This window comes from Malaclemys terrapin, chromosome 13 (assembly GCF_027887155.1).
Source record: "Malaclemys terrapin pileata isolate rMalTer1 chromosome 13, rMalTer1.hap1, whole genome shotgun sequence".
Taxonomy (NCBI): domain Eukaryota; kingdom Metazoa; phylum Chordata; order Testudines; family Emydidae; genus Malaclemys; species Malaclemys terrapin.
Genome location: NC_071517.1, coordinates 38,279,568 through 38,335,636, shown reverse-complemented (window position 1 = coordinate 38,335,636; position 56,069 = coordinate 38,279,568). Strand labels below are relative to the sequence as shown.

At 49.2% G+C, this 56,069-nt stretch overlaps 2 protein-coding genes across 2 annotated transcripts; both read left to right on the top strand.

Moving 5' to 3' along the window:
• Window positions 1–6,029: 6,029 nt before the first annotated feature.
• On the top strand, window positions 6,030–21,398 carry LOC128847364 (zinc finger protein RFP-like). Its single transcript, XM_054046754.1, has 8 exons — window positions 6,030–6,084; window positions 6,360–6,673; window positions 10,019–10,114; window positions 12,368–12,598; window positions 14,163–14,185; window positions 15,025–15,140; window positions 18,687–18,737; window positions 19,965–21,398. Exons 1-8 carry the CDS (start codon window positions 6,030–6,032, stop codon window positions 20,486–20,488), a joined length of 1,410 nt encoding a protein of 469 aa, XP_053902729.1. The 3' UTR covers window positions 20,489–21,398.
• Window positions 21,399–28,609: 7,211 nt separating this feature from the next.
• LOC128847262 (zinc finger protein RFP-like) lies at window positions 28,610–46,706 on the top strand. The gene is made up of 7 exons (XM_054046653.1): window positions 28,610–29,041; window positions 36,286–36,381; window positions 39,125–39,355; window positions 41,525–41,547; window positions 42,082–42,197; window positions 44,764–44,814; window positions 45,159–46,706. The coding sequence occupies exons 1-7, from the start codon at window positions 28,634–28,636 to the stop codon at window positions 45,692–45,694; spliced, it is 1,461 nt and encodes a 486-aa protein (XP_053902628.1). The 5' UTR covers window positions 28,610–28,633; the 3' UTR covers window positions 45,695–46,706.
• Window positions 46,707–56,069: the final 9,363 nt, after the last annotated feature.

Genomic DNA, 56,069 nt, shown 5'->3' with positions numbered 1-56,069 from the left:
CCATAATGCACTGCTCTGAAAGCCGCTGCAAGTGCCACAAATGTGGCCACGCCAATGCAGTTGCAGCTGACAGTGTGAATACACGGCAGTGTTTTCCCTGATGCTGTCTCTGAGGGCAGGTTTAACTCCAGGCGCCCTACAGCTGCAAGTGTAGATGTAGCCTTAGACTGAAAACTGACTGAACAGAATTCAACTGTGTGTGTAGTGGGGTGGTGCGCAGGGCAGACAGTAGCCATGTGGCTCTTTTGGTGAATGGTGGTTGCAAATGTGGTTCTCAAGTCACCTACATGTGAGTACCACTGACATAAGGGATCCGCAAAAGACTTACACTGAAAACTCACTGAACAGGATTCAGCTATACACACAGCCAATCGAGTTTCTAAAAGATGTCCACACCTCCATTCGAAATACCCAGAGGGCTCCGCAAATGTAAAAAGCTTGAAACTCACTGGTTTACGGTGCAAGCCTAAGTAGTAATTCCGCTAAAACAACTCATTGTCATTTACTTGCGATTATTCCCCACTTAACTGATTTCTGCTTTCCCCCAACTGATCGAGATAAAACACAATTGGGCCTCTAGATTGCCCCTGCCTCTCCGTGTTGGTCTAATTCAGAACGCTCCTCCACCTGGGTCATTACAAATGCAGGTTAATAATGATGAGCACCTACCAGGTATTCCTGGCTTCTCTTCTCTCCAGTCACTTTAAATCCCAGCAGCTTTTCTCTCTCTTCCCGCAGTGTCTTCAAATGGGTCTGAATCTTTTCCTGAAGAAACAGAAAATGATTTGAGTGGTGTTATTTTTATTTTTAGGAGTGAGAGGGTGGGTAAGAGCTTTTCCAACACAAACCAACACTCTACTGATGAAAATCCAGTAGATTTATGATATCAGCAATACCAAGACATGAAGTCATATTAATGGACACTGGGAGTGTTTCATTTTCAGACTCCTTGAAATTGTTTGACCATGTGTCTCCATTGACTTACACCAACATGAAAGTGGGGGCACCTCCTTGGATTTTTCATTCCATTGTGTGAAATATCCTGTTTTTGAGGAGGTTTAACAAACAAAGTGATACAAATCCCAGAAGCCATCGGGGCTTGAAATATGGCCTGGGATTCTCCAAGGAGTCCAGCTCCCACTGAATTTCAGCCCTGAACCCCTGGAGACTGGACTGGATAGATAGAACTGGCTTGGGCACTAGGGCAACCCCATTAGACGTGTTGGTTTTTGACAAGAATGTTTGACGTTTGCCCTAATTCTGTCCTGAACCCTTCCAGTGCCAATGCTGCCTGGGTACCTGTTCCCCAGCTCCCAGCAAAGCTCCCAGAAACAGTGAGTTCTAGAGATTTCAAAATGCTGCACTGTGAGATGCTGCCCTTCAGAGAGGAGCAGGCCCCATCCGCTGGCGCCATATAAGGTAACCCCTAAGGTGCCGCTTTTCAAAAAAGTGCTGGGGGAAGCAGCTGCTTCCCCTGCACCCCACTAGTTACGCTACTGGTGGGAGCCCTGGGAGCGGGCTGGGGGAGCTAATGGGGGGGCTGCTGATGTCTTACTAGGGGGTAGCAGTGTTAGTCTGTATCTGCAAAAACAACAAGGAGTCTGGTGGCACCTTAAAGACTAACAGATTTATTTGGGCATAAGCTTTCGTGAGTAAAAACCTCACTTCTTCGGATGCATATGTTTGTTGTTGCTGATGTCTTACTGTGGCTCTTTGGCAATGTTCATTGGTAAATTCTGGCTCCTTCTCAGGATCAGGCTGGCCAGCCCTGGAAATAGGATCAAGACACTTTGAATGAATGAATCTTTCATTTTCAAAACCAGTGGAAGAAAAATGAATCTGAATATTTGTATGAAAAAAAAAAAATGTCGTTCCCCCTTCCCAGCTCCTTTTTATGGCAGGAATTGAGAATACTAATATCAATGTTTAGATTTAAGCTTTTATTCAATATTAATCTAGTTAAATTTTCACAGCTGTGGGAAATTAGAGGGGTGCGTGACCCTAAGAAAACTATTAGGTGGGGAAATATTATTGAATATTGTTTTGAGGGCAGAGTTAAGATAGTTTTGCTTGCCTTGCCAGTGAATATGTACACTATAAAATGTCCATGTTTGTTATAAAATTAAGCATAGATTTGGATTTCTAATACTGTATTAGTGTACAAAAGTGTTCAAAAATCATGAAATTGTCTTAAAATTAAAATAATAATAAAAATAAATTTGAGGTGTTTATTTGCTTCCTCATTTTGAGCCTTTAGGTCCATACTCAGATCACACATTCAATCTGTTCTCCACAACAATGAAATCTAATCTCTCCCCCTCCAAGAAAGCTTCTTTGTACATAATTGGATGCGTCTGGGAACAGGGTCTGTGTAAAAAAAACAAAAAACAAAAACAAAACAAAAAAACAAAAAAACCCCATGTGAGTTAAAGATAAAATCATGAAAATTTGTGACACTGCTAATGTTTGAGTGGGGTTAGACTTTAAGTCTAGCATTGTGGAAAGACAATATGCATTTGAACTATTTATGTCCGAGCAGCCTTACTGTCAGCTCTTTTCTGATCATTATTTGGTGTTAAAAATGTGCACACAAATACACATTACATATTTCATCCATGCTATTTGTGTATAATGTTTGGAACTATGTTATGCATAGGAGAGCAACAGAACAAGTATTTAGTCTTGGAAGGATACGATTTTTATCGATTAAATGTTGGTCAATGTAGTTTCACTGTACACACAAACTGATAATTGAAATTTACAGATAGGCAAAGAAGGAAAAATTCTGTTTGAAAACTTAGAATTTGATTTAAGGATATTTACTGTGAATATTTTGACATGAAATGTTAACAATTTTGTGTGTTAAGAGATATAAAGCTTTAACTGTTTGAATCTCACCATCTACTGTCATTAAAAAATTGTCTGACACCCCCTCCAATTTCCCACAACTGTGAACATTTAAACTGATAAAAGAAAAAAGAAAAAAAAAAAAAAGGTTTAAATCCCATAAGTAAGTGCAACCGTGAAACTTTAAATAGATGAATGTAGAATGAATGCTTAAAAATAAACATATCTTTGAAATGATAAAAAAAATAGAAATGGAATCATCCCAGGCCTACAACTAATTATTTTGACCCCTTCATGACACCTGAATTCCACCCACTAATCCATCTCCAGCAGGACCACTTCTAATATTCCCAGCATTTGCACCAGCTTCAAAGAATAAATATTCACAACTGGCCGGGGTCAGAGGGAACCTTCTGCAAACATGGATCTTTTCCACAAAATTATACTGAGGTTAGGGACATATCAGGCAATTCAATCCTGACTCAAAGACAGAGTTAAGCTATAAACTAGGGGTTTAGATTTCTGAAAATACCCTAACCACATAGTTAAGGACGGGAGGAATAATATGGTAACATTTATATTGTCTTTATATCAACTGATAATTTTCCTTCACCTAGAGTACTGTGTGCAGTACTGGTCACACTATCTGAAAAAGGATTTTGCAGTATCAGAAAGGGTTCAGAGAAGGGCCATGAGAATGATCAAGGGCCTGGAAAAAAACTTATATTAAGAATCAAAAGAATGGGGCTGTTTACTTTAGAAAGGAGATGAATACAAAAGGATAGGATAAAGCGATATAAAAATAATGAGACAGAGAAGATAGTTCGGGAACATCTTTTCTTCCTGTCTCATAACACAAGAACAAGAGGAGTCAATGAAATGGAAAGAGATCAAATTCAAAACCGATAAATATTTCTCCACACAACATGTAATTAGACTATGGAACTCCTTGCCACATGGTGTTTTTGAGGCCAGTAATGTAGCAAGATTCAAAAAAGGTATTGGACATTTATATGGATAACTAGAAGGGCCAGAATTGTAATAGTTATGCAAATATAGAATTTTGGAAGGAATAAATGGATCAAGGCTTAAAATGATATCTTAACTATTAGGGATTAGTAATAATATTTTTATATAGTGTTTCCCATCACTAGATCTCAAAGTGTTTTATAAAGTATCATTGACCCCATTTTAGAGATGTGGAAACTGAGGTCCAGAGAGGGGTACGGCCTTAAACCTGAATCTGAGGCCTGGTCTACGCTGGGGGGGGGAGGGTGTCAATGAAAAATACGCAATTTCAGCTACGAGAATAGCGTAGCTGAAGTCGATGTATCTTATTTTGACTTACCTCCCGTCCTCACGGCGTGGGATCGATGGCTGCGGCTCCCCCATCGACTCCGCTACCGCCGCTCGCCCTGGTGGAGTTCCGGAGTCGACGGGAGCGCGTTCGGGGATTGATCGCTACCCGCCGATCCGGCGGGTAGTCTGGACGTACCCTGAGCCTGGGTTTACTATGTGGTGTAAGACAGAGCCACTGAGATCTGTTGACTGTGGTTCTTCCATCTTCCTCAGAGACACCTGGTGCCGACTGCTGTTGGAGACAGGATCCTGGTCTAGATCAGTGGTTCCCAAACTTTAAACAGCCCGCGAACCCCTTTCACTAAATTGTGAAATCTCATGAACCTCCTCCTAAAAATGAATATTTTCAGGGATTTAAGTTTAAATTTCCTCAGTGTGATGGATGCCCCAACTGCCCGGCTCCGCTTTTCCTGGGGCTCGGGCTGGGGTTCTGGCTACCGACTCCCCTGCTGATGGGGGCAGGGCTCGGGCTGCCAGCCTCAACTACCCGGCCCTGCTCTCCCTGGGGCTCGAGCTGCCAGCCCCACGTGGAGAGCTATGGTTTGGGCTTCTGGCTCCCCCACTGACCGCCGGGACTCGGGCTGCCAGACCCAACTGCCCGGCCCCGCTCTCCCTGGGGCTTGGGGTGTCTGCCCTGCAACCAGGTCCCACCTGCTGTCTCCAATGCCCAGGGTCCTCTGTCCGCCATTAGTGAAATTTTTCTGGTGAATCCCCAGTAACGTTCTGCAAACCCCAGTTTGGGAACCACTGGTGTCGATGGGCCCTGGGTTTGATCCAGCCTGGATCAGCGTCACTATGGTCCAGTGATAAAATTGGGGCAGCACAGCACGTAGCCCCATTCTCTGATATTATAAACACTAAACCAAAGCAAAATCGGAGGCTGGTTTAAGCAACTTTTTACCCATCAGCTTCACTTCTCTCCTCAGACAGACAAGGTTTAATTTCTGCTCACGTTCCCCACCCCTCCGAACGCTGCCAAGCCCAAATCACCCAAAACAAGCCACTCTGCTTTGGGTCGGCACCGGTCCATGTCCATAGTGTCAGCGGCCGGGTAGAGCCATAATACCACCAGACCCCCAAAAGACCCCCCTCAACAGTGCATCACCCCACCAGAAATGCTCCATGCGTCACTGCAACGGTGGCTCTGTGCACTCCACTCCCTCCCCACACAACCCCAAACCCAGCCTGGCCACTCCCCAATCCTCCCCAGCCCCAACTCGGCCCAAGCTATGCTGCAGCCCCCCAGCTTTGCAACCCCCTGCCCCCCACTGCGTGCATCCCTCCTCCCCTGTGTAAGTGCAACACCACCACCAGAAATGCACCAACAGAAAGATCACTGACCACAGCCTACCAGGCTTGCCAGACTACTGTAATCAGCCGACCCAACCCCCCCTATACCAAACCAATCCCCCCTCCCCCTACCTAGAGTAGTCCGAGCAGGAGGCAGCCGGTGGGGAGAGAGTAGGCACCGCAGGGCGCACACACATGCAACCATCTCACAGCGAGGACCACTTAGAGAAGAGGAACCCAACCCACAGCTGACTGAGCGAGATTCCTGGTTCCCTCCTTCATCTGTAACGCCCTGTCCATCAGGCTGACCTGGGGCATTGGCCTCTCCCCCATTGGCCCTGGGGACTGTCAGTCTCCGAGTCCTGGTCTCTTCCCCTCTCCTTGCTTTGGGTTTTGGGAGAGGGATTGGGCAACCGAGAGCCAATCACGTTCTCCGGCAGGAAATTAAAAAAAAAAAAAAGTAGCGAGAAAAGCCCCCAAACAAGCCAGGTTAAGCCTCGTCTTAGATCCCGGTACCCTGTCTGCAGGGAGCCATGGCTGCTGTGAATCCTCTGAAAAGCCTCCGAGATGAAACAACTTGCTCCGTCTGTCTGAGTTTTTATAAAGATCCTTCAAGTTTCAGAGTAGCAGCCGTGTTAGTCTGTATCCGCAAAAAGAAGAACAGGAGTACTTGTGGCACCTTAGAGACTAACAAATTTATTAGAGCATAAGCTTTCGTGGACTACAGCCCACTTCTTCGGATGCATATACATCCGAAGAAGTGGGCTGTAGTCCACGAAAGCTTATGCTCTAATAAATTTGTTAGTCTCTAAGGTGCCACAAGTACTCCTGTTCTTCTTTTTATAAAGATCCTGTGTTTTTAGACTGTGGGCACAGTTTCTGCCAAGCCTGCATCACCCAGTGCTGGGAGGGATCAGATACAGACATCTCCTGCCCTCAGTGCAGAGAGACCTTTCCCCAGAGGACCCTCAGGCTGAACAGACAACTGGGGAACTTTGTAGAAATCGCCAAGCAGCTAAGTGTCCCAGCAGGAGAAGGTTGGTGCAAGGTGCACCAGGAGCCTTTCAAACTCTTCTGTAACCAGGACCAAATACTCATCTGTGTGATCTGCAGAGAGTCCCAGGCTCACCGTGCTCACTTGGTGGTCCCCACAGAAGAGGCTGCCCAGACCTACAAGGTAGGACTTTGCTGTGCAGGGTAATTACTTCGGTTTGGACATGTTTACAGCTTTTATTACAATACCGTAGTTCCTAAAGGCACCGAGATCATGGCCCCTGTTGTGCTAGGCTCTGTACAAACACACAGAGAGACATCCCTGCTCCAAAGAGCTGAGAGTCTAAACCAGTGGTCCCCAGTTTTTTCCCCTCAGGCTTTCCCTTACCCTGGCTATGCTCCCCACCCCACCCCCAGCTGTGGTTGGGAGCTGGGAGTGGGGCCACAGTCAGAGGCTGGGGCCACAGCTGTGGGGGTGTCTCAGGGTTGGAGGTGGGGCTGGAGCTGGGCCGGGAGTCAGGGGTTCAAACTGGGGTTGGGAACAGAGCCAGGGTCAAGGCTGGGGCCGGGAGTGGAGCTGGGGTAGGGGCTGGGGGCCATAGCAGATCTGGGTGGCACTTCCTCCCTGCCCCTTGTGGGGGCTGGCCTTGGCCCTGCCATGGTCCCGCAAATATTCTTCCATGCTCCACAGTTTGGGGACCACTGATCAACAGTCAAGGTGGACAAACTGTCGGAGAGGGAACGGCGGTACAGGCAGACAAAGGCTGGGGATTCCCAAAGGTACTTAAGGTGTCTATACCTCACATAAGTGGATACATCTCAAGTTTAAGCACCTAAATGCCAGTTTTAGGCTCCACTGCAATCCACAGAATTCCTGCCGAGCCCTGTAGGATCCCAAACTCACTCAGTGCCTGTGTAGTCAGGATACTACTTCTCTCAGTGCCTTTGTTTCTGCCTCTGGGCATGTGCACAGCCACCCCCATAGGCCACACCCAGAGCAATCCATGAGCTGGGGGAAACCAGGCATTCTGCTTCTCTTATCTGTGGGGCCTGATCTGGTGGGCAATTCGAAGGAGTGGGTGGGAAACTGACAGAGGCACAGAAGGGGCAGTGACTTAACCAAGCTCACAAAGCAGCTCAGTAGGAGAGCCAGGAATTAAACCCTGGCCTCCCCATGCCCATCCTAGTACCCTAGCCACTAGACCACGCTGCCTCTCATCGCTCCTGTCATGCAGTTCTCTACCATCACATTACAAACATCTCAGCACAGCTGCAGACTGGAGTTTCAACAGAGCTGGTGCTGGACGTAGCGCCCCAGATTGAGCATTTCACATCTGATGGCCGCTGCTTCCAGGCGAGCAGCAGGAAAATAACACATGGTCAGCAGTGTTCTCAAGGGGTTTGTTCTCGGCTACTTTCGGACGCATAAGGTGCTCTGAAAGATTTCTGTTAAAGAAACAAAGGTTAATCTGCTTAACTTTTTCCTCAAGGAAAAACCAGGATGATGAATTCCTGTTTTCCTGGGTTTGCTGAAGGATGGTCACTTTGCTGCTCCTGAAGCAGAAATCATGGGCAACGGGTATGACAGGCCAGGGGAGGCACAGCCCTGCATGGCCCCACCTCCACCTCTAGACTCCCTCCTGCTTCCTGCCGGCGCTCTGCAGCTCTTCCCCCGTGGCTGGTCTGGGGGGCCTCGGGCAGAAGGGGCTGGACTGGGGGCTAGCCTCCCTGAACCAGTGGCTCGCGTCCTGCCCACACAAACTTTGGAGTTTGGCAACATTCTAGGGCCCATGAAGTCCAAGTGGATGGAACCTTAAAAAGCCGGTTGGCAGAGCAATTGACTCTGGACAGAATCTGCTGTGCTCTGTGCTACTCTAGCTTTAAGGATAAAGTGGACTGTATTAGTGTCACAATAAGATTAAAGGAAGAAAATGGTTGATTCCCAGGACCATGTTGAGTCCCAGTACCGGAGCACCTCAAGAAGTGAGAACAAGCCCTTTTCCCCCATGCCAAATAATCGAGGACAATATTTATGCGCTTTGTGAGCGAGTTGGATTTTTAACCAGGAGTCTTTCTCCCAAGTGATCATTAGGTGCTGGAGTTTAATGTACTTTTTTTTTAAAGTGTGTTAAACATTCTTACCAAAACTCCCTTCCCTTTAAGTTGCTCAGCTTTAACTCTCTGATGTCCAGCTCTCTTCATATAGTTTTCTCTGTCATTGCCTGGGAGCAGGGCGCCTTACCCTACACTGCTGCAAAATGGATACAACTTCAACCCTTTGCCCTGCAGCACTTGGAGGATTTGCTGGAGGCAAAGGGCTGTTCTAGACCGAGTCCCTAAGTCTCTATATCAGGTCTGGTGCCCCCAAGGCCTCTCTGTTCCCTGGCAGCATGACACATACAGTACAGCATAGAAGGAAAGCAAGCAGGGCTGAGACCGGGGCCTGAGATGCCCAGCTGCCATGAAATGAATGGGAGCCGTGCTTTTAAATCCTCTCTGTGGCTCTGCAACATCTCACCCCCGGTGAATTACAGAAGAAGATCCTCGAAGCACATTTTCAAAAGCTCCAATTGACTTTAGAGCCAAAGTCCCATTTGCAAAGGAGATTTAGGCCCGAATCCCCAAATGCACTTGGGTGTTGTGCTGCTCAGCATTGCAATGCCTAATTTTTAGGCACCTAGAAAATCACTAAGGACATAAGAACAATGGCCAATGCCAGGTGCCCCAGAGGGAATTAACAGAATGTGGCAATTTATCAAAGGATTCATCCCCTGTTGCCCAGTCCCAGCATCTGGCAATCAGACAAGCCCTTACGGTTGCCAGCCTGTAATTGCCAGGATTTCCTCTGGAGCCTTTTTAAAAAACTGGCTTTCCACCAGCTATCCTCCAGTCATCGGGTACAGTTTGGAACAAAAAATCCTGAATTAGACATTTGGGGGCAGAGAGGCATCCACAAAAGCCAGCCTGCTAGGTGGTGAGACATCTAAACTAGCCCTTGGGAGATGCTGATGAGAAGGGTATGTCCTAAGCCCCACCCCCCTCAGAGTTTGGTGTAGGAATGGGCCTGTCTCTGGGATCCACACCTGGGAACCCCTCTCCTGGAGTCGGGTGGCTTAGGTACCTAAGCTGTTACATGCACGATGGAGTTCTGCGCATATGTCACTCCGCACAACATGGTCGGGGAAGAGGTTGCAGACCTTTTTCATTACCATTAGCCTGGGGGTAAGGCACTCATCTTGTATGTGGGAGACTCCAGTTCAAGTTCTCCCTCTGCCTGATGAGGAGAGGAGATTTGAACAGGAATCTCCCACCTCTCGAGAGGCAATTGTGACATTGCCATGAGCACTGTCTTGGGGCAACTTGAGAGGGAGATAGAAAGTCAATGGTAGTTGAGAACCCAACTCCAGGAGTCTTCTTTGAAAATCCCAGCTTCAGATAATGAAATCAGCACTGCAATGTATATAAATTGCACTGAGGACAGACTCCTCAGTCACCTGACCCTCCTAGACATTGGTTTTTCTTGCCTCAGGAACAAATTCACGCCCAATTGAACACACTGAAGAAAGAGAGAGAAGAACTTCTGGAGTGGAAACAGGATGCAGAGACACAAAGCCAGGAATATCTGGTAGGTTCCCCTGGGACAGGGATAGCTCAGTAGTTTGAGCATTGGCCTGCTAAACCCAGCGTTGTGAGATCAATCCTTGAGGGGGCCATTTAGGGATCTGGTGGGGATTGGCCCTGCTTTGAGCACCAGATGACCTCCTGAGGTCCCTTCCAGCCCTGTTGTTCTATGATTGTGATGGTCCAGCAGTTACATCAGTCAGGGTTTATATTTCTCTCTGTGGGGACAGTGTCAGCTATGGCTAAATCTACACGGCACGCTGCTGGGGCCGACCTGTAGGGTATGTGTAGCTACACACCACAGTAAGAAACAGGCTGTGTCCATGCTGTGGTGTGTAGCTATGTGCGTGAATAAAAAACTCCAGCAGGGGGAGGCAGCAGAGCTGCTGGAGCCTATCCCCACTTCTGGAGTCTTTTCCTGTGGTGGGGAAAGGCTCCAGCAGTGAGGAAAGTCTCTGGCACTGGGGAAGCAGCGGGACACTGCAGTGTAGATGGGGGAGGCACTGCTTGGGGGTGTAGAGCCATGTATGTAGGGTTTATACTCATGGGGTTCAGGCATATTGCGACTCTACTTGCTTAAGCCATGCCTCACCATCTACACTGCTATTTATGCCCATGTTAGCAGGGGCATATAGTGTACGTCCTCTACATTTGTGTAGTACAGATGTACCTCAAACACTTTTTAATGTCTTTATACTGGTGTAAACGCCTGACATGCAACCTTTTAAACCTTAATTTAATTTGACCCTAGTGTGGTGTCTAGAATTCACCTTGTCCAGTTAAACTGAGATAAACGGTGCTAACTAGGAGCAAGGTTGAAGTTAATTCAGGGTTAGCTATAATGTATTGGATAACTCCCAGATAACCTGAAGTGTTGACATACCCTTACAGGGTGTGATCATGTTTGTCTGTGTATATCATCCCTCTAGTCTGATTCCTCCACTGGCTTCCATTTCAGCTCTAAGTACTGATCTTATTCCCCCCACATCCAGCTACAAACAGTGATTTCAGAGGAGATTTTCAAAGGCACATATGGTGATTAGGTGCCTAATTCACATTGACTGTCAGTAGAACTTAAGCACCTAGTGGCTGTTTTGTATCTCAGAAATCCTCACCCTGAATCTCCACCTATTACCACCAGACACGACTGGTTTCCTCTGGGACAATGTAATTAACAAAATGTCAGATGAAACATGCAAAAGCTGGAGAAGAAGCATTTTGCATGGTGTGTTTTGTAACTGGTGTTTTATGTGGATACCCAGCAGAACGCTTTCCTTCTTCAGTCTTCTCCACAACTCTCTGCCAATGTATTTCTGATTCTGAGTCAGACCCTCCCTTCCAACCTTTCTGCTATTGGAAGAATCTAGGTGATCAACAGACTATACTAACGTACTCAGACCTGAAAACTCCTCATTTTAGAGATATTGGGTGACATTTTCAAAAGTGCCTAAGTGATTCGGAGCCTAAGGTTTACAATTTTGCAAGTGGCTAAGGGCCAGATAGTCAAAGGTTTTTAGGGGCTAAAAATGCAGGGAGAAGTGTCCTATTTTCAAAAGTCACTTTCAAAGAAACGTAGGCTCCTTAGCATCAAAATTGACCTTTTGAAAATGTGAATTGGACGCTTAAGTCACCAAGGCACTTTGGAACATGTCAGTCTCTCAGCTGGCTTGAATGAATATCAGGCATGTTCTCCTGAAATCTCGACCATGTGTTCGTAGTATGCTGATATGAAAACAGGGCTCTAAGAACTGTCCCTATCAGGGAAATGGGGAGAGTCTGGGATGTCTAACTTTCTCATTTGTGAAAACCGGACACTGAGCACCGGAATCTGCCCTGTGCCCTGCTCCACCATTTTCTCTCGAGGCCCCACCCCCCACTCCTCTTTCCCTCTCCCACTGTCACTTGCTGCTCTCTCCACCTCCCTCCCTCTGCCAATTGAGCGGGGCTATAAGGGTGGGGGAGGTGACTGGGGCAGAGTGGGGGAGGGAGAGCTACGCTCCAGGGGTGGCTGGGTGATAGGAGCAGGATGGGGGAGATGCCTGTACTTTTCTCCCCCTGGAACCATCCCTCAGTGCTCTTCCAGGCTCCAGCAGCAGCTGCTGCTCTTCTCGCCCTCTGGTGGTGGAAGCCAGTTACTGTGAGTAACCGGACTTCTACTGCCAGGTTCCCTTTGCAACTGGACTTTCCGATTGAAATCTGGACATCTGGCAACCCTAGTCCCTGACCTGTCCTTTTCCTGTTTGTCTCTTCATTACAGGGAAAGATAGAAGCTGAGAGGCAGAAGATTGTGTCTGAATTTGAGCAACTGCGGCAATTCCTGGAGGAACAAGAGCGACTCCTGCTGGCCCAACTGGAAGAGCTGGACAAGGAAATTGTGAAGATACAGGATGAAAATGTCACCAAACTGTCTGAGGAGATTTCTATCTCACTGATCAAGTCACTGAGATGGCAAGAGAAGTGTCAGCAGCCAACAAGCCAATTCCTGCAGGTGAGACAGTTCCACCCAGATCCCTGCCCAGGGAAGGGAGAGATTCTGATTGATGAACTTTGGCGTTTACTAAGTTCTTGGAGAGGTCCCATTCCACAATGGAGACTGTCAGCGTGTCCTTTAGCAAAGCGAGGAAAAGCAAAATTTGACATTTCTAATATTTCCAATGTGGAAAGAGTTTTGCTGTTTTAAAGGCGGATATCTCAGGCCTTTTCGATACATCCTATGTAAGCCCCTTCATTTTCAGTTTAAACTGATTTTTACCAAAAAATTCCTGGGTTTTACATAAAGTATTATTCGTTTTTGTTTTTTTTCTGATTTTCAACTTACTTTTGTATCATTCAAATATATAAAAAATAACTTGTTTTATTAGGAAAATACAATACGTTGCATGAGATAGATGGATTATGATAATACATTTAATTTGTGTGTATATGCAAAGCTGCCTGTTTGAAGTAAGGCTACATAGTAGTCTAGAAGATGCACACAATATACAAACAGGCACGCACGGAAGTGCTGAAGTGCGTGTGCATCTGAATATACTGATGAATCTCACGCCCACCATGTACTGTTGGAGGACAATGGGTTAAACATTTGACACACTGAGGTGGGAAGAAAATGGAAAATCTGTATCAGAATACATTTCAGAACACAAGGCAGTATTCGAAAGGTTTAAAGAAACAAAAAACAGGAGAAAAGGATGAAGTTGAGTGTATGCGCCGCAAATGGTGCGGCCCAATTATTAAATGTAAATATTTATAGACCAATAGTTCTAAGTCTACAACAGTCAACTGTTTATTCAAATTAAAAGTTTTATTTGGAGACAGATTGTTTTCTTAAACTCAGAGGTGCCATTGTGTTTTGAGTTCTGTTTTAGTTCTGCAGCAAACATTGCTGAACGGAATTCAAAGCGTTAATCTACTGAAGACTTCCCTCCCCCCCCACCCCCGCCCACGTCTTTCCATCCACCAAAATAAACTCCAGCTATTTACCCAGAAAAATTAATAGTTTTTTGCACTGATTTTCACCTGTTTTTGTTATTGTGGGAATAAACCCTGCTAAATTCCTGGGAAAAATTAAATAAAATAAAAACAGAAAACGAAGGGCCCTAATGATCTGGACACAATAAAAGGCACAAGTCCAGTTTCTAGGAAGTGGGAGATTAGGAAAGCGAAGTTCTTTGCGGAGCCTATTAAGAAATGGGAATGAATCCAGCTTCCAGAATTGCTGACCAGAATTGCATACATGGAGCTTTTAGCTTGAGAAAGGCAAACGCTCTGGACATAGCAGTTGCATGTGGATGTCAAGGATTTGTGTATCTGATGAGTCTGTTTGGGCTAGTGCCATTGGCACAAGCAAAACAGAATTTAGAAGGAGAAACCCCACAACCATGGTGAGTGCTTAGGGGCCCCTTTCCATCGAAGTCTGTGAATGGACTTTTGAAGTTGCTAACTACAGAGAACTGCATCTAGAACTCAACTAGGGATGGCAAAGTGAGTCCTCTCCAGAACAGGAGCGATCGCCAGCTTGTGGCACATGGGACTGATCTCTCTCTCTCTTCTAGGATATCAAAAGCATCTGGAGCAGGTACGTGACTCCTTCCCACTCCCCCTCACGCGTCATGATGCTGGAAGGGGATTGTCCCCCTGGGGTCAGATTTTTGCAGGGCATTTAGACACCTGAGACGTAGCTAGGCACTTGGTGGGGTTTTCCAAAGCAGCTAAGTGCGTTAGGCACCTCCCATTGCGGTAAGTGGCAGTTGGGAGCTTAGCTTGGTTGGTGCTTTGCAAAATCCCAGGAGGCACCTTTAAAAATTGGGCCTTAAGTGACTTGCCCAAGGTCACGCAGGGAGGTTGTGGCAAAGCAGGGAGTGGAACACAGGTTTCCAGAGTCCTGCAGCAACCCCTTAACCACTGGAGCATCCTTTCCGACGGGATTAGGCCCCTCTGTCTGAGGGGGCAGCTTGTGGACCCCTTACTCTCGTTAACTCCCATTTGAGGATCTAGGCATTTAAATACTCCAGTGAGGAGGGCAGTTTGACTCACCAGTGGGAGTTAGAGGCCATGAGAGAGCAGCCTCTGGGTAAGTCTATACTTACCTTCGGGTCCGGCGGTAAGCAATCCATCTTCTGGGTTCGATTTATCGCGTCTTGTCTAGACGTGATAAATCGATCCTGGATCGATCCCGGAAGTGCTCGCCGTCGACACCGGTACTCCTGCTCCGCGAGAGCAGTACGCAGAGTCGACGGGAGAGCCTGTCTGCCGCGTCTGGACCCACGGTAAGTTCGAACTAAGGTACTTCGACTTCAGCTACGTTAGTTGCGTATCTTAGTTCGAAGTGGGGGGTTAGTGTGGACCAGGCCTCTGGTAGCTCTTTCTCCCAAAAGACAGAAAAGATTTAGAGAATGTTTTTGATTTTCCCTCTAGGTGTGAGAAGGTGAAGTTTGCGAAACCAGTGAACGTGCCACAGGATCTGAGAGAGAGACTCTGTGTCTCTTCCCAAAGAAATGTTTGTCTACAAGAGGCTCTGAAGAAATTCAAAGGTAACACTGCTCTACAGCCAAAATGCTTCTGAAATAAATGTAGTCAAACTTTACTAATTCTGGGTCACTGAGAACGAAAATGATGCTTAAAATTGTTGATTGGCTCTAGTTTTCAAGATATGCTATTGGGTCAGTATATACGACCCTTGACTTGGGAATGGCGAAGGATAAGTGAGTTATAAAGGGAAGGGATCTCAATTTAAACCAGAAATGACTAAAATACATCTTTGACTGGATCTATGAATAAATCTATGACTGGGTTTGGACAGTACTTGCTTTTTAGGCAAAACAATGAATGATGCAATCTGAAGCTGGTATTGCGTCATACATGATATGAATTGCATCATGTTATTCCTAGAAGTCATGGATGATGCAATCATAACGAAGCTTACATCACTCTGCTGAACAAATTGCCCTATATCAGCTCTAGAAATCAAACAGTGTCGTGCTCTCTTATTTGTCAGTGTTTGATTTTGCAAAGGGACACATTTCTGTTTAGCCAAAGTGAGCAGAGATGCCTCGTACTTGTGTGAACAGTGCAGATAACTTCTGCTATGTTTGTGGTGAAGTGACTTTTGCATCACAAAAGCGCAGTATAACCACTATGGTTAAGAAAGCCTATCACCTTTATTTTGGCTGCAAAATTGGAGATCAGGACAAGAGGTGGGCCCCACACATATGCTGCAACGCTTGTGCAACAAATCTTCGCCAGTGGTTGAACAGGAAAAGGAAATCTATGCCTTTTGCAGTGCCAATGATTTGGAGAGAGCCAACAGATCATATCAGCAATTGTTACTTCTGCATGGTGCCTCCAGTTGGGAAAGGTGTGTCAAAGAAGAAAAAGTGGACTGTGCATTATCCAAACGTTCCATCAGCTATACGCCCAGTACCCCACGGAGAAGGACTGCTGGTTCCTGATGCACCAGAATCATTCTCACTTGAGTCAGACGAGGAAGAGGAAGAGGATGAAACTTCTGGTCCGGAACCATCAATGTCACAGGACCCACATTTTCTCCCATCCTCCTCCTCTGAACCACACCTCATAACACAAGGTGAACTGAATGACCTTGTCAGGGATTTGGAACTACCCAAGAGTAAGGCAGAGCTGTTGGGCTCCAGACTACAGCAGTGGAATCTCCTGGCAGGTGATGTTAGGGTTTCCATGTTCCGTGACCGTCAAAAGGATCTTGTCCCATTCTTCTTCATGGAAGGTGATCTTGTAGCCTGCAACAACATCGATGGTGTGATGGCAGCCCTCAACATCGCTCACGATCCAGATGAGTGGAGACTGTTCATTGATTCATCGAAGACGAGTCTTAAAGCTGTTTTACTGCATAATGGCAATGTTTTGCCATCAATTCCAGTTGGTCATGCAGTCCATATGAAGGAAACCTATGACAACATGAAACAACTTCTGAGGTGCATAAACTATGTCTAACATAGAGCTTTGTGGCGATTTGAAGGTTGTTGCTCTCTTGCTTGGTCTGCAGACTGGATACACAAAGTACTGCTGTTTTCTCTGCGAATGGGATAGTCGTGCAAGAGATTCCCACTACATCAAAAAAGATTGGCCACTCCAACAGTCATTGGAGCCTGGGAGGAAAAGTGTTCAGCATCCACCACTTGTTGAATCAAGGAAGATCTTGTTACCACCCTTACACATCAAGCTGGGTCTGATGAAGAACTTTGTCAAGGCCATTGACAAAACACAAGCAGCTTTCAAGTACCTCCGTGGAAAATTTCCAAGGTTAAGTGAAGCTAAGATAAAGGAAGGTGTCTTTGTTGGTCCTCAGATTCGTGAACTTCTTCGAGATGATGCATTTGACCATGCACTGCATGGCAAGGAAAAGATGGCATGGAAAGCCTTCCAGTTAGTGGCAATAAATTTTCTCGGAAACAACAAGGCAGACAACTACAGGTTGATGGTGGGAAAACCTCCTCAAGGCATACAAAAGCCTTGGTTGCAACATGTCACTAAAGATACATTTTTTGCACTCTCATCTAGATTTTTTTCCACCGAACTGCGGAGCAGTGAGCGACAAGGATGGCAAGCGAGTTCACCAGGACATTGCAACAATGGAGAAATGCTATCAGGGCAAATGGAGCCTATCAATGCTTGCAGACTATTGCTGGACAGTGACAAGTGATGCTCCATTTAATGAATACAAGAGACAAGCCAAGAAGCGCCAAGTAGACACTGAATAGGACTAAACTCTGTACATAATAGTTTTTTGCCTTTTGTTTCATAATAAATTTTATTTATATAACCTTTTTGCTGATTTTTAAAGTTTACATAAACAGGACAGGTGAAAGCAACCATAAACACATGAAAAGACCTAGGTTTACAATTTATGATTAAAACTCTACTATCTACACATTATACATAGACATAAAATGTAAAAACTTAAATATCTTAGAAACAGTAGCCAATCAGTTGTTTTAATTGTCATATTTGAATTCAGCACATCAAAATACATAATAAATAGCACATTTTATCTCTGAAGCAGACGACTTCTCAAAAATTGTAGACCAGTGTAATTTAACAGTTGGTTCATGCTACGGTGTTGGTACATTGAGATATGCCTCTGACTGTGGAAGGAGATGGACTCTGGCCTATTAGTTCTCAAATTGTCACAGCTGCAGCTGGTGGAACTCACCTGGGATGTGGGAGACCCCCCAGTTGAAATCCCCTGTCCCCCCAGAGGGAGAAGAAGGGATTCCAACAGGGGTCTGATGTGGCTCTTTCTCTGTCTCCCCTATTGAATCTAATCCACTGCGTATAGATAATTGAGCAGGGGGACAGGCTTCTGGGTCTCCCACCTCCCAGATGGATGCTCTAGCCACTTGGCTACAGAGACATTCTCATGAGTTCTCTCTCTCTCTCTCGCTCTGGCCCAATGAATATTGGTTATCCCCAGTGGAACATCTCCCACAGGAGAGCATGAGGGCACCCATGCAAAGGGAGGCACCTACGGTGTTACCCAGCCTCAGTCGCCAAACACCCTGAGAGGTCCTGGGCCTAGCACAACCCCTCACTGTGAAAAGAAGAACAGGAGTACTTGTGGCACCTTAGAGACTAACAAATTTATTAGAGCATAAGCTTTCGTGGACTACATATGCATATGCATCCGAAGAAGTGGGCTGTAGTCCACGAAAGCTTATGCTCTAATAAATTTGTTAGTCTCTAAGGTGCCACAAGTACTCCTGTTCTTCTTTTTGTGGATACAGACTAACACGGCTGCTACTCTGAAACCCCTCACTGTGGTACTTCCCACTGTCTGGTGTAAGCAGGGAGTCACCTAGCATGCTGGCTTTTGTTAATCCCATTCCAAGGCGCATCTCTCTCCCCGTTCATGGTACAGGGAGCCTGATTCAGGCTTTCTGAATCACAGTCACTGTCCAGGTGCCTAAAGATCGGGGGTTGAGATGCGGAGTGTCATCTCGCCTAAGTTTCTTTGCGACTCCATCCAGCCCTAAGTTTTCTTGAGGCTATTTTCCTATCAGAAAGAGGGAAATCACCTCTCCTCTGATCTTTTCTTTCTTTAGAGACCCTGCCCTATCAACTGCGCTTTCTGATCTCGAAGGCAGAGAAAGAGAGTAAGTTTCCATGAGGATATTTTCCTACGACAATTATTAATTAAAATCTCAGGATTAATTTTTTAGAAGAAGCTTCTGAATTGAAACGAGAGAGGTGTTCACTAATACAGAGTCATGGACTCCAAGGCTAGAAGGGATCATATATCATAACAACATAAGAATGGCCATACTGGGTCAGACCAAAGGTCCATCTAGCCCAGTATCCTGTCTTCCGACAGTGGTCAATGCCAGGCGCCCCAGACAGGGCCGGCTCCAGGGACCGTCCGCCGAATTGCTGCCGAATACCTGGACATGCTGCCCCTCTCCGGAGCTGCCGCCCCAAGCACCTGCTTGACAAGCTGGTGCCTGGAGCCGGCCCTGGCCCCAGAGGGAATGAACAGATAATCAAGTGATCCATTCCTATTAGCCAGTATGGGCAGGGATGGTGTCCCTAGCCTCTGTTTGCCAGAAGCTGGGAATGGGGGACAGGGGCTGGATCAATGGATGATCACCTGTTCTGTTCATTTCCTCTGGGGCACCTGGCATTGATGGATAAATTAATGGAGGATAGGTCCATCAGTTCAAGAAGTATTGTCTCTCCTTGGGGGTCAGACATGCTCCCTGGGGTACAAGAGGGTTTCATTCAAGCACCATGCTTGCAACTGTGTCATGTTTCCCCCTCCTTTTCCCATGAGCACTGCTGGAGGCTGGGGAAGGGATTCTCGTCTGCTCCCATAACTACTTATCTATGTCCTTGTACTATCGCCCAGCAATAGCATCTGAATGCCCGGCATCTTTTATGCCCATTTGACAAAAAGGGACGCTGGAGCATGGAAAGAGTAAGGGATGTGCCTGAAGTGACACAGCAAGTCAATAGCAGAGCGAGGAATAGAGCCCTGGCTTCTAACCTCTAGACCATGTTCCCTTCCCCAAATCACTGTCCTGCATTGGATGGACTTTACACATCCAACTGGTGCAGACGTTTAGTGCCACCGAGAAGTCTAATTCCCATTGTGCCAGAGAACCTGGTGTGACTCCAGCAATGCAGCCCACTCCATTCTCCAGCCCCGGAGCACCCACAGAGTCAGTGCGTAGGCTGGCTGGAAAGCACCCCTGAACTCAGGAGAGGTGGTGTTGTATCTGGACAGGAAGGGCATCAGGGTTAGCAGACGTGTAAGAGCCTGGGTTAGCGCTGCAGTGTGGACAGACCTTAACACTCTCCTCCTGTCTCTCTTTCTCCTCTTGCAGTGCAGGCCACTCCAGATCCAGACCTGGCAAATCCTTGTTCCCTTCTGTCCAGAGAAGAGAGCGTGATTTACAAACATACGGAAACTTTGGAGCACAGGTTTCACCCTGCTGCCTGTGTGCTGGGCTATAAGGGCTTCACCTCAGGGAGATGTTACTGGGAAGTGGAGGTCGGGAACAAACATCTTTGGGTTTTGGGCATTGCCAAAGAGTCTGTGATACAAAAGGGAACGAGAAGCCGTACTCCAGAAAAGGGGATCTGGGGTTTGCAGAGTACAGGGAATGAGTACTGGGCCCTCACCTCCCCTAAGACTGCTCTGGACCTACCTCGTAGCCCCAGTAACATTGCGGTTTATCTGGATTATGAAGGGGAGAAAGTTACATTTTATGACATTACATCTTCTGGCAGAGAGACAATCTTTACTTTCACATCTTCTTTCACGGGGAAGATCATCCCCTTCTTTGGGAGCCAGCGTGTCGAATATCCAAATCTAGGCAGTAGTGATCCCTGGAATGCATACCATTAAGACCTGCGGCAGAGGAATCACTCAATATGAGATAGCTAAGGTAGAGCAAAGAGATGGGAAATATATAAATTACAGCTGTCATACATTGCCATTCTAATCACAGACTTGCCAGCCCCAAGCATTCAAAAACTGTCAGGCCCCCAAAATCAGGAGATTGACTTAAAAAATCTTGAGCTATTTTTGTCTGCCTTCTGCTTTCTAGATGTACTTTGCTTCCCGTTTTCAAGCTTTTCTATGCAAATGTGAAGGCTAGAAACGATCTGTAATATAACCTGAGCTTCCCTTGCAATCTATCCCCTCCAACAGCTGGGATTTAAAGAAAAACACCAAGTGCTGCGAGACTCGCAATAGAAGGGTGAGGGAGAACAAGACTGACTTGCTCAGCATTATGCTGGTGAATGGAGTTTCCTAACCCTCTTACACGCCTGTCTCTGTAGCTCTGTGATCCTCCAGACACACACGAACTGGCCAACCAGCAGACACTCAGGAACCACTCCCAGGGCCTCCGCAGAGCCTGGCTGTCCTAGGGCAGTGGGGCAGCTGCACTGCTGTAGCACTTAAGTGAAGACACTGCTATGCTGACGGGAGAGCTTCTCCCATCAGTGTAGTTAATCCACCTCTTTAAGAGGCGGTAGCTGTCTACACCAGGAGTTCAGTCGGTACGACTGCGTTCACTGAGGGGTGTGGATTTTTCACACCTCTGAGTGATATGTTACACCAAAGTAAGTTTACAGTGTGGACCTGGCCTAAGTTCTGACTCAATTAGGGTCATCCACCAAAGTCCTCTGCTCTTTACTTATGAATGTAACAAGCACAGTGATGTTCCACACACCCACCCCCCAATTCCCTAGCTCAATGCTCCTATTTTGCTCTGTTTGGTTATTTGGATACTGTCGATTCAGCTGAGTAAATTCACAGAATAAAGTTTATTTCTATCTTCTGGCCTTTGACTTTGTCCCAAGGGTATTAGATCTGTACGGCTCTGCCCTGAAACGTTAGACAGACCCACAAGCAAATGCCTTGAGGGGGCTTGAAGAAAAGCAGCTGGGTAACTCTAAGCAAAAGCTCTAAAGGCGAAGCTCGAGGAATGAGTAAATAAAATCAAAGCATCAAGTGATGCTTTCCCGGGCAACACTATCCTCCTCCTGAAAGAAATCTGTTGGCAACCTCCAGCTGCCAGGGAAGAGAGAGAAATTTGCAATAAGGCAGCCAGCTCTCATCATCACCTGCAGTACTATGGGCTGGCACCTCGCTGCACCATTGTGTTGCGGCAGCATTTCTTTCCCAAACCAAACGATCCCTTTTCCTTTAAATTCACATTCACAGTCTGATTGGCTAGAAACCTGATACGCCACCCGAGGGCACAGGGTAGGGTCAGGCGTACAAAGCTGGTCATTTGGTCATGGAGTTTGAGATACAGCCCCTCCCAACAGGAGCTGTTTTTAAAACGCTGTGAGCTAGGTATGGAATACCAGCAGAATCCTGTCCATGGCCGGTTGAGGGAGACTCACCCAAAGCTCCCTGGAGACTGCCCTGGGCTGGGAGGCAGAAAAACACAAATTAACCTGTTCTGCTGCGACTGACCCCTGTTAATATGTCTGTGTATTTCTCAATCACTGAACCCCTCGGCCTTTTGAAATGAACCTACTCGATCAATTAGCCACACCTGCTAGAATGTTAGGCTTGGTGCATGGCCGAGCCACACAACACTGATATAAGGGTGAGTTGATTCAAGCTTGAAGCATGGCCTAGACACCCAGCCCTGAGACTGGCTTGACAGCTGAGACCAGGCAGGTTCAGTGCATGGAACAAGCACAGCCCTGAGACTGGGGGCAGAGGAGGTAGCTGAGAGGAGGAGGTCGGCTCTGTGCGTGTCACAGGCACACAGCACTGCGAGCGGGCTGGGAGAGCTGACAGCAGGCCAGCTGAGTGTGCACACAGCTGGTGCATGACACAGAGGTAACACTGACTGGGGCAGGGGAGATGCAAACATGTCTAGTACACAACAGTGTGGGGGCTGGGGTGGGAGCTGGCATGCTCCGTGCATGGTGCACACACACCGCTGACAAAAGGAGAATCAGGTGAGATCGGGGCATCTGATGAGATTGGGCAGGCTCGGTACATGCCACATACTGTGCCTCGTTTTCCCCATCTAAACTATCTGGGCTCCTCTAGGGTAGAGCCAACCTACCTTTGGCTTGCTTGGAGTTCAATAAATAAGTTTGTCTAGTACGGGGCTCTGGCCGGGGATCCACAATTGCCCCCCGTGGGGGCGGACGCTGTGAGGTGCATCAGAAAGGAGGATGCTGCAGAGTTGTGCTTGGCGAGACGAATTTTGGCTGATCTTCATGTGGCCTTGATTCCTGGTGGCGAGGAAGGGAAATGACATATGACGTCGCATTGGAACATCGTATCCTGCTGCAGAGCCAGCCTTGTAACCAGCCACATCCACAGCAGAGCTCCAGTCTCTGTGCTTTTCCCACCACAGTTACATTCCCTGTTCTGGTCCCAGGCAGCCGCTTCTCCCCCAGTCTGCCCAGATCACCCTCCTGCAGCCAGGATAGACAAGGGGCCTTGGAGACTCTGTGTAACCCTTTACCCTGAACAGGGCAGGGGACCCCAGTGCCAGCTCCCCTCACACGCTGTCCTGGGCCACTGATCCTCTGCCCTGACCTGGGATGAATCTCTCTAAAGGGGAGAGAGAAGCTCCATCTGCACGGTCCATTGAACTCCTAGCCTCTCTGCTGAGCCTCACATGGAGGGGGATGACCAGTGCAGACTTTGTGGGTTCCCTTGGTGTGTGATGGAGACGCCTAAACCCTGGGAACCAGGCTGAGATCCCAGCACATTCCACGCAGGCCCCAGAGCAGCCGCCCAATGGACTTTCTGCCACTGCCCCCATGGACAGGATGTGGGTTATTAATCTGAAACAGACCAGCCGGAGAGAAGCATTGTTACTTGACCCCAACCCCAAGGCTTTGATGCTCACATTGTTCATGAATGCCAAGGAGTTGCGACAGGTGTATCAGAAGGCAAGGGAGGCAAGCAGTCACTGTGATGCGGCGCCGCAGACATGCCGCTTTTACGAGGAGCTGCATGCTATCCTCTGCAGCAAACACCCCTCCTCCCTCCTCCAGGGATCCCCATGGAGACATCAGAGGAGTCGGAGTCATGGGCTGAGGAGGATGAGAATGGGAGACAGGCGAGCAGGGATCCATTGTTGGATTCAGGGCTTAAATTCAGCTGGAGCTGTCAGGAGTGGAGCTCTAGTCAATATTTTCAATCCCCCTGGAGTTTTTATAGCATGTTGGAGGTTCCAGGAAATAATCTATAGGAATTTAGGCCCTGATCAGATTAAACTCTGTGGCCTAATCTACAATGGAACGAGACTAAGAAAGAAATAACGCTGCCTTCATTCTGGGGTTTACATACATTAGCCCTGAGATTTAAAGCTGTAGAGCACTTTTCCCAATCACAAAGGTACTTTCTTTATTTGTGTCCAAATTTAAAATAGAAATGTCACACTCATAGCAAATGGCGACAGGAATGCCCCAGTCTGTCATAATGCACTGCCCCTAGACCAGAGCATGAGGAAAGGTAGAGAGGTCAGACAACAACTGGGCTAGGTGAACCCCTATCATCACAACTTGCTACACCTGGTCCAGGAGATGGGGAAAGGTGGAGGATGGGGATAAGGGGACAGGTAGCAAATTGTGCAAGCAGCAGTTTGTAATGTTACACTGGCCAGGAGTGGGGCGGCAGGTAGCCCGCGTGACAAGGGGGATGGTGGATTTGAGGGGGGTTGCCTAGGACGCACTGGTAAGTTAATTCAGCCCTACAAATAACCAGAGGAACCTAGGATTACCCAGGAAGTGTGTGGAAGAGCCAGGTCTCCCAGGCTAGCACCCTATCCACCGGACGCGCCTTTTCACTCTACAGGGATACTTGGAACAAGTAGCTGTACCCGGGGAGTCAAAGATAGAACAGATTTAAATCCCCTAGCGTCAGGGCACAAGCCAGTGACTAACTGAGGGGCTCGGAGGTGTGAGGCATACAGATTTATTAAGGGGGGACTGGTCGGCTTTGGCTTGGCCCAGTTGGTATCCACCACCCCAGGCCCCACAACGCTGATGGAAATAAATGATCAACACATAGGTCATCTTTCCCTCGAAAGCCAGCAGGTTCCAGGTCTGGTGCCTGTCCCTGGAGGACTCTGGGACAGTTCTAGAGACCAGCCTTCGGTGGGACTTGGAGTCTCCTCTGGCCCCCTGACATCTGGGGAACAAACAGCCGAACTGTTCACGTTTCCATGGTACATATTTAACCAGCTCAATAACCGAAACACGGAAAAATGAAAGAACGTTAATCACCTGGCTGAGTACAGTAGCTGGTGATTTAAACCACCCCAAATAAATTAACAGTGCCTTCTAAGTGCTACATAACACTCCAGGAAGGCGGCGGATCTGTGTAGCCAGCAGTACCACCATAATAGGGCATCCTTAACCTTAAATACTAAGTGATATATTTTGGTTCCAGCCAAAGAGCTGATAGAGGTCGGGTCAGATCGCGCCCTGATTGAAGTGAAAATTGCCGTTAGAGCCGTCCGTTCCATGAAGGCAGCCTGCCCAAATGATGGCTGATTAGGTAATCTCCCACGCCACACAGTAAGTTCCAATAAGGCTGGTTGTCGTATGACTGTTCAGTGCAAACGTAGGTGAAAACAACAGGATTTCTCAAGGTTCAACGTACAGATCCTAACCCCCAAAATCCCTGCACGTGTGATAATGAGGTTGTTTGACGTAGGGACCTGAGCAACTACTTGATAGGCGCTACGCTCGTGAGCTCACATGCACAGGCGCCAACTTTGTCATTTCCAGCGGGGTGCTCGCCCCTTCCCACCTCCGCCACACCCTTGCTCCATTCCGCCTCCTCCTCTGAGGACACGCCACCCTCACTCTGCCCTCTCCCTCCCAGCACCTCCCGTGCACTGTGGAACAGCTGATCGCGGCAGGTGCTGGGAGGGAGGGGGATGAGCTGATCCAGCCCCAGAGGGAGCACCCACAGAGTCAGCACCCAGCTCACTTGTATTAAGGTCGATGGACTTGCAGGCTTGCTAGCGGTGACTCACTTGGTGTCAGATCTTGGATGCCCCACGTTGCTGACTCCTACCTCTCAGTGGCCAGCTGGGGTGGGGTGAGGGGGAGCGGGGGGGGGGGGCGAATGAAGCTCAGGGCACTTTGTGTGGCACGGCCAGAGGCCAGCAGCCAGTGCAAACCGGCCTAACAAGTGAAGGCCAAAAAGCCAGAACAAAGGTTTCTTCCTTTCCTTTGGTTTTTGCAGATGATGACCCAGCTGGCCCCTCCCCCTTGGAACCTCAGGGCTCCTGTGGCCAATCAGAACAGGGCACTCTCCTTCTAAGGTCACTGGCATCACCCAATCGGGTCTGATTAGGACATATTTATACAAATGAAGGAGCTCCTCACTCCAGTAATTTCAGGTTGCAATACCCTTGGATCCGCAGGTCTGTAGGTATCTGAGACATTACAGGTCATGGGTCAGCCCCTAGATGATATTGGACCCAGCCTGCAAACGCCAATTGCCAATTCTGAAACCATTTCTTAAAAATGCAAAGCCAGCAAAAAGTTGGAGGAGCAATACCAAGTGCTCCTTGCATCCAGGTCACTTTTCCCCAGGCCTGTGCTGTTAGGCATTAACTGATGTTTCCCTTCAGATGGGGGAGGGATAGCTCAGTGGTTTAAGCATTTGCCTGCTACACCCAGGGTTGTGAGTTTAATCCTTGAGGGGGCCACTTAGGGATCTGGGCCAAAATTGGTACTTGGACCCACTAGTGAAGGCAGGGGGCTGGACTCAATGACCCTTCGAGGTCCCTTCCAGTTCTAGGAGATAGGATATTTCCATTAATTTATTTATTCACCTAGAGCAGTGGTTTTCAAACCATGGGTTTGAACCCATGGTTTTGGACAGGTTTGAACCCGTGGGTTTTGGACCCAGAACTGAGTCGTGGAATGGAAAGGACTGGTTCGCAGCCACTCTGGTCAGCACTGCCAACCGGACCGTTAAAAGTCCTGTCAGCAGTGCTGCCCGGCTAAGGCAGGCTAGTCCCTACCTGTTCCGACACCGTACTGTGCCCCAGAAGCGACCAGCAGCAGGTCTGGCTCCTACACTGAGTAAGGGGGGCACGGAGCTCCGTGCACTGCCCTGCCCCGAGTACCGACTCCGGGGGGGGGGGAGCGGTGCCTGCAGGCAAGAACCTCGCAGCGCCGCTTGTGCGCCACTGCCTTGGAGCCGGACTTGCTGCTGGCTCCTTCTGGGGCGCAGCATGGTCCGCAGTGCCAGGACAGGCGGGAAGCCTGCATCTGCACCCCGGCTGTGCTGCTGACCGGAAGCCGCCAGAGGTAAGCCTGAGGCGCTCCCCAACCCCGCACCCCAACCCACTGCCCCAGCCCTGAGCCCCTCCCACACCTCAAAACCCTCATCCCCAGCTCCGTTGGGTCGTGGGCATCAACAATTTTCTTCAACTGGGTCGCCAGAAAAAAGTTTGAAAACCACCAACCTAGAGTCGTGTGTGCAGTACTGGTCACACCATTTGAAAAAGGATATTGCAGTATTAGAGAGGGTTCAGAGAAGGGCAATGAGAATAATGAGGGACCTGGAAAACCTCTTTTGGTAAGAAAAATTGAAAAGAATGGGACTGTTTACCTTAGAAAGGAGATGACTAAGAGGGGATAGGATAAAAGGGTATAAAATAATGAATGGGACAGAGAAGGCTGGGAATGTCTTTTCTACCTGTCTCATAACACAAGAACAAGAGGACAGTCAATGAAATGGAAAGGGATCAAATTCAAAACCAATAAGAAATACTTTTACACAAAACGTGTAATTAAACTGTGGAACTCATTGCCACATGGAGTTTTTGAGGCCAGTAATTTAGCAAGATTCAAAAAAGGGATTGGATATTGATGATATGAATGACTAGAAACCCCAGAGTTAAAATAGTTAATTTAATGCAAATAAATTTTTTTGGAAGGAATAAATTGGTCAAGGTTTAAAATGATCTCTAACTATTAGGAATTAGAAACACTTTTATATAGTGTTTCCCCTCACTAGCTCTCAAAGTGCTTTACAAAGGAGGTACAGAAAGGGTCTTGGCCTTAAACCTGACTCTGAGCCTGGGTTTATTCTGCGGTGTAGAAAGAAAGCTGCCAAGCCTGCTTCCAGCAAGCCTCTATTGTAAAGGTGAGCAAACTACGGCCCCCGGGCCACATCTGGCCCGTGGGATCATCCAGTCCCTGAGCTCCCTGCTAGGGAGGCTCACCCCCAACCCCTCCCCTGCTGTCCCCCCTCCCCCGTAGCAAAGCCGCCTTGCTGGCAGAGCAACTGGCTCTGTCTGGGCAGCGGCGGTGTGCACATGTGGTGGCAGCTAGGGGGTTCCGGGGGGCAGTCAGGGGACAGGGAGCAGGGGGCGGGTTGGATGGGGCAGAGGTTCGATGGGGGGGGAGCGGTCAGAGGTCGGGGAACAGGGGGGGTTGGATAGGCATGGGAGTCCCGGGGGGCCTGTCAGGAGGCAGGGGTGTGGATAGGGGTTGGGGCATTCAGGGGACAGGGAGCCGGGGGGGTTGGATGGGGGTGAGATCCTGGGAGGGTGATTAGGGGCGGGGGTTGCCGGGAGGGGGCGGTCAGGGGACAAGGAGCAGGGGAGATTGGATGGGTTGGGAGTTCTGAGGGGGGGGGAAGTCAGGGGGCGGGAAGTGGGAGGGGGCAGATAGGGGGAGGGGGCAAGGCTGTTTGGGGGGGCACAGCCTTCCCTACCCAGACCTCCATATAGTTTCGCACCCCGATGTGGCCCTCGGGCCAAAAAGTTTGCCCACCCCTGGTCTATTGGCTTCTTTGTGTATGTAATTGCTTCATTTCTTTAAGTAACATGTTGCTTGTTTGGGGGGTTTTCGGGGGGGGGGGGCTTCTGGTGTGTTGTGTCTCTGTTGATGGGGGGGGGGGTGTTTGTTTGTTTTTAATTTCCCGGGGGAAAGCCTGATTGGCTCCCGGTTGGGCAATCTGCTTTACAAGGCTGCTTGCCGGGTCCGGCAGGAAACGAAACTTCTCCTGTTACACCATCTGCAGGGAGCCATGGCTGCAGCAGGGAATCCTGTGAAGAGCCTCCGAGATGAAGCTACTTGCTCCATCTGTCTGAGTTTTTTCATGGATCCAGTGATTATAGTCTGTGGGCACAATTTCTGCCGAGTCTGCATCACCCAGTGCTGGGAGGGACCAGATACAGCCATCTCCTGCCCTCAGTGCAGAGAGACCTTTCCCCAGAGGACCCTGAGGCCGAACAGACAACTGGGGAACATGGTAGAAATCGCCAAGCAGCTGAGTGTCCCAGCAGCAGCAGGAGATTTGTGCAACGCGCACCAGGAGCCTTTCAAACTCTTCTGTAACCAGGACCAAACGCTCATCTGTGTGATCTGCAGGGAGTCCCAGGTGCACCACGCGCACAGGGTGGTCCCTACAGAGGAGGCTGCCCGGGAGCACAAGGTAGGCCACGGCCGGGCAGGGAGCGGGGCTGGGAGCAGGGCCGGGGGGAGCCCAGGCCACAGCAGATGTGGATGCAGTGGCGCCAGGGCCAGATTAACCTTTTGTGGGCCCGGCTCCAATCTTATTTGTGGGCTCCCATGGAGGCAATGGAGCCTGGCGCGGGGAGGTCGGTCCCCAGAGCGAGGGGCCAGCCAGGGGCAATGAGGCATGGCAGGGCAGCCCCGCTCTGCCCAGCCCAGGGCAAGGGCACTATTTACAAACTGGCAGTTGCCAGACACACAGTGGCCCGCCCAGCCCTGTGCTGCCAGCATGTCCCTTCCCCTCGGGAGATGGGCCCATGTTGTGCCACACCCCCCCCCCCACCCAACATCGTCCTGACTCCCTATGCCCAGCACCCCCCCAACCCCCTCCACACAAATGCATAGCGCCCTGCACATCATCCCTGCCCAGCACCCCCCTGCCCACAGCCCCATCACAACTGCCCAGCACCCCCCACAGAACCCCCACCCCCTAGTGCCCCAACATACACATCTTCCCTGCCCCCTCACAGCCCAGCACCCCTCTGCCCCCCCCCCGCAAGAAACCCACTCCCCCAGGCCCTGCCTCCCGACCACACTCGGCCCAGCTGGGAGGCAACTGAGTCTGCCAGGCTGAGCTGGCAGCGCAGCCAGACCTAGTCTCTCAGCAGGGAATCACTCCGGTCCCTCGGGCATGGTGTGATCAGCCAGGCCAGGGTCGGCTCCCTCAAGATGCACTTCCCCTGGAGGGGCCCAGCCAAGCTCCCTGCATTGTCCCCTTCCCTCACCCTACCGCCCCCCCCCCCCCGACCGTGGCCGAGACTGGCCCCGAGCCCCCGGCGGAGCGGCCTCCCCTTGGCCGAGCGGGCCAGCAGCCCGGATGCCCAAAGCAAAAGCTGGGGGTGCTGCAGCACCCCATGCACCCCCACTTCCTGCCCCTATGTGTGGCTGGCACTCCCCTGCCCCTGTGGGGGCTGGCCTGGGCCCCACCATGGCCTCCCGAATATTCCTCCTCCACACTCCCCCAGGGAGGCACGCTGTTATACAGACAAAACTACACAGGATCTTTTTGGGGGTAAGACAAAGATGCCACATTTATTATGATAACAATTTGATTTATGACCAATAACTAAAATCTTAATCCTTATACACACACATTATACCTAATACCTATACACACACACACACACACACACACATCCATCAGATGTTCTGCAGCTGCTGCATAGTTACCAGTCCTGAACATAGCTTGAGTCTGTGGCTTGAGTTTGCAGCTTCGGTTCGTAGCTTGGGGCGGCTAACTGGCCAGGAAAGCCGGGCACAAGGAAGGGCTGGGTCTCTGTTGGGCATGCACTGATGCCCTTCCATGTTGGCAAGAGAATGTTACCCTCCAAAATCTTCCATCTCGCCCATCCTTTTTGTAGGCTTTAGTTTGAATCCAGAGTCTATAGGTTTTGCTGTGTCACGCTGCCTCTGGGTTTGGTGATTGATCACCCGTCAATTGCAGATGTGACTTTCAGCCTGGGACCTGGCTTTGATCTTCCTTCTATTGTACCTTTGTTCTTCTCTTTTTGGGGTGGACTCTTCTTATTTTGTTAGGGCTGTTGTCTGCATCTTCAGTCCTTGGTGTTTGAACTCTGTTTCATCAGGACAGGCTGGGGCTGGAGGTTGATTCCATCATCCATACATACCTCATTCACACATCTAAACTAAACTAATAAGATTACAACAGGGTTTGCAAAAATGAAGGTGGCAGCAAGCCCTTACAAAATGGAGTAAGCGTTTTAAAATGGGGTTTGAATTACAATATGGGAAACAGTGAACAGAAGTTACAATATAGACAAGTGTAATGAATGGTGAACAGAAGTTACAATACTGACACTGTGCAAGTCTCAGTGATTTAAGCAGGAATTGGATTGACAGTGAAATTTACAAGAGCAACTGGCTGAACAGCTATGGATCTTAACAAGCATCTTAATTGTCAATTAGCCAGTTATTGGGGTGACCAGTTTATGAATGAATGTTGTTTCATTCATAAAACTTTACTTATGAAGTTACGTTAATGAAGTGAACAATTAAAAACAATTTCATTCATTAGTTCTACAACACTCCACAGTTTGGGGACCACTGGTCTAACCAGTCAAGGTGAACAAAGTGCAGGAGAGGGAGCTGAGGTACAGGGAGGCAAAGGCTGGGGATTTACAAAGGTACTTAGCTGCCTAAACCCCAGAGTGAGGTGCATACAGCTGGGGTTTAGGCATCTAAATGCCAGTTCTAGGCTCCACTGCAATCCCCAGAGCTACTGCCAAGCTCTGTAGGAGTCCAAACTCACTCAGTGCCTGTGTATTCAAGGTACAAGTTCTCTCAGTGCCTGTGTTCTGTCTCTGGGCATGTGCACAGCTGCCTCCCTCTAGAGGCTTCTGGCTGCCTGTCTCCTGGCCACACCCATGAGCTGGGTGAAGACAGATGTTCTCCTGCCTCTCTCACCTGCAGGGCCTGATCTGTGGGCACCCTCAGAGACAAAGACAAAGGACAGAGAGGCACCGAAGGGGCAGTGACTTGACCAAGCTCACAAAACAGCTCAGTAGCAGAACCAGGAATTAAACCCTGGTCTCCCAATGCCCCTCCTCGTTCTCTAGCCACTAGACCACACAGCCTCTCATCACTCCGGTCAGGCACTGCTTTACAATCACATTATAAACCGCTCAGCACAGCTGAGTTTCGACTGAGCCGGTGCCTGGCGTAGTGCCCAGCTTGAGTATTTCATATCTGATGACCGCTGGCTGCTTCCTGGAAGCAGCAGTAACGTGACATTGTCAGCAGCGTTCTCAATGGGTTCCTTTCCTGCTGCTTTCTGAAGCATAAGATGCACTGAAAGATTTCTGCTTAAAAAACTAAGGTTAATCTGCTTAATTTTTTCCTCAAGGGAAAACCAGGATGATGAATTCCTCTTTTCCCTGGCTTACTGAAGGCTGGTCACTTTGCTTGGAAGTGCTCCTTTTCCCCCATGCCAAACAATTGAACACAATATTTATGAACCTTGTGAGTGTGTTGGATTTTTAACCAGGAGTCCCTTTCTCCCAGGTGTTCAAGAAGTTTATATTAATCTCTGGAGCCTAATGAAGAGTTTTAAACAACTCTTACTAAAACTCCCTTCCCTGTAAGTTGCTTGGCTTTAACTCTCTGACATCCAGATCTCTTCATATACTGTTCCCTATCATTGCATGGGAGCAGAACACCCTATCCTACACTGCTGTAAAATGGATACGACTTTAACCCATTGCCCTGCAGCACTTGGAGGATTTGCTGGAGGCAAAGGGCTGTCTAGACCAGGGGTTCTCAAACTGGGGATTGGGACCCCTCAGGGGTTTGTGAGGTTATTACATGGGGGGTCACAAGCTGTCAGCCTCCACCCCAAACCCTGCTTTGCCTCCAGCATTTATAATGGTGTTAAATATATTAAAAAGTGTTTTTAATGTATAAGGGGGGTCGCACTCAGAGGCTTGTATGTGAAAGGGGTCACAAATACAAAAGTTTGAGAACCACTGGTCTGGACCAAGTCCCTAAGCCTCTACATCAGGTCTGGTGCCCCCAAGGCCTCTCTGTTCCCTGGCAGCGTGACACATACAGCATAGAAGGAATGCAGGGCTGATACTGGGGCCTGAGATGCCCAGCTGCCATTGAAATGAAAAGGAGCTGTGCTTTTAGATCCTCTGTGTGGCTCTGCAACATCTCACCCCCGGTGAATTACAGAAGATCCTCAGCACATTTTCAAAAGCACCGACTGACTTTAGAGCCAAAGTCCCATTTTCAAAGGAGATTTAGGCCTAAATCCCCAAAGGCACCTAGAAAATAACTAAGGACATAAGAACAGCTGCACTGGGTCAGACCAAAGGTCCATCTAGCCCAGAATCCTGTCTTCCAACAGTGGCCAGTGCCAGGTGCTTCAGAGGGAATGAACAGAACAGGGCAATTATTGAATGATCCATCCATTGTCTTCTTGTCCCAGCATCTGGCAGTCAGAGGTTTAGGGATCTCTGGAGCATGGGGTTGCATCCCTGACCATCTTGGCTAATAGCCATTGATGGACCTATCCTCCATGAACTCATCTAATTCTTTTTTGAACCCAGTTGTACTTTTGGCCTTCACAACATCCCTGGCAATGTGTTCCATGGATTGATTGTGTGTTGTGTGAAGAAGTACTTCCTTTTGTTTGTTTTTAAATCTTCTACCTGATCATTTCCCCTGGTTCCTGTTCTGTGAAGGGTAAATAAATTTCCCCATTCAGTTTCTCTATACCATCCATGATTTTATAAACTGTAATCACATCTCCACTCCAACCCCAGTTGTCTTTTCCAAGCTGAATACCCTCCTCATATGGAGGCTGTTCCATACCCCTAATGACTTTTATTCCTTTCGCTGTACGTTTTCCTATTCAAATATATCTGGTTTGAAATGGGGCCAATAGAACTGCATGACGTATTCAAGATGTACCATGGATTTATATAGTGGCATTATGATATTGTCTGTCTTCTTATCCATCACTTTCCTAATGGTTCTTAAAATTCGGTTAGCTTTTATGAACAGATGTTTACAGAGATGACTCGAAAATCTCTTTCGTGGTGGTAAGAGTGGTAAGAGCTCCTTTAGACCACATCATTTTATACTTATAGTTGGGATTATGATTGCCAATGTGCATTACTTTGCATTTATCAACAATGAAATTCAGCTGCCATTTTGTTGCCCGGTCACCCATTTTTGTGAGATCCCTTTGTAACTTTTCGCAGTCTGCTTTGACTCAGCTACCTTAAGTAATTTTGTATCATCTGCAGACTTTGCCACTTTGTATCACTGTTTACCCCCTATTCCTGATCATTTAGGCATATGTTAAACAGCACTGGTCCCAGTATAGATCCTTGGGGGATCCTGGTACTTACCCTTCTCCATTGTGAAAACTGACCATTTATTCCTATCCTTTGTTTCCTATATTTTAACTGGTTATTGATCCATGTCTTATCTCTTATCTCATGACTGTTTAGTTTCCTTAAGAGACTTTAGTGTGAGACCTTGTCAAAGGCTTTCTGAAAGCCTAAGTACACTATATCCAGTGGATCATCCTTGTTGATAATAGATCGGCGAGGCATGATTTCCCTTTACAAGAGCTGTGTTGATTCTTCCCCCAACAAATCATGTTCGTCTGTGTCTGACAGTTTTGTTCTTTACTATAGTTTCAACCAATTTGCCTGGTCCTGAAGTTAGGCTGTACTGCAGACAAAGCATATGTCGCCAAAACTTACGTTGCTCTGGCCTGTGAATGTTTCACCTCCCTGAGTGACATAAGCATTAATGTGCACAGTACTATGTCAGCAGGAGAGCTTCTCCCGCCACCCTAAGTTTCTGCCGCTCGTGGAGGTGGGTTTATTATGCTCTCTCCCATCGCATGTGGTGCAGTGGTGCAGACGTATTGGTACAACTTCAGCACTGTACTTATCAACAAGCCCTTAGGGTTTACTGGCCTGTAATTGACAGGATTACAATGGGAGATGCTGCTGAGAGGGGTGTGTCCTAAGCCCCACCCCTCAGAGTTTGGTGTAGGAATGCACCTGTCTCTGGGATCCATACCTGGGAACCCCTCTCCTGGAGTCAGGTGGCTTAAACATCTAAGCTGTTTCTTGCACGATGGAGTTCTGCACTTGTCACTCCACACCAAAGGTCCGGGGAGGAGGCAGCAGACCTTCTTCACCAAGGGCAAGTCATGCCTGACTAACCTAATTGCCTTCTATGAGGAGATAATTGGGTCTGTGGATGAGGGAAAAGCAGTGGATGTGTTATTCCTTGATTTTAGCAAAGCTTTTGATACGATATCCCACAGTATTCTTGCCAGCAAGTTAAAGAAGTATGGGTTGGATGAATGGACTATAAGGTGGATAGAAAGCTGGCTAGATTGTCAGGCTCAACGGGTAGTGATCAACGGCTCCATGTCTAGTTGGCAGCTGGTTTCAAGCAGAATGCCCCAAGGGTTGGTCCTGGGGCCGGTTTTGTTCAATATCTTCATTAATGATCTGGAGGATGGCGTGGACTGCACTCTCAGCAAGTTTGCAGATGACGCTAAACTGGGAGGAGTGGTAGATACGCTGGAGGGTAGGGATAGGATACAGAGGGACCTAGACAAATTAGAGGATTGGGCCAAAAGAAACCTGTTGAGGTTCAACAAGGACAAGTGCAGAGTCCTGCACTTAGGACGGAAGAATCTCATTCACTGTTACAGACTAGGGACTGAGTGGCTAGGCAGCAGTTCTGCAGAAAAGGACCTAGGGGTTACGGTGGACAAGAAGCTGGATATGAGTCGACAGTGTGCCCTTGTTGCCAAGAAGGCTAATGGCATTTTGGGCTGTATAAGTAGGGGCATTGCCAGCAGATCGAGGGACGTGATCGTTCCCCTCTATTCGACATTGGTAAGGCCTCACCTGGAGTACTGTGTCCAGTTTTGGGCCCCACACTACAAGAAGGATGTGGAAAAATTGGAAAGAGTCCAACGGAGGGCAACAAAAATGATTAGGGGGCTGGAGCACATCACTTATGAGGAGAGGCTGAGGGAACTGGGATTGTTTAGTCTGCAGAAGAGAAGAATGAGGGGGGGATTTGATAGCTGCTTTCAACTACCTGAAAGGGGGTTCCAAAGGGGATGGATCTAGACTGTTCTCAGTGGCACCAGATGACAGAACAAGGAGTAATGGTCTCAAGTTGCAGTGGGGGAGGTTTAGGTTGGATATTAGGAAAACCTTTTTCACTAGGAGGGTGGTGAAGCACTGGAATGGGTTACCTAGGGAGGTGGTGGAATCTCCTTCCTTAGAGGTTTTTAAGGTCAGGCTTGACAAAGCCCTGGCTGGGATGATTTAGTTGGGATTAGGTCCTGCTTTGAGCAGGGGGTTGGACTAGATTACCTCCTGAGGTCCCTTCCAACCCTGATATTCTATGATAACGGTTAGCCTGGGGGAAGGGCGCTCTACTGGTAGGCGGGAAACCCCTGGTTCAAGTTCTCCCTCTGCCTGATGAGGAGAAGGGATTTGAACTGGAATCTCCCACCTCTCAAGAGGCAATTGTGACATTGCCATGAGCACTGTCTGTGGAACAGCCTGAGAGGGACATGCAATGTATATAAACATATCTGTGAGGACAGACTCCTCAGCCACCTGACCCTCCCAAACATTGTTTTTCTTGCCTCAGGAGCAAATTCAAACCCGACTGAACACGCTGAAGCAAGAGAGAGAAGAACTTCTGGAGTGGAAACAGGCTGGAGAGAAGCAAAGCCAGGAATATCTGGTAGGTTCCCATTGTGATGGTCCAGCAGTTACATCAGTCAGGGTTGATATTTCTCTCTGTGGGGAGAGTGTCAACCCTGGTCTATACACAGCACTGCTTTGAATAAGCTATTGCTACATCTACATGGCACACCGCTGGGGGCGACCTGTAGGGTATCTGTAGCTACACAGCACAGTGAAAAGCAGGCTGTGTCCACGCTCAGCAGCGCCATCTTTCTCCGGTGCCGGTGGGTGCCCGTGCCCCCCGCCCCTGGTCCTGCCCCGACTCCGCCCCGCCCCCATTCCAACCCCATCCCCAAGTCCCTGCCCTAACTCTGCCCCCTCCCTGCCCCTATTGGATCCCTTTCCCCAAATCCCCACTCCGGCCCCACCTCTTCCCCTCCAGCACCCAGCGTTCCCCCTCCTCCCCTCTCCCTCCCTGCCCCACGAATCAGCTGTGTGGCGGCGCAAGGGCTCGGAGGGAGCAGAAGCAGGACAAGGTGGCGTGCTCGCGGAGGAGGCGGAGGCAGAGGTGAGCTGGAGCAGGGGGGTGAGGCAGGGCCACGGGGAGCTTCCGGTGGGTGCTCAGCACCCACCAATTTTTTTTTGTGGGTGCTCCGGCCCCGGAGCACCCATGAAGTCGGCGCCTATATCCATGCTGTCATGTGTAGCTACATGTGTGAATAAAAGACTCCAGCAGGGGGAGGCAGCAGAGCTGCTGGAGCCTATCCCCACTTCTGGAGTCTTTTCCTGTGGTGGGGAAAGGCTCCAGCAGTGGGGAAAGTCTCTGGCACAGGGGAAGCAGCGGGACACTGCAGTGTAGATGGGGGAGGCACTGCTTGGGGGTGTAGAGTCATGTACGTAGTGTTTATACTCATGGGGTTCAGGCATATCGTGACTCTACTTGCTTAAGCCATGCCTCACCATCTACACTGCTATTTATGCCCATGTTAGCAGGGGCATATAGTGTACGTCCTCTACATTTATGTAGTACAGATGTACCTCAAATCACTTTTTAATGTAATGTCTTTATACTGGTGTAAACCCCTGACATGCAACACTGTAAACCTAATTTAATTTGAAACCTAGAGTGGTGTGTAGGGTTCACCTTGTCCAGTTAAACTGAGCTAAAAGGTGCTAACTAGGAGCAAGGTTGCAGTTAATTCAGGGTTAGCTATAATGTATTGGATAATTCCCAGATAACCTCAAGTGCTTTGCCTCTTGTCCACATACTGTTACAGGGTGTGATCATGTTTGTCTTTGTTTATCATCCCGCTGGACTTATTTCCAGTGGGATTAAGATCAGTGGGTCCAAATCCAGCTACAAACAATGAGGGGAGATTTTTTTTTCAAAGGCACGGATGGTGATTGGGTGCCTAATTCACATTGACAGTCAATAGGACTTAGGTTCCCTGTGGCTGTTTTGTATCTCTGAAATCCGGACCCTGAATCTCCATCTATAACCACCAGACACAACTAGTTTCCTCTGGGACAATGTAATTAACGGAATGCCAGATGAAACATGTAAGAGCTGGAGAAAAAGCATTTTGCACAGTATGTGTTGTAACTGGCTTTTTGTGTGGATAACCAGCAGGACTTTTCTTCAGTCTTCTCCACAACTCTCTGCCAATGTGTTCCTGATATGGAGTCAGACCCGCCCTCCCAACCTTTCTGCTATTGGAAGACTCTAGATGATCAGCAGAATATACTAAGCCACTCAGACCTGAAAACTCCTCATTTTAGAGATATTGGGTGACATTTTCAAAAGTGCCTAAGTGATTTTGGAGCCTAAGGTTTACAATTTTGCATGTTGCTAAGGGTCAGATTCTGACAGGTATTTAGGAGCTTAAAATGCAGAGAGAGGCCTAGTGAGATTTTCAAAAGCAACTAAGTAGCACCTAACATCCTCTGTAGTCAAGGGGAATTAGGCACCTAAGTGAAACTGAAAATCCCTCTAGGGGCTTATGTGCATCTTTAGACACCTAAATAGCTTTTAAAAGCAGCTCCATATACATTTTTTTTAAATGGGTTTCAGCTCCTAAATAATTTTGCTGTTTCTGAAAATTTACCCTAAGTTCTATTTTCAAAAGTCACTTTCAAAGAAACTTAGGCTCCTAAGCACCAAAAGTAACTTTGAAAATAGGAATTGGACTCCTAAGTCACCAAGGCACTTTGGAACATGTTATTCATTCAGGCCAGCTGAGAGACTATCAGGCACGTTCTCCTGAAATCTCATCCGTATGTTTGTAGTAGGGTAATATGAAAAGAGGGCTCTAAGACTCTCCCCATGTCCCTGATAGGCTGTCCAACTTTCTCATTTGTGAAAACCGGATGCTGAGCGCTGGAACCTGCCCCGTCCCATGCTCCGCCTCTTTCCCTCGAGGCCTCGCCCCCCACTCTTCTTTCCCCTCTCACTGTCGCTTGCTGCTCTCTCCACCTCCCTCCCCCTGCCAGCTGAGCAGGGCTTTAGGGATGTGGAGGTGATTGGGGCAGGGAGAGCCACATTCCAGGGGTAGAAGGGTGACTGGAGCAGGACAGGGGAGCTGCCCGTACTTTTCTCCCCCCAGAGCCATCCCTGAGTGCTCCTCCAGGCTCCCAGCAGCAACTGCTGCTCTTCCCATCTCCTGGTGGTAGAAGCCAGTTAGTGTGAGTAACCGGACTTCTACTGCCAGGTTCCCTTTCAACTGGACTTTCTGGTCAAAATCTGGACATCTGGCAACCCTAGTCCCTGACCTGTCCTTTTCCTGTTTGTCTCTTCATTACAGGGAAAGATAGTAGCTGAGAGGCAGAAGATTGTGTCTGAATTTGAGCAACTGCGGCAATTCCTGGAGGAACAAGAGCGACTCCTGCTGGCCCAACTGGAAGAGTTGGACAAGGAAATTGTGAAGATACAGGATGAAAATGTCACCAAACTGTCTGAGGAGATTTCCCGTCTCAGTGACTTGATCAGTGAGATAGAAGAGAAGTGTCAGCAGCCAACGAGTGAATTCCTGCAGGTGAGACCGTTAGACACCCAGATCCCTGCCCAGGGAAGGGAGAGATTCTGATTGATAAACTTTGGAGTTTGAGCTCTGGTCAAGTGAAAAATTCTCTAAGTTCTTGGAGAGCTCCCACTCCACAATGGAGACTGTCAGCGTGTCCTTTAGCAAAGTGAGGGAAAACAAAATTTGACACTTCTAATATTTCCAGTGTGGAAACAAACAGTTTTGCTGTTTTAAAGGCAGATGTCTCAGGCCTTTTTGATACATCCCATGTAAGCCCCTTCATTTTCAGTTTAAACTAATTTTTACCAAAAATTCCTGGGTTTTACAAGAAGTATTATTCATTTTTTTCTGATTTTCATCCTGCTTTTGTATCATTCAAATATATACAAAATAACTTGTTTTATTAGGAAAATACAATGCATCGCATGAGATCTCTGTATTCCAATAATATATTAGTCAGTGTGTGTATATACAAAGCTGCCTGCTTAAGTAAGAACGTATTGTTCTAGAATAGGGATGGGCAAATGTTATGGCCCGAAGGCCACATTGGGGTTGCAAAACTGTATGAAGGCCCGGGTAAGGAAGGCTGTGCCTCCCCAAACAGCCTGGCCCCCGCCCCTTATCTGCCCCCTCCCACTTCCTGCCCCCCGACTGCTCCCCTCTGAACCCCCAACCCATCCAACTCCCCTGACCGTCCCCTCCCCAGGACCCCCCGCCCCTAACTGCCCCCCCGGGACTCCCACACCTATCCAACCCTCTCCCCATCCCCTGACTGCTCCCCCCTCCCCAGAACCTCTGCCCCATCCAACCGCCCCCTGCTCCCTGTCCCCTGACTGTCCCCTGGGACCCTCCGCCCCTTATCCAACCCCTTGGCCCCGGCCCCCTTACCATGCCACTCACAGCAGCATGTCTGGGAGCCGTGCCACATGGCTGGAGCCAGACATACTGCCCCGCTGCTCGACAGGAGTGCACAACCCCGCTGCCCAGAGCGCTGTCCGTGTGGCTGCAAGGCAGCGGCGACAGCAGGAGAGGGGCTGGAGGCTAGCCTCCCTGGCCGGGAGCTCAGTGGCCAGATGTGGCCCACGGGCCGTAGTTTGCCCAGCTCTCTTCTAGAAGATACACACAATAAACCAACAGGCAAGCACACAAGCTCTGAAGTGCGTGTGCATCTCAACGTACTGATGAATCTCATGGCCACCACATACGCATTTCAAACAGTTAGCAGACAATGGGTTAAAGATTTGATGCACTAAAATGGGAAGAAAATGAAAATCTGTATCAGAATACGTTTCAGAACACAAGGAAGTATTCAAAAGGGTTAAAGAAACAAAAACAGGAGCAAAGGATGAAGTAGAGTGTGTGCGCTGCAAATGGGATGGCCCAATTATCAAATGTGAATACTTATAAGCCAATAATTCTAAGTCTACACCAGTAAACTGTTTGTTCAAATGAAAAGTTTTATTTGGGGATTAGAGATCTATTGTTTTCTTAAACTCAGGGGGGACATTGTGTTTTAGTTCTGCAGCAAACCACAGTGATGAATGGAATTCAAAGCATTTAATCTACTGAATACTTTTTTCCCATCTTTCCATCCACCAAAACAAACCCTGATAGTTACCCAGAAAAATTAAGTTTTTTGCACTGATTTTTCCCTGTTTTTGTTGTGGGAATAAACACTGATAAATTCCCAGGAAAAATTAAATAAAATAAAAACTGAAAACGAAGGACCCTAATGATCTGGAAGCAATAAAAGGCACAACTCCAGTTTCTAGGAAGTGGGAGATTAGGAAAGCAAAGTTCTTTGCAGGGCCTATTAAGAAACGGGAATGAATCCAGCTTCCAGAATTGCTGACCAGAATTGCATACATGGAGAAAGGCAAACGCTCTGACGCAGCAGTTGCATGTGGAAGTCAGGGATTCATGTGTCTGATCTGTCTGTTTGAGCAAGTGCCATTGGCACAGGCAAAATAGAATTTAGAAGGAGAAAACCCACAATCATGGTACATGCTTAGGGGTCCCATTCCATCGAAGTCTGTGAATGGAATTTTAAAGGTGCAACTACAAAGAACTGCATCTAGAGCGCGACTAGGGATGGCCAAGTGAGTCCTCTCCAGAGCAGGCGCGATCCCCAGCTTGTGGCACGTGGGACTGAGCTCTTTTCCCTCTCTTTCTGTCTTCTAGGACATCAAAAGCACCTGGAGCAGGTACGTAGCTCCTTTCTACTCCCCCTTACGCTTCATGATGTTGGAAGGGGATTGGACCCTTGGGGTCAGATTTTGCAGGGTATTTAGACACCTGACATGTAGCTAGGCACTTGGTGGAAAATTCCACAGCAGCTAAGCGAGTTAGGCACCTCCCATTGCAATCAGTGGCAGTTGGGAGCCTAGCGTGGTTAGGTGCTTTTGAAAATCCCAGGACCGACCTTTAAAAATCAGGCCTTAAGTGACTTGCCCAAGGTCACTCAGGGAGGCTGTGGCAGAGCAGGGAGTGGAATGTAGGTTTCCAGAGTCCTATAGCAAACCGTTAACTAGTGGAGCATCCTTTCCCACGAGATTATGCCCTTCTCTCTAACTCCCATTTAAGGATCTAAGCATTTAAATACTCCAGAGAGGAGGGCAGTTGACTCTCCAGTGGGAGTTAGAGGCTCACAACGAGCCCACAGGAGAGCAGCCTCTGGTAGCTCATTCTCACAAAAGAAAGAAAAGATTTAGAGGGTTTTTGTTTTTTTTCCCCTCTAGGTGTGAGAAGCTGAAGTTCGAGAAACCAGTGGCCGTGCCAGAGGACCTGAGAGAGAGAGTCGGCGTCTCTTCTCAAAGAAATGTTTGTCTACAGGAGGCTCTGAAGAAATTCAAAGGTAACTTAACAGTTATCTGGGTTCATGCTACGGTGATGGTACATCGAGATGTGCCTCTGACTGTGGAAGGAGATGGATTCTGGCCTATTAGTTCTCAGCTCGTCCCAGCTAGACGTCTTTGTGGGTGGGATGGGGAGGGCTCAGGGCTGATGCCAGTTCGCCAGGCCTCCACTTGGACTGTCCCAGACCCAACCCTGGGTGTCAAAATTGGCCACTCAGAATTTCAGAGACACACAATCACTAGATGTTTTAGAAAAGTTGAATTTTACCTTCCTGGCTGGGATTTTCCAAGGGACCTAAGGAATTTAGGCACCCATCTCTCTGACCGTCAATGGGAGTTGGCCACCATATGGCCTCAGCCCTTTTGAAAATCCCAGTGTCTGTACCTCAAGTTCCTCCATCTTTAAGAAGGAGGAAATAATGGCCAACCTACCTTGTTGTGCTAATTAGTGAATGCCGCCCTGTGCTTTGAGATCCTTGGAGGCAGGTGGGAGATGGAGAGGTGCAAGATATTATATTTTGGACGATGATTTTGTTGGTGTCACTAGGCATAGCTACCAGGTAACGCGGGAGGGTGGAAGACCATAAGTATTGATGAAGCTCCTCTACTCTGGGTCTAAGTGAGCCAAAGCAACTCCATGTTGTGAACTTTAAGCAACCTAAAAATGCTGACCGCCTAAAAGCAAAGCATGTAACAGTCAGCTTTTCTAGCAGACAGCTGCAGTTTCGCTCACACTAGCAAAAGCAGTAGTGATAAGAAAGGGGGAGAGGAGGAGGGGGGAAGTTCACATGCGCATGGGCCTGCAAGGCCAAAGATAAACATGCGGACGAGAACTTTTCTAACATGCCACAATGTAGTGCCTGCTGAAACTGCTGTTGGGAAGGGAGGGGTGGAGGGGAAACAAAACAAAGGGCTTACACAAAACAGCTTGGAATATAAAAAGGAAAACTTGCTTGTATTTGTTGCGCTTGATTTGAGACATGCTGGTCTCCTAGTGCCTATTCAGAGCTCTTGAATAAACTTTGTCTGCTTCTCCACCCTGGTGTGTTTATTGGCGCGAAGCACACCGGGCAACGAACCCCACTGTTGCCCCATCGGGCCCTCTGTGCCGGCAACCATTTCACTTTAGTTTGGTCTCGCTGGAAAGGTCTCCCCATTCCAATGTGCCTCTCAATCTATGGTCTTTTTTCCTTTGGGGTGTCTCAGAATTACAGCACGGTTCCATCCAGTGCTGCTGTAGCCATGTCAGTCCCAGGGTATTAGACAAGGCCGGGGAGGTAACAGCTTTTATTGAACCAATTCCTGTTGGGGAGAGACAAACTTTTGAGCTACATGGACCTGAAGAAGAGCTCTGAGTAAGCTCCAAAGCTTCTCTCTCAAGCACGGTTACATCAATTAACGGTAGGAATGTCACCGGAGTCAAGACAACATGAAATCACCTCTTCCAATCCTTCCTTTCTCTAGAGACCCGGCCCTTTGAACTGACCTCTGAGCCCAAAGGCAGAGAGAAAGGGTGAGGGCTAGATTCACAAAAGGACTTGGGGGTCTACCTGCCATTTTAGCACCTGAATCCCAGAATCAGACCCCACTGGGATTCACAAAGCCCCCCACTCAGTAGCAACCAAACCTTGTAGGTGCCTAAAATCACTCGATACCTCTCTTTTTGCAGTAAAAGTCCCCTCGGCACCTGTTTCTGCCTCTGTGCATGCGCACTGCAGTTCCAGTCTAGCCGTCCAGACATAAGCCCCAGAGAGACACATGAACTAGGGAAAGAAAGGCGTTCGTCCTCCTAACTCGCCTACAGGCCTCAATCTGATACACATGCTCTGAGCACACTTACTGGCTCAGGCCCAATATGTGAACTTACCCAAAAGAGCTAGGCCATGGAGTAGGAGGAGCTCCCTTCTAACCTATAGATCTGTGGTTAGGATACTCACCTGGGATGTGGGAAATCCCCAGTCCCCCAGAGGGGAAGAACGGATTCCAACAGGGGTCTGATGTGGGTCTTCCTCTGTCTCCCATGTTGAATCTAATCCACTGTGTATAAAATATTGAGCAGGGGGGCAGGCTTCTGGGTCTCCCACCTCCCAGGTGGATGCTCTAGCCACCTTGCTACAGAGACATTCTCATGAGTTCTCTCTCCTCCTCCCCCCCCAATGAATCTTTATTGATTATCCCCTGTGGAACATCTCCCACAGGAGAGCATTCGGGCACCCATGCAAAGGGAGGCACCTACGGTCGCTGAACACCCTGAGAGGGCCGGGGCCTAGCACAACCCCACACCGTGGCACTTCCCGCTGGCTGGCATAAGCAGGGAGTCGCCTAGCCCGCTGGCTTTTGTGAATCCCATTCCGAGGCGCATCTCTCTCCCCGTTCACGGTACAGGGAGCCTGACTCAGGCTTTGTGAACCACAGTGACTGTTCAGGGGCCTAAATGTTGGATGTTGTGATGCTGAGCGTCCCCTCGCCTGTTTCTTTGTGAATCCAGTCAGCCCTGTTTTCCTGAGGCTATTTTCCTATCAGAAAGGGGGAAATCACCTCTCCTCTGATCTTTTCTTTCTCCAGAGACCCTGCCCTATCAACTGCACTTTCTGATCTCGAAGGCAGAGAAAGAGGGTAAGTTTCCATGAGGATATTTTCCTACGACAATTATCAATTAAAACCTCAGGATTAATTTTTAGAAAAAGCTTCTGAAGCCTTTTACTAGAGTGGTTTAGCCTGCGTCCTCGCTGCAAAGTGGGCAGGTCATGAGCCCGAGTGAAAGTAGAACCCCGGCTGTACCTCAGCTCCCCATCCAAGCCAACGAGCCTGGTTGGAAAGCACCACTGAACTCAGGTGAAGGGTTTGTCTGGACAGGAAGGGCATCAGGGTTAGCAGCCGAGTAAGAGCCTGCGTTACCTCTGCAGTGAGGACAGACCTTAACACTCTCCTCCTGTGTGTCTCTCTCTCCCCTCTTGCAGTGCAGACCACTCTGGATCCAGACCTGGCAATTCCCTGTCCCATCATGTCCACAGATGAGAGTGTGATCCAGAAATACCAACAAAGAGAATTTCTGGAGAAACAGAACAGGTTTCACCCTGCTGCCTGTGTGCTGGGCTATACGGGCTTCACCTCAGGGAGATGTTACTGGCAAGTGGAGGTGGGGAACAAAGATGAGTGGGTTTTGGGCATTGCCAAAGAGTCTGTGATACATGAGGGAGCGATAAGCTGTACACCAGAGGAGGGGATCTGGGCTTTGCAGAGTACAGGGAATGAGTACTGGGCCCTCACCTCCCCTAAGACTGCTCTAGACCTACCTCGTAGCCCCAGTAACATTGGGGTTTACCTGGATTATGAAGGACAGAAAGTTACATTTTATGACATTACATCTTCTGGCAGAGAGACAATCTTTACTTTCACATCTTCTTTCACCGGGAAGATCATCCCCTTCTTTGGGCGCCGGCGTGTCCAATACCAGAATCAATTCGTTGTTTATCCCCATCATCTATTTGATTAAAACCATGACAGAGGAGTGGGTATCACTCTCAATATGAGATATCTAAGGTAGAGGGAAGATATGGGAAATATATAAATTATGGCTATCACATTGCCAGCCTTAAGCATATGAAAATGATGTGTCAGGCTCCCCAAAATCATGTTTGTCTTAATCTTTTTTAATATTAAGTTATTTTTCTCTGCCTTCTGGTTTCTGAGCTTTCTGGATGTACTTGTTTCCAGTCTTCAAGCTTTTCTACGCAAACATGAAGGCTAGAAATGTATCTGTAATATAATCTGTGCTCCCTCAAATCTATCAACTCCAGCAGCTGGGACTTTAAGAAAAACACCGAGTGCTGCGAGACTCACAATAAAATGGTGACGAGAGAGGAATTGCTCAGATTGAATTGCTCAGCATTATACTGGTGAAAGGAGTTTCTCAACCCTCTTCCATGCCTGTCTCTGTAACTCTGTGATCCTCCAGGTACACACAGACTGGCCAACCAGGAGCCACTCTCAGGGTCACAGCAAAGCCTGCCTGTCTTAGGGCAGGACTACACTTAAAATGCTGCAGCGGCACAAACACACTGGTGCCGCTGTAGTGCTTAAGTAAAGACGATGATATGCTGACGGGAGAGCTTCTCCCATCAGTGTAGTTAATCCACCTCTGTAAGAGGTGGTAGCTATGGCAAGGGGAGAAGCTCTCCCGTCAACGTACTGCTGTCTACACCGGGAGTTCAGTCGGTACGACTGCGTTCACTGAGGGGTGTGGATTTTTCACACCCCTGAGTGACATAGTTACACCAAACTAAGTTTACAGTGTAGACCTGGCCTAAAGTCTGACTCAATGATGGTCATCCATCAAAGTCCTCTGCTCTTTACTTATGAATGTAACCAGCACAGTGATGTTCCACACACCCACCCCCCAGTTCCCTAGATCAATGCTCCTATTTTGCTCTGTTTAATTATTTGGATGCTGTCGATTCAGATGAGAAAATTTACAGAATAAAGTTTTTCTATCTTCTGGTCTTGGACTTTCTTTTCTTTTTGGTCTTCAAGATCATACCGTAAAACTGTGCCTCTGAAAGCCAATAAATGGATTTAATTAGATGTCATTTCCCCCCTACTCTTTACACAAGCCTCCAGTTTACTGAACTGGAAAGAGAGCGGCTATGATGCACAAAGGGACTTAAGCAACTAAGGCCTGTCTACACTACAGAGTTAGGTTGAAGTCTGGCAGCTTATGCCGACCTAATAATGTCAGTGTCCATACTACAGTGTTCCTCCCACCGACATAACTCGCCTGCTACGTCGACTGAATACCTCCACCTCCAAGAGAGGTGCAGCGCTTACGTCAACATAGTTAAGTCAACGCAGTGGCAGTGTAGACGCTGCATTTTCCACATCAGCTTAAGTGTCCTCCAGGAGGTGTCCCACAATGCCCCATTGTGACCCACTCTGGTCACTGTTTTGAACTCCGCTGCCCAGCAGCCAGGTACACAGGAACAAGCCCCTCCTGTTTCAGGACTTAGAATTTTTGAAATTCCATTTCCTGCTTGCTCTGCATGGAGAGCTCCCCTAGCACCTGCCCAGCTGAGCAGGCCGGCTACAGGCTCCCAACGCTCTGCTGCCTGCACCGGACAGGATGTGTTGGGTCTGTGGGGAGAAGAGGTTTTGCAGGCCTGGCTCCGATCCAGCTGTAGAAATGTGGAGGTCTATGAGCAGATTGCTCAGAGCGTGGGGGGGAAGGGCTACAAGAGGGGCCTGCAGCTCTGCCGCGTGAAAGCCACGGAGCTGCACCAGGTGTACCAGGAGGCGATGGAGGCCAGCAGTCGCTCTGGTGCAGTTCCACAGACATGCCGCTTTTACAAGGAGCTACACACTATCCTCTGCGGTGATGCCATGCCACCCCCGAGTCCCATGGATACCGGAGGAGTTGGAGTCATGGGCCACCGCAGGCAACGCTGAGGATGAGAATGGGAGACAGGCGAGCAGGGGATCGATTGTCGGATTCAGGGCTTAAATTCAGCCGGAGCTGTCCGGAGCGGAGCTGTGGTAAATATTTTCAACCCCCTTGGAGTTTTTATAGTATATTGGAGGAGGGCATGGGGGGCTCCGGGAAATGCTCTATAAGAATTTAAGCCCTGATCAGGTTACACTCTGTGGCCCAATCTATAGTGGAACAAGATAAATAAAGAAATAACACTGCCTTCATTCTGGGTTTACATACATTCGCCCTGAGGCTTAATGCTGTAGAACACTTTTCCCAATCACAAAGGTACTTTATTTGTGACCAGATTTAAAATAGAAATGTCACACTCCTAGCAAATGGTGACAGGAATGCCCCAGTCTGTCATAATGTTCTCCCCTTGGTCCAGAGCATGAGAAAAGGTAGAGGTAGCACTACTGGGATAGGGGAACCCCTATCATACAATTTGTTACCCCTGGACCAGGAGATGGAGAAAGGTAGAGGATGGGGAAACGTGACAGGTAGCAAATTGTGATGCTGCCTCTGGACTACAGGATGGGGAAAGGCAGAGACAGCAAATTGTTTCATGGCAGTAAAAGAGAGACTAGAGATGTCAGTAACAACTACAGGTAACAAATTGTGTAGGCAGCAATTTGTAGTGTTACACTGGCCAGGAGAGGGGCGGTGGGCAGCCTTCATTGCAGAAGGGATGGTGGACTTGATGGGGGGGGGTTGCCTAGGTGCAGTGCTGGGTTAATTCAGCCCTACAACTAACCAGAGAAGCCTAGGGTCACCCTGGAAACGCATGGGAGATCCAGGTCTCCTGGGCTAGCCCCTACCCACTGGATCCGCCCTTTCACTCTACAGGGATTCTCAGAACAAGTAGCTGCAGACGGGGATTCAAAGATGGACCAGATATAAATGCCCCAGCGTCCGGGCACGAGCCAGTGACTAACTAAGGGGGTTGGAGGTGTGAGGAGTACGGATTTATTAAGGGGGGATTGGTCATCCTTTGGCTTGGCCTGGCTGGTATCCACCACCCCAGCCCCTCCCCCCCAAGCCTTTCTCCTCCCCTCCCGAGCACTCTAGGTCCCACTGCTGATGGAAAGCAGGTTCCAGTTCTGGTGCCCGTCCCTGGAGGATGCTGGGGCAGTTCTAGGGACCAGCCCTCAGTGGGGCTTAGTGTCTGCTCCGGCCGTCTGGGGAACAAACAGCCGAACCGCCCAACTTTCCATGGTACATATTTTATCAGCTCAATAACCAAGCAAAAGCATCAAAAAAACCTCACATAAAAATGAAAAAACATTAATGAACCTGAGTACAGTAACAGGATAATTTAAACCATCCCAAATAAATTAATCGTGTCTTCTAAGTGCTACCTAGCACCCTGGGAAGGCGGCGAGTCTGTGGAGCTAGCAGTTCCGCAGTTCCAGGGCATCCTTAACCTCAAACACCAAATGATACATTTCGGTCCCAGCCAAAGAGCTGATAGAGGGAGGGTCAGACGAGTCTCTGGTTGAAGTGAAAATTGCCATCAGAGCTGTGGGTTCTATGAAGGCAGCCTGCCCAAATTATGGCTGATTAGGTAACAGCCAATCTCTTCCCCACATCACACAATGGCACGTTCCAATGAGGCTGGTTGCACTGAACGGTCATACGACAAACGTAGGTGAAAACAACAGGTTTTCTCCAGGTTAAACGTACAGATCTTCACGCCTGAAATACCTGCATGCGTGATAGCGAGGCTGTTTGACAAAGGGTTGTTTGAGGTACCCGAGCAACTACTCTATGGGCGCTGTGCTCGTGAGCTCACATGCACCTGCGCCAACTTTCTAATTTCCTGCAGGGTGCTCGACCCCCCAGCTCCGCCCCTTCCCACCTTTGTCACACCCCTGCCCCCTTCTACCTCCTCCCCTGAGCTCACCCCGCCCTTGCTCTGCCCCCTCCCCCCAGCACCTCCTGCACCCCACTGAACAGCTGATTGCGGCAGGCAGGGCCGGCTTTAGTCCGATTCGCCCGATTCCCAGGAATCGGGCCCCGCGCTTAAGAGGGACTTGCACCTTAGGTGCCTTTTACATTTTTTTACTTTTTTTTTTTTTTTTTTTTTTGACGGCCCTGCTCCCCACGGCCCTGCGACCCCGGCCCCGGCCCTTTAAATAGCCCCAGAGCCCTGGGATAGCGGGGGGCTCCGGGGGCTATTTAAAGGGCCAGGGCTCCAGCTGCCTCTGCTGCCCCGGTCCTTTAAATAGCCACAGAATCCCCGCCGCTTCCCCTGGGCTCCTGCGGCTATTTAAAGGGCTGGGGCGGTAGAAGCAGCCGGAGCCCCGGGCCCTTTAAATAACCCCCAGAGCCCTGGGATAGCGGGGCCTTGGGGGCTATTTAAAGGCCGGGGCTCCAGCTGCCTCTGCTGCATCCCCTGCCTGCAGCCACCGCCTGCCGCACCCCCTGCCCGCACCAGTTATGCACCCACTGTCCTGCCCGCACCAGCCCCACCCCCTGCCCTGCCTGCAGCCAGCCCTGCACCCCCTGCCCACAGCCAGCCCCTGCTGCACCCCCTGCCCTGTCTCCAGCCAACCCCTGACTCACCCCCCTGTGGCCCTGCCCGAAGCCAGCCAGCCGCATACACACCCCTGCCCGCACCAGCCCCGCACCCCCTACTGTTGTACTTAAAGTACTGCACAGGATCTCTTCAGGGGGAATAAGGCAAAACACCACATTTATTAGTAATCCATGTATTCATTAACACTGTATCATATGCATATAATATATTACACTTACACTCACACACACACACACACAAACACACTCCGTCTTGTTGTTACCAATTAGTTGCCCCCCTTAACTTCACTGGCCAGGTGAGTTAGATGGGGGACGGGGTGGAGCCAGGCTTCTGCCGATCTGGATCGATGCTCCCATGTTGACAAGACGAGACCCGGGGTCCTCTGCAAGACACCTCACTTTTATAGCAGCTTTCCTCTTATGCAAATTTATACCAGATTCAAACTCTGTGTCTGTGTCCATTGGTCCTTTGTGCTGCTTTCTTTTGAGTGTTGTCCCAATGCTGCAAAGAGGGTGTTTCCAAAAGAAGGTGCTTGCTTCTAACCCCTCCCCCCCTCCCGAGGCTGTCGGTATGTCTGCTTGTCTTTAATGAGCCCACTTGACACGTTTTATTGTCCTTGGGTCTGGCTCCCAGCCCCTCTCCAACAGTTGAGGCTGTCTGGAGGTGCTGCCTTCCATGCCTTGCTCATCCACACCTCATTCATTCAACAGGGCAATTGATTAAGAGTGGGGAGGGGGGAGAGCTCTTGTTCTACTGCTAGCAAAAAGAAAATTTTCTTCTATCTTATTCTATCCTTAGGGGCTATAATATTATACCTAGGGCAATGCAAAGTTTCTAAATGAGGCTTTGATACAAAGTCCCATGAAAACAGAGGTCACACGTGGGTAGACCCACCACAAGGTTATATGAAGAGGCACAATGTAAAGTCATATGAAAATTATCAGAGATTTATCTACACTACCCTGCCTGCAGCCAGCCCCGCACCCCCTGCCCTATCTTCAGCCAACCCCTGCCGCACCCCCCTGCCTGAAGCCAGCCAGTCCCGCACTCCTCCGTCTCCAGCCCTGCCAACCCCTGCCGCACCCCTCTGCGGCCCTGCCTGAAGCCAGCCCGCTCCACACACCCCTGTTTCCAGCTAGCCCCACACCCCTTGCTCTGCCTGCAGCCAGAACCTACCTCCAGCCAGCCCCTGCCCTGCCTCCAGCCAGCCCCATGTCCACTGGTGCCCTGCAGTTCCCAGGGCAGTAACCTGCACACCTGCTTCAATGAGGGGGGCAGGGAGCAGCTGGGACCCACACATGTGCACACATGTGAAACGGTGGTCATTAATAACCGATCAACAGCATATATGACGCAATGTACATAATATATAATTTTATTATTTATATAGTTATGGAAAGTAAATAATACATGGAAGAAATAAAAGGCTTTTTTTTTTTTTTTACGTTTTTTTTTTTTTTAGTCATCCCTGCTGGGGCCCCGCCGAAAATGTCCAAATTGGGCCCATACTTCCTAAAGCCGACCCTGGCGGCATGTGGGAGGCGCTGGGAGGGAGGTGGAGGAGCTGATCGAGCCCCGGAGCACCCATGGAGTCAGCACCTAGCTCATTTATATTAAGGCTGATGGACTTGCAGGCTCGCTAGCGGTGACTCACTTGTAGGTGTCAGATCTTGGACGCCCCATGTTGCTAACTCCCACCTCTCAGTGGCCAGCTGGGGGGTGAATGAAGCACAGGGCACTTTGTGTGGCACGGTCAGAGGCCAACAGCCAGTGCAAACCAGCCTAACCAGTGAAGGCCAAAAAGGCAGAACAAAGGTTTCTTCCTTTCCTTTGGTTTTTGCAGATGATGACCCAGCTGGCCCCTCCCCATTGGATCCTCAGGGCTCCTGTGGCCAATCAGAATGAGGCACTCTCCTTCTAAGGTCACTGGCATCACCCAAGGGGGTCTGATTAGGACATATTTATGTAAATGAAGGAGCTCCTCACTCCCATAATTTCAGGTTGCAATAATATCCCTTGGATCCAAAAATACACACAGTCTGCAGGTCTTTAGGTATCTGAAACATTGGAGGTCCTGGGACAGCCCCCAGAAATCATTTCTTAAAAATGCAAAGCCAGCAAAAGTTGGAACTGGAAAAGAAATAGGGAAAAACCCGTTCTACATCCCCTCAGCCACAGCCAGAGAGGGATAGATCCTCAACTTTCCACAGGTTCTGCTCCACAGAGAGACACTAACAAACCACCCTCTGATATCTGGAGACTCAGCGGCTCAGTTTGGAGCAGATTTTTGTATGTCACAAAAGTTGGTGGCATCTCAGAGTGGAGCTGGATTAGAGCAAAGTCTTTTTCCTACAAACCACAATTTTTGCATTCATTTTTTTCAAGCGGGCCCATTTGCCTCACAGATGGAGGTGGCATCCCATAATTCCTCCCTGGATGGGCAGGGTCACTCTGTACCTAGCTCCGGGCTCCCATGCTCCGGGTGTCTCTTCCTGATGAAGAGCTGGAGGCAGAATCTTCTCCGATTTTTGCTGTGGTACGGAGAGAGAAGAAACTTGTTCAGAGGCGCCTTTACCTGTGGGGGACGCCAGCTAGGGAAGGAGGATGGGAATTTAGCTCTGGGTTTCCCCCTGCTGTGCCCCCGACGGACCCCAAACTACACTCTGCACAGAAACCCCCGGTCCTGACAATGGGCAGGTCTCCAGGAGAGAACATAACAACCCTACACACCATCTCCCAAGGCTCCGGGTGCAGGCCTGCACTCCTGTGCCCAGAGTCACACTAAGTGCGTGCTGAGACGCTGGCCGAGCTTTGCTCTGAGGGGTTACCTTTGGATGCTGTGTTGGCTCTTTGGGGTTCCCTGGGTTTTGAGCGAAGGCAGCACATGTGTCAGAGATTCCCGGGGAGCCAGGGAAGGGTGATGGCTGGGGTCTGGGGACGGCCTCGCAGATTTCCACAGGCCCAGGAATTGTCAGGCCCAGAGTAACCAGCAGTCAGCGCTCATCTCCAGTCACTGCTCCCCTCCCCCGATAACGCACTGGGGCATCTGGGCTCAGGTCACCGAGGGGCGCACCAGCTGGGCCATCCTCCTGGGGCAGCCACAGACCTCTGCCTTGAACCTCTCCGCAAGGGCCTCTGCAGAGACCTGGCCTCCACAGGAGAGGAAAGTCTGAGCCAGGAGGTGGACAGGGATGAGGCACAAAGGCTGGGCACTCTGACAGGCACTGCCAGCCACACACACGCCACACAGCAGCTGGGCCTTTCACTTGTAGAATCATCAGCCTGTGGAACTCACTGTCACTGGATGCCACCATGGCCAGAAAATCAGATTCTCTGAGGGATCGGCCATTTCTGTGTATCACACAAATACCCTGACTAGAAAAGTTCACATTGATGATGGGCAGGGATATTGACCCTTCTGCTACAGGGCCTCACCCCATCTCTGAAATTCCGAGAGGGCTCTGCCTTCCCCCTCCCTCCCATCCCCCCATTCACCCCTCCCTTACCCCAGACAAGCGCAGGCTCTGACAGGCTGCTGTCCTCTACCCGGCAGGCGTAGCGGTGCCTGTCCTTCTCCTGCAGGGAGATCTCAAGGGGCGACTGCGTATGGTAGGTGCCGTCAGCGTTGGGCAGGATCCCGCTGGAATCTTTCTCCACCAGGATGTCTTTTCCATCCCGCATCCAGGACCCCTGGCGTGACAGGAGAGGGTGATGGAGCCATCGGGGGCGTCTCTGCAGGAAATCGAGACCTTGGGGGGCACTGGGAGGAGACACAGGGTGTTAGCCACATGCCAGAGGCTGGGACCATGTAACAGAACAGGTAAAGGCCCCGCAGTGTGTCTGATAGACTTTAAGGTCAGAAGAGACCATTGTGGTCATCTAGTCTGACCTCCTGCACATCACAGGCCACAGAACCTCCCCCACCCGCTCCTGCAACAGACCCCAACCTCTGGCTGAGCTACTGGAGTCCTCAAATCATGAGTTAAAGATTTCAAGTAACAGAGAATTCACCATTGACACTAGTTTAAACCAGCAGTGACTCGTGCCCCAAGCTGCAGAGGAAAGCGACAACTCCTCCAGGGTCTCTGCCGGTCTGACCCGGGGAAAATTCCTTCCTGACCTCAAATCTGGTGATCAATTAGACCCTGAGCATGTGGGCGAGACCCACCAGCCAGAGACCTGGGGAAGAATTCTCTGTAGTAACTCAGGGCCCTCCTCATCTAATGTCCCATCTCTGGCCATTGGGAATTTTTGCTACTGGCCGTTGCCAATGGGCCACACACCATCATGGGTGGACCCATCATACCCTCCTCGATTAGGCTAAACAAGCCAAGCTCTTTGAATCTCCGCTCATAAGGTAGGCTTTCCATTCCTCGGCTCATCCTAATAGCCAATCTCTGCACCTGTTCCAGTTTGAATTTGAGTAGTACTCACGTGTGTGAGAGACCCGCTGTGCACCCGTTTACACTGATTTGTAATTGGAGTTAGTTAATCTGATGTCAATCCTCTCTGTTCTAATCCTTGCTCATATCGGTGTAGCTGAACTGGGTAGTTACCAGCACAAGCCTTTCCCTTCACCTAGAGCAGTGGTTTTCAAACCATGGGTCGCGACCCAGAACTGAGTTGCGGAATGGAAAGGACTGGGTCACGGTGGCTCTGGTCAGCACCACCAACTGGGCCATTAAAAGTCCCGTCGGCGGTGCTGCCCGGTTAAGGCAGGCTAGTCCGTAACTGTTTCGACACCACGCTGTGCCCCGGAAGGGGGTAGGGTGCCCACGGGGCTCTGCGCACTGCCCTACCCCAAGCACCGGCTCCGCATTCCCACTGGCTGGTTCCTGGCCAATGGGAGCTAGGGGGGCTGTGTCTGCTTCTGGGGCGCATTGCGGTCCATGGTGCCAGGACAGGTGGGAAGTCTGCCTCTGCACCCCAGCTGCACCGCTGACCAGGAGCCACCGGAAGTAAGCCTGAGGTGCTCCCCAACCCCACACCCCAATCCGCTGCCTCAGCCCTAAGCCCCCCCAACCCAGAGCCCCCTCCTGCACCCCAAACCCTTCATCCCCAGCCCCACTCCAGAGCCTGAACCCCAGCCCATAGCCCTGACCCGCTGCCCCAGCCCAGAGTCCCCTCCCACACCCTGAACGCTTCATTCCCGGCCCCACCCTGCAACCCTCTCTCCCGCACCCCAATCCTCTGCCCCAGCCCTGAGCCCGTCCCACACCCCAAATCCCTCATCCCCAGCTCCGTTGGGTCGTGGGCATCAGCAATTTTCTTCAACTGGGTCGCCAGAAAAAAGTTTGAAAACCACCGACCTAGAGTACTGTGTGCAGCACTGGTCATACCATTTGAAAAAGGATATTGCAGTATTAGAGAGGGTTCAGAGAAGGGCAATGAGAATGATGAGGGGCTGGAAAATCTCTTTTGGTAAGAAAGATTGAAAAGAATGGGACTGTTTAGCTTAGAAAGGAGATGAATAAGAGGGGATAGAATAAAAGGGTATAAAATAATGAATGGGACAGAGAAGACTGGGTTGGGATCGTCTTTTCTGCCTGTCTCATAACACAAGAACAAGAGGACAGTCAATGAATCAGAGAATATCAGGGTTGGAAGGGACCTCAGAAGGTCATCTAGTCCAAACCCCTGCTCAAAGCAGGACCAATCCCCAGACAGATATTTGCCCCAGATCCCTACATAGTCCCCTCAAGGATTCAAGTATCAGAGGGGTAGCCGTGTTAGTCTGAATCTGTAAAAAGTAACAGAGGGTCCTGTGGCACCTTTGAGACTAACAGAAGTATTGGGAGCATAAGCTTTCGTGGGTAAGAACCTCACTTCTTCAGATGCAAGTAATGGAAATCTCCAGAGGCAGGTATA

Excerpts from the sequence above, each read along its gene's own strand:
- LOC128847364 (XM_054046754.1), top strand. The coding sequence starts at position 6,030 with ATGGCTGCTGTGAATCCTCTGAAAAGCCTCCGAGATGAAACAACTTGC. Across the intron at positions 6,674-10,018 it reads AGGCTGCCCAGACCTACAAG|GAACAAATTCACGCCCAATT; the intron begins GTAGGACTTTGC and ends TTCTTGCCTCAG. Across the intron at positions 14,186-15,024 it reads ATCAAAAGCATCTGGAGCAG|GTGTGAGAAGGTGAAGTTTG; the intron begins GTACGTGACTCC and ends TTTTCCCTCTAG.
- LOC128847262 (XM_054046653.1), top strand. The coding sequence starts at position 28,634 with ATGGCTGCAGCAGGGAATCCTGTGAAGAGCCTCCGAGATGAAGCTACT. Across the intron at positions 41,548-42,081 it reads ATCAAAAGCACCTGGAGCAG|GTGTGAGAAGCTGAAGTTCG; the intron begins GTACGTAGCTCC and ends TTTCCCCTCTAG. Across the intron at positions 42,198-44,763 it reads GGCTCTGAAGAAATTCAAAG|AGACCCTGCCCTATCAACTG; the intron begins GTAACTTAACAG and ends TTCTTTCTCCAG.